Raw genomic sequence first — 59,278 nt, 5'->3', positions numbered from 1 at the left:
TAGCCATCTCTCATGTTTCAGTTGCGAAGAAGATTCCACACCTGAAATGGTGACTTGCCAATTCTCTGCACAGGTGCTGACTGACTAGCTGTTTGTTTCCAGCATTTTCTGTTTTTGTAATGATACCTTCATTTTAAGGCAGTCCATGGTGCCAGGATTATTAGAACCACAAAGAAAAGTGCATATTTGGCTGCTAGGAGAACAAGGCTGTCCTCGAGCTCTGACTCATGACACCTCTGAAATGTTATGAAATGCAGCTACAATTAGGCCTGTACAACCACCTAGATCATTACTGAATGCACAGTAAACAACATTTCAGATGCCTGGACAGGTCTCAGGGCTTCCTACAATACAGCTCCATCCAAGGTCTTCAAAATCATTGTTGTGTGTTGCATGTTGCACACATCTAGAGGTATTGCAGCAGGTGGAGATTTCTGCTGCTACTTTACAAGTACTGTAGCTAGAACCATATATCCAGTGAAGGACTCATCTATTAGACTAAGTGCTTCATCTGTCCAATGCATTAACAGTCCTCGCCGCATGTGCATCATGTAGTGGCCAACTATAACTTCACCAAAATTGGCCTCTGCACCAGCTCATTTATCATGGATCCTATTCCTTTCACCTGCTAAAGGCTTACACTACACCAGGGCAAGAAAAGTGTCTAGACACAGTTGAAATAAATTGTAACCAAACGTAATTCCTGAAAAGTAAGTAATGTATATAGCTAGTGTTTTTTCACCCTGGTGCTTCTTCTTGGCGACAGTCTATGATTTATGTGCTCTGGAACCTAAAATTGAGCTCCTTCTCAGTGCTTTCCCAGTGATAGGTGTAAATAAGGAAGCTGACTGCTGGATCTCAGTGGGACTCTCTTTGGATTGAGATGGCTCGCTGTCTTCTTGTGCTGTGCCGTGAGATGGCTCTGCAATTGCTTGTGCTGTGTCTTTTGCTGCAGTGGCTCCTTTTTCCTGCTCACCTTTTGGCAGATCTACAGTAATTTGAGTGTGGTGGATAGGTGGGTCTGGAGAGTCTCAAAAGACAGCATGATAAGTCTCTGTTGATTAATGAGTGCTGATTGGTATGCAGTGGATGTAAGGTACAAATCCATGGGTCCTGAAGAAGTTGCTTATCTGCCCCTGATCCTCCCTTCCTCTGGTTGCTGCTTTCCTACTCACCGGTGCTCAGTGCTTTACCAGATATTACTTCCTGACTCTCCCTATCTAATAGCCCCAAAGTGGATGCATCTGGGCTGGTACACATGAGGTCTGGAGTGCTTGATGGGTGCTGATGTGATGGGGCTGCTCCTGCTCCCTGGTGTCAGCATCCTCATCCTGGAAGACCCCTATACGTGTGCTAGCATTGGACGTGGACCCAATGACTTTGGACACTGTACATTGTCTTGCAGCAGAGGGACAGATGTTAATTAATTTCACAGCAATAAAGCTGCTCCAGCATTAGGAATTGTTTTACTGTAATAACCCCAAACTATCAAAACTAAACGCCTAAAGCAGTTTTAACATTACAAACAATTTAAGCACCTTACTTGTAATCACCTTGTTTCTTTTTCCTTCTACGTTTAAAAAAAGTATCCATTTTCTAACATCACTTAGGAATTAGAACAGTTGGTGAATGCTGAGCCAAAACCAAGATTATCAAAGCAGTAAAACTGACATTGTTGTGATGCAGATGATTAGCAGCAATATACACCCTATCAAGAAGAGGAATTTGAAGCGAACACTTCCTTACCATGTTGTGTTGATAGAAAGCTACCAAGCTCTTTCATTCATTCAATTCTTTGATGGCCGCTACCCCAATTATTTGGAGGTCCTGCTCCTCATAATGGGTGAGGTGTTGCTATTCTGTCACCAGTGCTAGTCCACTGCTGATGGTTATACAGAGCCTTCTCCCTTGAAAAGAGAAAAAAAAGAGACTCTTTGAGTATTAGGAAGTAACAGAAGGGGCACCCCAATGAACAGTTTATATTGTGCCAGGTGAGAAAGGATGAGCAGAAAGCATGTAAGTATCTCTAGGAGCCATATAGTGAATTGATTGATTCATTGATTCATTCTCAGGATGTGGCATTGCTGGCAAGGCCGGTATTTATTGGTCATCCTTAGTTGCCCTGAGAAGGTGGTGGTGGGCCTTTCTCTTGAACCCCGGCAGTCCTTGTGGTATTCTTTTTAGTGGTTTGATACAACGGACTGCCTTGCTAGGCCACTTCAGAGGGCTGTTAAGAGTCAATCACTTTGCTGTGGAACTGGAGTCACATATAGCCCAGATGGGGTAAGAACAACAGGTTTCCTTCCGTAAAGGCATTAGTGAACCAGTTGGGTTTTTACGACAATATGACAATTCATGGTCACTTTTACAGACACCAGCTTTTATTTCTAGATTTTTTAAACTGAATTTGAATTCTCAAACTCTCATGGTGGGGTTTGAACTCAGATCTCTGGATTATCAGTCCAGGCCTCTGTGTCGTGTAAGTGAAAGGAAACCTATCTTTTTGGAAGCTATCAAGTTATAGATATAGATTCAGCTATTTAGGAGCTGAGAGGTGGGGTCAGTACTTTGCAGACTGCATTGCAGATATGGCGGCATATTTTGGGCTCATTGCTTGGTGTATCCAAAGTCTGGCCAAATTCTTTTGTTTCGCGGGCATCAATTAGCCTTTCTTACCTTGATGTTCTTCCTCAGTCCAGAAAAGTTTATTTTCTCATTTGCTGTATCCAAGAACCTTGTTTTCCCAATGACTAGTACTATGTTGGTTGGTTCCTTTATCTACTGAGCCAAGTCCAAGTTTGAGTGGTGTGTGATTTAAGGGGAACTTGGAGGTGATGGTGTTTCCAGGCATTGCTGTACTTGTCCTTCTCAGTGGTGGAGGCCATGGGGTGGGAGATGCAGTCGAAGTGATCTTGATGAGTTGCTGCAATACATCTTGCCAGGCATGGTTATGGAGCTGTTATAGACTGTAAGTACTTTACTCACCTTTTTTTTATATTGGAGAGTACTTCTGGATCCTTTGCTTCAAAATGCCAAATATTAGATCAGGTACGTTTTATTTTGCCCAGTGTGCCTCATTATACCTGTGCTGTTCTGGTGATTGGAGGTGACGCAGTGTTGTCCCCGGGCCTTTTTCAGTCTATAATTATGGTCCCAAGGAAATGTCTATTCATTTGAGCTCTTTGCTCAAAGTCCAAATTGACAACATGAGGCAGTGTGAGTTGAACAAAAGAATTTGAAGTCACCTGCAAGATTTCATGCTTTGCATATAAAACAACCTACATATTGAGTGACCGGTGTCATTTGTGATTGATGTATCCTGTAGAATTGTGCCTTGGAAAAACATCAATTGCATAGAGGTGGCAACCACCATCTCTGGTGATTTGGGGAAGTGGTGTACCTCCATTTCCTCAATAAATGACCCTATCACCTCCTTAATATAATTAGACATTATCAACTGTGTAATTCCAGCAAATCCCTAGTTTTCATAAAATGTTTCATAAAACATTTTAAAAGCTGTAAATGTCAAGTGATGCATCACATCAAGTGACTCTACTCCCCACACAATCTCCTCTAACCAAGAACAATGGGACATCTTGGGCAATATTTTTCTGTCCAACTATGGAGTGAGTAGGAACCCAGAAGATTTTCCCTACCCCACAGACAGAACCCTCAAGGCAGCATTGCATTCGATCTTACAGGGTTGACTGTGAACTGACTATACTTATCCAACTGAGGCAAGTAAGCCTGAAGGATTCAAAGTAGTGACCTTCTGGTTTAGATTCAGATTCTATTCCTATTGAGCTTTTGGGCAGCAATCAAATTCATAACTAATAATAATGTTTGTAATTATTTAAATAATACCAAAGTCTGCAATCGCTGGAAACCCTATAACAAACAAACCAATCACTTTCCACAGAGATTCATTTTGGAGCAATAGGCGTGACACTGCACTGGATCATTAAAATTGCACGGTTGATATTTTCAGTTTCATTTACGATTGATGATATTTCATCAAAGACAGAACCTGGATACAAAATCAGATTTGGAATCCAAAAAAAGTGGTGCAAGAATCTATGAAACCAACCAGTATGACAACATCAGCCCCAATGTGCTGGGAAATTTGACCATAATTTGTATCTACCTTTCACTAACTGATGATTAAAAATAACTCAACACTGAACACCCAAAGTGACAAGGCACAAATGCTCCCTATCTTAAGTTTGGGTCGGAATATCAATAATAACATCTTTTGTCATTATCAATATTGTATATTCAGCATTACAGTTTTACAAAATGGACAGAATTTTGCACGTGTTGCAAACAAACTATATTTGTAGTCTAGCAAAACAATTGTATCCCACCTCCTCAAAAGTGTTGACTGGAATTTTTATTAAATGCTAATATGATGCCCACATAGAAACAATCTGCTTTGTGCTGGTTACCCATGTTGGAGCTAATGCCAATTAAAAATAGATTACTGAACACAGAGAAAAAAGCTAAGCACCTGAATATTTTTTTCTAAGGATAATAAAAAAAACATAATTCTGGAGTCTTGTCACATTGAAGGTGTTCAGGGGTTTTTTTTGGTCGTTGTGTTATTTTAATACAAGTTTGCCACTGGTTTTAATGCAACATTTGGCTCATTGTGTTCGCAAGGAGTTACAGAATCCATTGTAAAGAGGGTGAATTCAATTCTCCCACTCCCCTTCCTCCTCTCCACTTGGCCTGAATATTGCAATGTGGAAGGGCAAAAATATCTTAAAGAAAGGAAGTAACATGTTCAGGATGAAAAATAATTAATCTATAACTGCAGACATCTACGGGAGAATGATTATGACCATTGTGTTTGAGACTTACAGAAACATCATCCGTCTTGTGTAATAAAGATCCTGTTTCAAAGGTTTATTTTTAATTACCTATGTACTGATAAACATGCAGTACGTATTTTGGCAGAACAGCAACACAATTTTAATGTTTCCATACTTTATTGAAGCATCTTGATTTATGACAGTACACAGGAAACATTTTAAAGCTGCACAGGAACACGCAGGAAATCTTTGGGAAAGGTCTGGTCAGGATCTGGGAGCACTGACATAAACCATTAGCAAACACAAATTGACTGCGTTGCTGACGGAATGGTTAAAATGAACACTGGATGTGTCATAATTGAAGATGGTGAGCTACAGCAGTCCTTTCATGATTGTGAAAGACTGAGTTGTAAGCTAAGAAGGTCATTCATATAAATGGAAGTATGTCTGGAGCTTGCAATCACTTGTGATGCATCAGTCCCAATATAGTCTTTAGTCCCTTTGCCTACATATCAACAGTCAAAAAGTAAATCATTTTGAGATGTTTTAATATGAGATGAACTGTATAAGTGCAAATATTATCACTATTTGAGAAGCTAACAGCATATGTATATATTTTTAAAAAACTTTGACTAAATTAAACCCAATTGCTGACGAGTTCACAATCCTCAATATGTACATACGAACATACGAATTAAGAGCAGGAGTAGGCCATTCAGCCCCTTGAGCCTACTCTGCCATTTGGTAAGATCATGGCTGATCTGATTGTGACCTCAACCCTACTTTCCCGTCTACCTACTATAACCTTTGACTCCCTTGTTAATCAGGAATCTATCTAACTCAGCCTTAAAAATATTCAATGTCCCTGCCTCCACCATTCTCTGGGGAAGGGAGTTCCACAGACTCACGACGCTCCGAGAGAAAAAAATTCTCCTCATCTTCGTCTTAAATAGGAGACCCTTTATTTTTAAACTGTGGCCCCTAGTTCTAGTCTCTCCCACAAGGGGAAACATCCTCTCAGCATTTACCCCTTCCAGTCTCCTCAGGATCTTATATGTTTCAATAAGATCACCTCTCATTCTTCTAAACTCCAGTCTATACAGGCCCAACTTGTCCAACCTTTCCTCAGAAGATAACCCCCTCATCCCAGGAATCAGTTGAGTGAATCTTCTCTGAATCGCCTCTAAAGCAATTATGTCCTTTCTTAAATAAGGAGGCCAATACTGCACACAGTATTCTAGATGTGGTCTCACCAATGCCCTGTACAACTGTAGCAAAACATCTCTACTTTTATATTCCATTCCCCTTGCAATAAATGACAACATTCCATTTGCCTTCCTAATCACTTGCTCTACCTGCATACTAACTTTTTGTGATTCATGTTCTAGGACACCCAGATCCCTCTGTACCTCAGAGTTCTGCAATCTCTCTCCATTTAAATAATATACTGCTTTTCTATTCCTCTTTGAGTGTTGTGGCCAAATATTATTTTTTTCATGCAAACTGTTCCATTGGATATTAAGAGGTGAATCAATACTTCATAGGAGGAAGGCTGAGATTCAAAGCATAGAATCAACAGTAGAATAATCCACCAAAACAGGGGACATCAGAAATCGGAGAACAACATTAAACACCTATTTTCAGGATTTGAAACCTATCAACATTCTAATTTTAATAAGGTTTCCATCATTTGTCCACATTGCTGCCATTGGTAACTGAATGGGAGATTTGGAGATTTCCTTTACTCCATCTTTAAATAATTATTGCCTCTGATCATTCCACAGATCCCAATTATCATTTTGATTTTTACATCTGTGACCAAATATCTGTAGACTATTGTTTAGTTTCGTATACCAACGTTTGGTGAATATTCATTTATAACCTTGAATTGTGCAGAACTGCAATATTTTAAAGCTTTTTTTCTCATTTATATTTTTATTCATCAAGGTGATGGGTGAGTGTGCTGAGAAACGGACCAGGCACCTGAACCCCATTCCCAAGCTCAGATAATCATTTAACCTCCTGCATGAGAGTCTTATCTTGTTTCTTCTCTCCTCTCCCAAAGGTGGTGATACATGCTGGGGTATAGTTCAGTGGGTGCTGCCAATCCTCGGGTACTTCCTTCAATAGGGCATTCACTGTGAGCAAGGCATCCTTCAGGTGTAACCCAGACAGTGAGTGTGCGGCATTGCAGTCAAGCCTAAACCTTTCCTTACCCAACATCCAGCATTTATTTTCTATTAGGAGTCACTAAATAGCACATATGATTGGGAATCCTCGATGATATTTTTTCTTCCTATGCAAATCAGATTGACAAGTCTATTGTAGCAACCCCTCTGGTGCCCCAATAGACATTAGCAACTCAAAACAAACCAGGAATTGATCTGGGACTTTTATGATTTATATGGTGTTGACAACATAGTTGATATGTTTACTCTCTGAGCTTTGTGGGGAGCTTATCATTGTGTCTATTGAGGGCTTATCTTCACTGAAACTCTCTATGGGATTGCCACATTGTAGGAGTTTCATATTGTCGATCATGTCTACTAGCAAGTTGATTGGAATTGGATAAATTCATTTGTCTAAGGATACTTAAGAAATATCATAGAGAAGTCTCAGTTCTGTCTGCTGGGTAGTTTTAGACAGTGTCTAATACCACTAGTCACAGTGCCACTCAATAATCAAAACATTAGGTGAAGTTTAAATAATGCTCAATTTTGAATCCAAGGATCTTAAATAACATTTATTATCATTTCAGACTTTAAAAAACTGATGATATCCAATGGACTGGCTACTTTGATACACCATGTTTATTACAGAACGACTTCCATAACATGTGTTGGCTGTTAGTACTCTGAAATTAGCCCCGTTCACACTGCAGGGTGAGATTTTGAGCACCGAAAGCAACAGAGAAACTATTGTGAGTGCTTACTTACTTCAAAGTCGCATTTGCAACTTTCATTTGCTGGCTACTGACCCTCCGCAATGTCAAGGAAAGGTCCATAATGGATAGAAATGTAAAAATCACAAGGTAGTGTTCTGTGTTTCCAGAGGCATGTATGGCACTTTGCTTGTCATCGCTGGTACTTCCATGACATAAATGGGGTTTAAGACTGAGGAGATGCGTGACTGCTAGGCCTCAGTATTCCTGTTAATTAATGGTGATGTGAAAGCATGGTGGACAAATATTTAATTTAGCATTTCAATAAATAATGGTGTGAAATAATTGTGTTTCATGCACTGAATAGAACAGATGATTTGTCTCATGGTGAATCCATTCAATGATATCATCTCTAGTAAGTATAAGCATGCTTCTCTGCAATCAATGAGTTCTATACAAGATCAAAAATTTAAATTGTTTTAACCATCTTTATTATTTCTGCTTAGAAGTATAAATCATATTTTTCAGACAAATGTTAAAACATTTTGGACACCTTACCACAGTGAGAAGTTATGTGTTAGTAATCTTAACACCGCAATCCTAGAGAAATCGTAAGCTGAGGCAAAACATAACAAAATACTTTTACATGTAATACTTTTTTCCTAAACAATGTTTTGTAATTTTTAATCAAATACATGCACTTAGCAATTTTTTTTTTAAAAAAGCACCCACAACAGATTGAAACATTCACCACAATGCATTTCATATTTTAGAACATTCTAAAATCTGGTCTGAAGATCAAATTTTAGAGGCACTTATCAGGACACACTGCTGAAAATCTGAGGTTTGCAGGTGTCAGTATCAAGGTGTAAAAGTACCAACACGTTTTACTGCATATTGATAATCAAACATATGCAATTTGAACACTGCATCCACTTTTCAGTATTTTAAGGCTACTGAAAACCTTGCAGAAGAAGTTGATAAGTTAGGACATTAATTCCCCTTCAGATTTCCTCATGCTTCAGTAAGGCAAATATAAATTCGCCATTTTAAAATATAGTCCATTGTCGCAGGAACCAGCTGTTTTATTTATTCCTGGTATATCACATTGGATATAATTAATGCCATTTATGGTTCTATGATCATGTTGTGTAGAATTAGCACATAAAGAAAAATATATTGTGATCCTTAAATTATCTTGTATACTAAATCTAGAACATTCTAAACTGATGATTAGAAACTAACTGTTTACAGCGTGCGATAACACTTGTTTATGGCTCCCAGGTGGAACGTTATATGTAGAAAGTACTGCAGTTCCAATCTGCTTATATTCACAAAATCTGGTACTATAGGTCAGCTCTCAGAACGAGATGAGCTTTTAAAACATTTTATTTAAAAGGAAATTGAACAGGTCTCTCTAAATCTGCCCTTACGTTGGTGGCAGTGGGTTGTCTGCGCCGCAGGTCCCCAAAGCACAGGCCTCCAGCAGTCAGTGGCAACCCTAATGTAAACCTTTTGGAATCGCTGAGCCCTGCATCTAGGATTACCCAGCAAAATGGCACAAACACTCCTCTGACACTAACATAGAAAAAAAAACTTGAGGAACGTAATGTGGTGGTAACTGGAGGGAAAGCTGACAGCACTTTGAGTCAGGGAGATAATTTCCTCTGTTCGCTATGTGTTAGTGACATTGTAAACGCAGCAGGAAGATTTTCTATGATTGCCAATGCTGCAAAAATTCCAGACACATTTCAAAAGAATTTTTATAGTGAAATTGGTAAAAAAGGAATAGTTAATATAAGATTGTTGCGGACAAAGTTATTTGGAGGGGAATGGTTTTCATTCAGTGCTCTTAATGTACTGTGCACATTAAGGTGTCACCTAATAATGTCACTTAGGATGTATCTAGTTGACTTTTGTGAATTCTTTATTAAACTACTTCATTTCCATGTGTCACCTAAGAACATGTCAGACAGCCGGCATTTAATTCATTTTTATCACTTGCCACCTTGTTTTCAAACACAGCCTGAAACTAGGTGACAAATATTCAATTGTCATGAGGGAGCAGTTGAAGGTTACATGCATTCCCAGATTTTTCATGGGTCTTTTTGTAATTCTCTAACACCCATGAATGGCAGACCAATTACTCAAGGATTTCAAAGAACAGAACATGTAATAAAGAGAAGTGCATTTCTCAGTTTAGTAATATCACTCTGGATGGCTACTGAGTGGAAGTCAGGCAGTTCCCTGCAGGAATTGGAGGGGGAGAAGAAACTATAACATTGCTCGTGGCACCAAAACTAGAGGGCGGGGAGGGAACTTTAACTCCTGGGCAGGAAGGCGGCGAGCTGTGCAGGCAGCCCATCCGAGAGCTGCAGTGAGAGGCCCGGCTGGACCGCATTTACATCGGGTTGGCCAGCTGCCTGACTGAAATGGGCATTCGGCGGCAGCTTGTTGGCTCTGAGTCTGTGAAGATCGGGCAGCCCGGAGAACCGTCAGGCCGGCAGTCAGGTAAGTGCTAATGGAGTTCAGGAGGGTTTTATGGGAGGGTTCCCTTCTGGCCCCAGAAAGAAAACTTTAACATTTAGCTTCTTGCCCGCCAGGATTTACTGAGCAAGGCGCCTGCAGCAGATGCCCCACTCAGCAGGCTGTTAAGATTGCAAGTGATAGGGCCCTGATCTCCCGTCAGAGTCAGGTGGTGCCTCGACCGCCTGAAAAAACTGCAGCATTAAATTGGCCACGGGCGGGCAATGATCGGTGAATACATCGCTTCTATTTTAACACCATTTCCACCTGGTTTCTGCCGGGTGGACGGAGTTAAAACTCCCCCCTTATAAGTCAGTTTTAATAGATTCTTCACTTCCTCTATAGATGCTGGGAGAGTACTGCTTCCAAATTGCATTCTCTTGCTTACCATCACTGGCAAGCGAGCGGAAAGAGTAAAGCACTGAATTTCTGCTTTGTCAACATCCCACATCTGGGCAGGCTATGAATAGAGGCCCAGAGACACATGGAGTAACAACTCTGCCAAGAGTTACAGGTGAAGGGGAGATGGGTTGCAAACAGCCCCTGGGCTGTATGGGTAACTCCATGGAAAAGAAGAACATTTTTTTGTTGTCCAATTTTGAGACTATTGCATAAATAAAAGGATAACCTTATTCGTGCTATAACATCTCAATATATCGTAACTGAGCAATTAGATGCTGGCAGATTATTCCCCAATCTTATCGCACACCACAGTCTTTTGCTCTACTCCTATACAAGACATGTCGTACACCTGCCTGATTAGGCAATGCCACGGCATTTGAGACATTGGTGGGAAAAGGTAGTTCTAGATCGAGGTAAAAGACAGTACGTGCACAGCATGTTTTAGCCTTATAGTTTAAAATGTTTTTGATGGCACACTGTACTGTCATTCAATTTTTGATGATTAAAAATAGATGACTAGCATCATATCTATTCTGTCATCAGAAATGTCCCCAGTACTTGGAGGTAGGTGACCAGAGTTCATTGTGTGTGTGTATACATAGGTCTCTATCTTTCCTCCACTCAGAAGCAATGCAGTAGGCAGGAGGAGAAATATAATTGTGGAAACCCAGTTCCATCATTACTAAAGAGGCACTCATTGGTGCAGTATATCTGAGCATAAGTTGTTCTTTGGCACCTGCATATAAAAGGCCCGTCAACACCTTCAACTATTTTGTTGTACAAAATAACATTTTTCTTATACTTTTCCCTAAAACCCTATCTTTTCAGCAACTTCAGAATTTGGTTTGTTTTCCAAAGCTATTTGTATGACAGGGAAACTTAGCTATTTGAATCAATGGCACATCTGATTAATTTTTGTTTGCATCAAAATGAATGTAATAGGATGCGTCTTGCTATTTTCCTATCTGTAAATATACTCATCAAAATGACGGTTAGCAGTGATGAGGAAAAATAGATGACTAACATCATATCTATTCTGTCATTTCACTCTCTTACATCAATTAATGGCATTAAGCACTGATTCAATGTAGAACTTCACCCTGTACATTACCCTCATTAAATGTACAATGCCTCCCATCTCTGCACCAGTAGTATACATTCATTTCATATCCATTCAATCATCTTGTTGATTATTTTTTGCTCAAACTGATTTAAACCAGGAGGTGCACCACCTGTCACAAAAAAACAACTATTATGCCACTTTTATCTACACTGAACTTTAAACCAGGTCACAGTTAAAGGACAGCCCTTGGCATTTTTGCGAGCAACTGTTTTAATTTCATTTTAAGATTAAATGATTTATGCTCAGTTCTGTAAGCCAAACTTATAGTACCTGTCATAGAGTCATAAATTATAGAATCAGACACTGAGACCCTTGATTTCTTTCCACTGTGGATTACAGTTCTGTGTCTGCTTCCTCTATTGTTTTCCTCTGGTGGCCATTTCCTGTTGCTGTTCCTGCTGCAGATCTTTGGTTCTCCCCACTCTCCTGTGCTTCCCCATTCAGTCTTGGCTTCTCATGTGCATCTGATTGGTCCTCTGAAGCGACAGAAAACATTGTGCTATCATGATCCTGTGCATCGGGCTCCTCTTCCTTAAAAGAGAAACGACAAACATTTGTTGCCAGCGCATTCCTGCTGAGCTGAGGATGTATATAATTGGTTGCTCGGTGTTGCTAAGCTGGTGACGACATTAACCCATTGGATTTTGCTCTGCCAGTGATTTCATAAAGGCCGCTTTTTGAGTTTGCTTGGTCTGTTACACCTTGTAGGACTGCTGCCTTTTGCCAAGTCAAAAACTGAATGGGGGGCAGAATAGGGGCTTGTTGGGTGAGATCATGATGTTAGCTGTCTTTTCTTAGCTAATGATGCAAATTCATTTCACACCTTAATAACTAATGACCTCCATAACATAAGACCTATCTTTTTTTAAGGCAGACTTTTGGTGCCCAATTTATATTTTATAAATTTACAGACAACTCACTTGAAAATTGTACATAACCACATAGGGGGAGGGGGTAGGGGGAACCATAATGCCAAGATATGAAAGTCAATTCTAGAAGTGTTGAAGTTTTGATTTGAACCATTTTTGGAGTCAAATTCCTTGAGCTATAGATAGATATTTTATTTGGATAAATTTAACAAGTCCATTAAATTTCATTCCCCTCTCAGTGTCTTGCAATTGAGCCCTTTGAAAATTATCTAATGAAGTGTTTGTATAAAGTTCTTTTGTTTTCTATTTTAATTGTAGGCATTAACCAATTTATTTTAAATGTGTTAACATCTCTCTTAAAATAACTGGCAAAATAATTTCATCCCAATGTATTTGTTCACTAATCTTTAAAGAACCCAATTTTAATGCATGAGTCAATACACCTATTTAACAAAACAAATTTGACAGGAGGATTTTCACAGCTCTCCTCCCTGACTTCCTGCCAGAGATTCTAATGTTTAATTCGGGCCCAATTTAGGCAAACAAGGAAGCATTGACTTTTGCGAGCACAATTGCCATTCCCAGAGGATTCTATGTTTTCCCAGACTTTATGTACACCTGTTCCACCGTTTGTTTTTCTGGAATACTGAAACATACAGGAAGGACTGATTGATTACTATGGGTTTGATCTTCACTGCTATTAAATTCAAAGAGCAAACAATAGGAGCAGTGTAGTTAACTGAAGTCACTTGTCGATTATTCTTTGCAATGTTACTTTGATGAATGTTCCCTATCCTTGTTAGGCACCTAAATATATCTTCAATTATATTTGGAGATTACCACTTTAAAGAACAATGCTGCCAGTATAATCCCACTGGGAAAATTGTTGTGATTTGGGCCATAATCCAGAAAAATTGGGTAGCTAATATGTCATTAGTCAATTAGTTGCTCTCTCGCACCTTCTGGAAAATAGGGTGGGGGTGCACAATCCACATCAGTTCTCTTTTCTTCCCTGGCCTGTGGTGACCATCAACTACATCATGACCGTTAAGCCTGTGAATTTTCTTTTTTAAATTGGTTAAGTGTTTACATCTTTGGGGCTGAAAACCCTAGGCCCTCCTGGCGCACTCCCATGGCAAACCTCAAATAAGGCAATTAAAATGGAGGGACTGGTGCTAGGACTCTCTCCATTGGGGCAAAGGTTTGGTGGTCAGTATGTTCAGCAAGAAGAGACAAATTAGATTATTTTGATCAGGGACAAGTAGGGAAGGAAGGACAAGTACCCTGTTGTGGTGATGATGAGAGAGAACTTGTTTGTGTGGAAGGATATTGTTGAAGAGGACGGATAGAGAGACTCTCATCATGTGGGGGCAGATAAAGAGAGTCAACCTAATAAGTTGGGGGTGGTCAGGAAGAGGGAGCAAGGCAGTGTAACCTTATTGTGGGCCATCTCATGCTTTATTGGGAGTGTGAAGAATGGTTGTCATTGGGGCTTATTGTGTCAATGTTATAAGACACTGTAACCTGTGGCTCACTGTTGAGCTCTGTCTTGGAAGATCCATATGTATTCTTTTAAAAAGATGAAAATAAGGCAAAGATCTCTGTGAAATGTCACATAGGATCCAGGGCTAACACTAACCAGGACAAACAATGGCCCGGATTTAGCTATAGCCAGTAAATTGGAGCAGGCCTACTGCCAGGATTTTTACAATGGCTTTTATTAACCTACTGGAAGTAGGGCACATTTCAGACATTTATTTTCTGGATCCAATGCCAATAACAGAAAACTTACCACCAATAATCTGGATAGTCTAATCCGGGACATATTGGGAAAATTGCTGATTTAGCACCTGATTTTTCACTTTTATGGATGGCAGCGGAGTTAAGACTAGTCCGAAGTTGGCCTTTGCACCACTTCTTTAATGTCTCTTTTAAATCACTTCAGGGATTGGACACAACTAAAGTCTTATCCTGTGCACAAATGACATTTGGGCAGGAGTGGTTGAATGAATCTAAACCTAACTCTCACTTAAGTTTTGAGGATATTTGTTACTACTGCAAGCACCGGCCATGAGAAATGGCTCCCAAAACAGCCAGATATCTGATGGGTGGATATCTAAACATTTGTAAGTGGTGATTATTGGCACCTCTGGTAGGTTAAAAAAGATACTAAAAGAATTCTGTCAGTGTCCGTGTTCCAAATTATTGGCTGGAGAAACATCCAGGCTATTGTTTTCCTGGTTAGAGCTAGCCCAGGATTTTATACAGCATTTAATAGCATTCAAATCTGCGTAGATATAACTTTACTACCAGTCATAAACTGAAGCCACCAGACAAGAGTTGCTGTGCCTAAGTCAGTTTGAAGTTGGCCTTTTTCCTGTCAATTTTTAATGTACTTTTTAAAAATACCTATTTTTGCCTCTTTCTGTCTATTCAAATGAAATAAGAGCAGTTGAGATAACGAGAAGCGATTAAGTAAATATATTACAGCTTCAGGTTTCCAAGCACACTCTCACACAAGCCCTTCCCGGGTACAGTAAATGATTGTTACTGACTCCCTCCTGTAGATCCAGTGGATGCCACCAGGGGGCCCTCACTACTTATTTGATCAGCATCAGTGTGCAGCTGTCCTAACCTTCCCCAGAATTTAAAGTAGGGAGCAATGTAGGGAGCAATGCCTTACAGCAGTATGACTAATTTACACAAATTAATTTTGGAAGTAAAGTAAAACACTCATATCTACATTAGTTCTTAGGTTTGCTAAGTTGGCAACGTAATGTGAGTATGAAGAATTAGTCAGACAAAACTGTGGGAAAGCATTTGTCCGTTTCATTAGTGGCAACTCTAATCAGGCTCCCACACACAGTGTTGCCAGTGAAAAATTATTTTTCCTCCTTTAAATTTCTGATGAATTTTACATAAACAGTAAATGACAATAAGATAAACTGGGTTTTGAGAGGCAATGGAGCTTAGCAGTGTGAAAGAAATGAATTAACACGCACGGCAACAGCGATCATGGCTTGGCTTTTCCAGAAATGCTACTAATCTACACTAGTTTTAAATGGTGCTGTGACACTCTGGCAAGTAAAGCCAATTTCAGGACGGCGCCTACAGTAATAGTAATGCTCTTAGTCCACATGGGCCAAATAGGTGGTGGGTCAATGTGTTTACCAGCCTCACTTAACTTTACAACATTTGGGAAGGAGCAGTGATAACAACAAACATAAGATCAGCATGCTACCAAAGTATACTTTTTTAGTTTCCCCCTTGGATGTAATTAGAATCACATTTTCAGAACACAGTATTCCAACCATCTGTTTGCAAAGAATTTAAAAGTGATATTTTAATAATTCTGCTCCAGCTCCATACTGAAATCCTGGGCAGGATACTATATATATCAGAAAGTAAAACGACCAAATGTTTCTAACTGAAAACTTCAGTTTACTATGAAATAATGGATATATCGGAAAATGTATCTATTGTCTGACAGGAGTTAGCCTGTATGACTTTTTCTATCCCACAAAATCTCAGCTTGAATCTACTTGAGTCAGGCAGTACTTAAAAGAGCTTTTAATAATGGACTAGGCATTATGGTTCATGGGAACTGGAACATGTCACCAAGGGCTGGGATTCTTCCCACTTGGTTCCAGCTAATCCTGCAAGCCAATGTCATATGGTTAGGGTGGTTCTTACTGGACAAACAACAGGAATCGTACCAGTGCTCTGTACTGGTAAGCAGTGCAATATTTGCTGGTTACATTCCTTTCCAAACTTGGGGGTTCCTAAGCTTTGATTGTTGCCAATTTGTATCTAAGCTCTGTGGACTTAGGTAAACAGAGTGCCTTCCTCTGGGGATAGAGCGCGCACTCTGCATCAGGAAAATGGAAACATCTTGTGGATTTATCAGCAGTTTGGTTCAGAGAGTGTTAAGCCTGGTGGTGGGTTTTGGTGCACACCAGACGCCCGTCTAACTGAAAAACTACTAAATCTCAGTCAAATTAACAGTTGTGCACTGCATTGAAGATTGTATGGATTGATGTCATCTCAAAGCAACCTTTTTAAAAAAGAAAACAAAAATAGACAGATCAGACAGCTTTAATCATAAATTTTGTAATACTCTGAATTTAAAAAAAAGATGCTGCTGTTGATATTCATTCTATAACTCTTTGTATTTTCAGTTTTAAAAAAAATCTTTAGAATAGAAATATTGAAATTTCTGTATATTCATAAAACTTTGCAAATAGCTGCAATACATATGTGTATAGTAATGCTTGATCCGTATCTCTCATTTCACAACTATCACATGGGTGTAGTGCAATAAAACTGTCAACTCCAAAAACCCACATTTAGGGCTCGATTTTCGGACCCCCAAGCCGGCATCAACCCGCCCACGTCTGGGTTCCCCAGTGACGCGCTTACATGAGCGCGCAGGCCCCGCATGCAGGACTCCCACCGGCAATTAAAGCCGGCGGGGTGCCACTTAAACTAATTAAGTAGGTACTTCAAGTCGTTTGCAGACCTGATTGACCTGATATTTTAGGAGGGATGGGATTTTCAAATCAACTGAGACTGTTTCCCGTAATGGGGGAAACACTCCCAGTTAAAACGGACGTGTTGCAGCCACCAGCCTGTGGCAGCTGCAAAGGTCCATTGGACAGGTGGGGGGGTGGGGGAAAAGACCCTCACTCATTGCAGGAGGTCACTCTGTCGCTTTGGACAAAGTTTGGCCTCCACCAACCTCCTCCTAACACTAAAATTCACAAACTTGGAACCTCAACCCCGGAGTGCGGACACATGTACCTACCTTGCGGACCCCCTCAAACGTACATCTTCAGGATGGGGGCCGCCATAGCTGCAGTCATGACCTCCTCGGAGGACGAACAGCATCACCAGCCTCGCCGACCACACCGTCCACCTCTGACACGTGGAGCTCCACAACACAGTGCTGTGACACATCCACCTGCACAGTAGGAGGGAGGGCAACCGCAGAGAGAGATGCGTCGCAGAAGGCACTACCCTCGCCACAGGGTCTACAGACCAAGGCTCAGCCTCCTGGGCCTCTCTGAGGAGCAGTGCATACGGAGGCTCAGACTCAGTCGTCTGGTAGTCGCGGACATCTGCAGCTTCCTCAATGATGAGCTGCTCCCAGATGGACCGAGCAGCATCTTCTTACCTGTCGCTGTCAAAGTCACCACTGCTCTCAACTTCTTCGTCTCCGGATCCTTCCAGGGTGCCACCGGGGACATCGCTGGGGTCTCTCAGTCGTCTGCACGCAAGTGCATAAGGCAGGTCACCGACGGCTTGTTCTGCAGGGCCTCGCAATATATCAACTTCCCCATGGATGACCTCAGCCAAATGGAGAGGGCAGTGGGATTCCATGCTGTGGCTGGCTTCCCACGGGTGCAGGGTGTAATCGATTGCACCCAGATAGCAATACGAGCACCTCCACATGAGCCACGACTGTTCGTCAACAGGAAGGGCTATCACTCCATGAACACTCAGCTCATCCATGACCACCGCAAGAGATTCCTTCACATATGCGCCAGATACCCTGGCAGCTGCCACAATTCCTTCATCCTCCGGGAGTCCAGCCTCCCGCCCCTCTTCCACTCACCCAACACCCACAAGGGCTGGCTCCTCGGGGACAAGGGATATCCCCTGCACACGTGGCTTATGACACCTTTGAGGAACCCCACCACCGAGCCACAGCATCGATATAACGATAGCCACATCGCTACCAGGTCTACAATTGAGCAGGCTGTAGGGCTGCTCAAGATGCGCTTCAGGTGCCTTGATCATTCTGGGGGAGCGCTTCAATATGCATCACACAGAGTGCACAACAGGGCACAACAGAGAGGGGTGCCGCTGGAGGAGGCCCCATCCACATCTGCCACCCATATTGAGGAGGAGGAGGAGGAGGCCGATGAGGAGGAGCAACCCATGGGCAGAACAGCGGCTCATCTGGCTGCTGGCGAGGCCAAGGAGTCACTGATATGTGAACGGTTCTCCTAACATCAGACTGTGTGAAAAGTCCAGTCCTCATCACCTGGACAGAGGAGCGGCCACACCAGCCCCCTCCCCTATTCCCTGCACAAAACAGTGGTGCAACTACACCTACACCCACTGAAGAATGACCCAATGGGTGGCATCAAGTGTGCGTGTTCATGGTGAACCTCATGAAAGGGACCTATTCCACAAGCCAGTCAAGAATGGGCAAGACGTGGCAGAAGTGGTGATAATAATAAGATTTATTGTGAATGTGGAAGAAAACAAATATAAATAAAAAACATGATAAATCGTCAAACACCCTTGTACATCCCCTTTGTGCTCACAAAACGTTCGCCTTACGTTTACGGGAACCCCTACGTGGTGCTACCCCTGTGGCTTCAGCAGAGGTAGTGGCAGGTTGCTCTTGACCATGCCCTGACCAATTAGATGCATTGCGCGGATGCCCTCTGGGTTTCGGTGCCCGTGAGGGTCCCTCCAAAGACTCGGCCACCTGGAGAGGGGGCAGCATTGCAGGTACTGGTTGAGAGGTGGGAGCGCTTTGAGTGGCGTCCCCACTTCCATGTCCCCTTTCACCATCATCCCTCTCCTGGCCCAGGCCCAGGCCCACATCACTCCTTCCATCCTGCTGGACGACAGTTTGGAGGACCTGTGTGAAGCTTTGGCAGGCCAGTTGTAAGGTATCTGTCAGCCTGTTTAAGGCAGCAGAATGTTGCTCACTCTGAATCCGAATGGCCGTTGTCAGGGCCTGAATGGACTCATTGTTGAGCTGTGCTTGACGCTCGATGGAGGCTACCCTTTCCTCTATCGCAGACATTCCTGCACCTACCCGCGACACTATCTCAGAGATGTCTTCACGTCCCTGTGACAGTATTCCACGCATGCAGGAGTTGGACTCCTCCATCCTCCGCGCGATTGTGGAGAGTGCGTGTGGCAACTGTTCCAGTCCCTCGGCAATGTGCTGCTGCCCCTCGATGACTCTCCTTTTCACGGCTGGCCCCCAGGGTTCAGCATCTGGGTCCAGCTGAGCAGAGCCTGGAGAAGAATGCACCCACCGATGCGGACTCTCCACGGCTGCCCCTGCCACCAGGGTCTGCTCGTGCTCACATATGCGTGGTGACTCACCATGTGCAAGCCCAATTAAGAGAGGAAGGGGACCCACCGAGGTGTGTGTATCTGCGCTGGTGGATGAATGGCTCAGATGTGATGATGGACCCTCAGAGGCCGACAGGTCCTCTGAGGAATCGCCCTGCACAGCCATGGCGGTCGCAGATGGGCCTGCAAGAGAACAGAAAGCAATATTAAGCATGTGGACAGATGTTGAGGTGCTGCAGATACCAAGTGATGCTAAGATCATTTGCTATCACGAGTGCTGAGTGTTAGATTTCTGTCACCAGCCACTTGTGCAATCCCAGTCTTGGCGTCCGCCACGGACAGGCACTCCAGCATGCGGCTTATCTCGAGTGCCTGCTGCTCCGTATCTGTTAATGCCACCTGGTGTAGCGGGCCCCCTCCGGTCTTTGCCCTCTCCCGGGCATTCTGGCATCTCTTCTCCTATCAAGGCAAAACACAGAGGCGTGATTGAGTAATGGTTGCATGGTGACCCGCTGCATGCATTGGTGTGGGTGGAGTTGAGCGTGAGGGAGATGCATGGGAGGGTGCGTGTGCGACATAGTCATGAGATTGTATGAGGATTGGGTTGCGTGGTAGTGTTCGAATGGGAACTGGGGCGGTGAGTACATGCAGGCAAGGTGAGGATGATAGTTGAGTGAATATGAGGAGTGATGCAAGAGCATTGTGGTGGCAGTGCAGAAGGGGTATTGTGGTGGTGGTGGTGATGTGGAAGACGGAGTGTGCGAGAATGCGTAAGTATACTCACTTTGGCTGACCTGGTTAGGTCATTAAATCTCTTCCTGCACTGCACCCAGGTTCTGGACACGTTGCCACTGATGGTGACCTCCTCGGCCATCTCCAGCCAGGCCTTCTTGGTGGTGGAGGGAGGACTCTTCCTTCCATCCGATGGGAAAAAGATTTCCCTCCTCCTCCTCACCCCATCGAGCAGCACCTGGAGTGAGGAGTCCGAAAACCTTGGAGCAGCCTTTCCTCTGGCCTGCTCCATGCTCCTAAATTGGTTGTTTGCTGCAGGAGGAGCATTGGTGGACTGCCCCTTTAAATAGGGCTCCTCCTGCTGACGGCCTGTGATGCGGGTGCGCAGTGCGCCCGCTGCGCAGGTCTAGGACGGGAAACCCGAAAGCCAAGGTAAGTGCCTTCAATCAAGCTGCGATTGTGTGCGGAGCACCCCGATTTCACTGGGCACGTTACTCATGCACCCAGTCGACCCCCCCCGCTGCCAACCCACCTAATATCGGGCCCATAATCTCTCTTAATTTTGTGCCCATTCATGGCTAGGAGACAGGTTTTTGCAGTCCAATCTCCAGGTGCCCAAGGTTTTGACCTGATTAAAACAGAACTTTATTAACCCCAAAAGTAAAATGTAATTAAAGATTACCAAAAAAAAACTTTCTTTGGTTATTCCAGCAATTAAGTAAAGTTCAAAGCTTTATGCATGTTTTCCAATTCTACTTTATATTTACCATTAGAAATGATCAAAGATTGATTTTTGTAGACTAAAAAGGCATTTGCAATTTAAAAGCAGCTAAGAAAATTCTAATAATTACTCTGCACCTTCTCTTTGCAGTAGCTGCACGTAGTATGCAATAAACAATTTAAAGGTTTTGAGTTTTTGAGTTAAAGCTTTGTCAAGTGGATGAGAGAAGCGTACGATACCATAATTAGTAGGCATCCAGTTAATAGGTAGTCTTTTAAAGGGAACATTTGCTTAGGCACCAATTTTCATTCCTCACATATTTTGCATGTTTGCATCATAGTTTGCACTGAACAAAGGGAATGCTTTATAGCTGTGTTCAAATAATATATTTGTACACTATAAACAGAGCCACTACATTTGTTGTAACATAATGTGAAGCTTTTAGTGATACTGGCGCTCAGCAGATGAATCTCCCCCCAAATGTGGTCATTACTCTGACAGTTTAGGAAATTATGAACTTTACACAAGTTGCTCTCTGCCCACATACACACACATATCTTTCTCTGCCCATGTACACAATCACCAACAGCAAGGCATCCTGGCATCATTAGATAAATTTTACTATAACGTTTACCATTTTGTTTTGACCACTGTGATAGAACGTCAGTATATATCTGTATATTCAGATACTTCTCTGTATATTAGACAATTACCAGTCTCTTGCTCTGTGGGCTCCAACTCCGTTTGTTTACGCGATAGTACGCAGCCAGAATTATTGCGGCAAGAATCAATCCACAGGTAAGCAATGAGATTAACACCACAGGTTGGTTTGTTTTGGAATGTTTGATTTTATCCTGGAAAGAAAGGCAGGAAAATAATCTCAGTGTGATGAAATGTGTTTCAATATTCTACAAAGAATAGCAGTTGGATATTAAACATTTTTAAATTACTAAATGTTAATGGGATGATATTCTCATTATAGGCAATAAGGCACTTTACACAGTTATGCAACAGTAAGTGCATTCACTTAATGTCCAGGTATTTAATACTGCAACTTTAGCCAAGCGCTGTCTTTATTTATCACAGTCATCAAAGTAGACACACAATCAGAGGTTAGCTGCAATTTCCAAATCTACCATCTCAATAAGTGGAAATGAGGTCCATTACATATCCTGATATGTGCAATGAATGCTAATCATGGAATGGTTGGGAAAACCAATCTGTCAAATACAAAGATGCATTCTTTGCAACAAAATTGTTTCTTTTGACTCCAAACGTCGACTTTGAAAACTCTAAAAGGAAAGGACTTGCATTTATATAGTGCCTTTCACATCCTCAGAATATCCTGAAGCACTTTACAGCCAATTAAGTACTTTTTAAGTGTAGTCACTGTTTAAATGTAGGGAAATGTGGCCGCCAATTAGTGCACAGCATGATCCCGCAAACAGCAATGAGATACATAACCTGATAACCTGTTCTAGTGATGTTGGTTGAGGGATAAATATTAAATATTGCCCAGGATACCAGGAGAACACTCTTGAATAGCGCCATAAGATCTTTTACGTCCACCTGAGAGGGCAGACAGAGCCTTGGTTTAACGTCTCATCCAAAAGACATAATCCAAGTGTCAGCTTGGATTACGTGCTCAAATTTCTGGAGTGGAGCTTGAAACCATGACCTTCTGACTCAGTGGTGAGGATGCTACTACTGAGCCAAGGCTGACACCTAATACCAACAAATACTGCAGCTTTATTGCCAAAGGACTAACAACTTAAATGAGTGGCTCCTCAGAAACTGGATTAGAATAAGCAATGGTCACAAGTACCCCTGAAAAGCCCTGAGGTGCTTAACAATACTTCTATGGCCAAAGCACATGTTTGCCAAATATTTCAAATTAATACACAGGAGAGATGTTAGATCCCTAAAGTCTCAACAATTCAGCAAGTATAAATTATGTTTTTTTTTCGAAACAATTACTGAAAACAGTTTTTTTGAAAGTACTGTTCATTTTGCCTACTTTAATAAGATTGCTAATGTCAGTTTATTTAGTCAGCAACACACATGAATAAAATAAATATTCCTCAGACGCATTTTAACTGCATAGATTATCCTCTGATTCCCTGGCATTTGAAGCAGTTTTTATACGTTTCCACTGTCTACGAAGTTTAAATCCATGATGTCTACTCAATAGTGACAAGATAAACATATTTAACCGTCTCCATTGTATCCATTCATGAGGCCATAACTATCTCAGAGTAAGAGATGAGGCACAAGACTGTGAAGAATCCTCAAATAGACACCTATTATTTGCTATCCAATCCAGGAGAAATTACACAGGTCTGTCAAGTTTCAAGAGGACTAATCACTGGGTCTTCCAAAGAGCCGTCTCTCGGGTACGATGAGCAGATGGAAAATCTGTCACACATGACAAATGCTGGCCCTTTTAGAAATGTATCACCATCACAGAATCTTGCAAAGCTAACATATACCTCCTTGAGCAACCCATTGGCATGGTCCTTGTCACTGTGCAATTTGGTGCAGTCAGATGTAAACTAGCTTCATCACATTGTATAACATTGAGCAAAGTAAGTGGAGACAAAGGGGTTGATGGGCCCCCAAATGTCAATATAATAGATTCTATACATTGGAAATATTTGTAATGAGACAGTGCTATGTGATAGAGTAAGACACAAGTTCAGTCCCACATTTCCCATGTGATAATTGATTTATCTTGGTTGAACTATTTAGAGATAGGAGGAGTGACTTGATGTAAAGTATTTCTCCAAAGAAATGGAAGGAGAAAGCAAAAAAAAGAGAATAAATCAACCTAGGCAAGCTGGAATTGGCAAGCTGGTAGCTGTTTGTTTAAAATGGCAACTGTGACTTCCAGTATTTCTAGCACGCCTGATTTATCAGGTTATAAGCTCAGAAACTTATATTTATTTAGACGAATCTTATTTTTGTTATCCTCCATGTAAGCTGTTAACATCGTCTGCATTCTATTTATCAACCAGCCTGTTATTTTCCCAATCACTATCTCAAGTTCTCATAAAATTAAAGGAATTTATACTGGATAAGGTGCCTTGTAATGCATGACATGCAAACTTCAAGATCACAGGATATGGTCTATCACACAAAAAGGTTTGGCAGAATGATGCAACTCAGTAGAATATCACAAACAGTTTATCATTTTTCTCATGAGTCTATAGTTTTTTAAGGAATCTTACAACACCAGGTTATAGTCCAACAAATTTATTTTAAAATCACAAGCTTTCGGAGATTATCTCCTTCGTCAGATGAATGAATGAAAAGGTTCTCAAATCGCATATCTTATACTATGTTGGGACAGCATCACACCAATCAAAAGGTGTCGTTGTTATTCAAACAGGCCAGTCACGGAGAACAGCACGTACTGGGACGTTTTTGATTGGTGTGATGCTGTCCCAACATAGTATAAGATATGCGATTTGAGAACCTTTTCATTCATTCATCTGACGAAGGAGATAATCTCCGAAAGCTTGTGATTTTAAAATAAATTTGTTGGACTATAACCTGGTGTTGTAAGATTCCTTACATTTGTCCACCCCAGTCCATCACCGGCATCTCCACATTATAGTTTTTTAAACAGAGATTATAAAAACTTTAGAAAGTTTCTCTTTTGCTTCAACTAACAAAATCATGCATGAATAGGATTATTTAAAAATGTCAATTGTTCACTTTTTTTTGAAATGAGGAACTATATTAAAACTTTAAATCTTTCCTCCTCCTCGGATCCTCAATAGACACCTATTATTTGCTATCCAATCCAGGAGAAACTACACAGGTCTGTCAAGTTTCAAGAGGACTAATCACTGGGTCTTCCATGGAGCCGTCTCTCAGGTACGATGAACAGATGGAAAGGATACAGCTCTATGGGTGTTAAGGTCATTCATACAACTGGCCACTCATCTGAACATTGAAAGTGAATCCCAGCAGTTAAGTCAAACATAGGGGGGAAAGGCGAATCATAAATATCATTACATGATGTCCATACCTGCACACTTTCTATCAGGGGTCACTTCCCTAACAATGTGTTTTGACACATCCTTTCCTCTCCTCTAGCTCAGAACAGGATTATCTTTTGCACTGGTGTAATTTTTTTGCATTTCCTACATCAATCATCTTTATGGTCTCTTTGACCGAGATTGCCAAATTTAATTCTGATTTCTGCGTAAGTTGGCAGTTTTGTGCCGATATGCTGCAGTCTGATTAGTCCTGGCAAATTTTTGATGATGTTTTAAAATGACAAGTACGTGTGGTGTTTCATAATTATATTTGAGTGCCTTACTCTGCCATTCTCAAGTTAATTGTTCTATCACTAGTAAATTTCATTTACACACTGTGTTTAAAGTTAACTACCCTGAGCTGAGTCATCAAACCTGTCAAGTCAATAGACAGTGCAATTCAGAGCTCCACTACATAGGTACTTTGAAATATTTTATTTTAGATATCAGTGTAGAATTAATAAAGACAAAGGGCTCAATTTTCGCACCCCCAAGCGGATGCGTTCGTGGCGGGGGGGCTGTGAAAATCAGGGATTCCCAGGACAGGTCTGGAGCCCGGCTCCAACCCACCCACTTCCGCATGTCCCCAGTGACGCGCTGACATGCGCGCGCAGCCCCCGCATGTGGGACTCCCGTCAGCAATTAAGGCCGGTGGGGTGCCACTTAAAGTAATCATTAAGGCATTTCAGGTCGTTTAGAGACCTGATTAACATGACATTTTAGGAGGGGTGGGATTTTGCAAACAACTGGGACTGTTTCCCGTACTGGGGGAAAACACTCCCAGTTCAAATGGACGTGTTGCAGCATCAGCCTGTGGCAGCTGGGTGTGGGTGGGGGAGACCCTCACTCATAGCAGGAGGCCACTCTGTCACTTTGGACAAAGTTTGGCCTCCACCACCCTCCTCCTAACAATCAAATTCACCAACTTGCACACTTACCCCGGGTCCAGACACATGTACCAACCTTGCGGACCCCCTCAAACGTACATCTTCCAGATGGGGGCTGCCATAGCTGCAGTCATGACCTCCTCGGAGGACGAACAGCATCACCAGCCTCACCGTCCACCTCTGACACGTGGAGCCCCACAACACAGTGCTGTGACACATCCACCTGCTCAGCAGGAGGGAGGGCAACGGCAGAGAGAGATGCGTTGCAGAAGGCACTACCCTCGCCACAGGGTCTACAGACCGAGGCTCAGCTTCCTGGACCTCTCTGAGCAGCAGTGCACACGGAGGCTCAGAGTCACTCGACATGTAGTCGTGGACATCAGCAGCATCCTTCATGCCGAGCTGCCCCCGGCTGGCCCGAGCACCATCTTCTTACCTGTCGCTGTCAAAGTCACCACTGCCCTCAACAACTTCTCCTCCGCATCCTTTCAGGGTGCCACCAGGGACATCACCGGGGTCTCTCAGTCATCTGCACAAAAGAGCCCTGCAAATACACCTACACCCACTCTGCAGTGATACAATGGGTGGCATCAGTTGTGGGTCCGCATAGTGATCCTCAGGAAAGGGCATTATTGCACAAACCAGACAAGATTCGCAAAGACGTGGCAGTAGTGGTGACAATATAATATGTTATGTGAGTTGATCAGAAATTAAAAATAGGTAAAAACCATGACAAACCCTCAAACACCCTTGTGCATCCCCTTCATGCTCACGACATGTTTGCCTTACGCTTCCTACTGCACATATGTGATGCATGCCCTGTGGCTGCAGCACAGGTAGTGGCAAGTTGAGTGAGGCTGACCATGAAAGAGATGCATGAGAGGGTGAGTATGAGATAGAGCCATGAGATTGTATGAGGATTGGGTTGAGTGGTAGTGGCGGGATGAGTACTGGCGAGGTGAGTAAGTGCAGGTAAGATGAGGATGAGCTTTGAGTGGGTGTGAGGAGTGATGTGATAGAGTAGTGTTGGCAGTGCAGAAGGAGATGTGGGGTGGGGGCGGTGATGTGGCAGGCGGAGTGTAGGGGAATGAGTAAGTGTACTCACTGTGGTTGACCTACTTAGGTCATTGAAGCGCCTCCTGCACTGTATTCAGGTGTGCGATATATTGGTGGTGCAGGTGACCTCCTCTGCCACCTCGAGCCAGGCCTTCTTGGTGGCAGAGGCAGGCCGCTTCATCCTGTCCGCCGGGGGGAGGATCTCTGTCCTCCCCCTCCTCCTCACCCCATCCAATAATACCTGGAGTGAGGCATCATTTAAGCTGGGAGCAGCCTTCCCCTGGGCTGCTCCATGCTGTAATTTCCTGCAGCATCGGTCAGTGGAGGACTGCCCCTTTAAATAGGGCTCCTCCAGCTGACAGTCTATGCTGCGCATGCGCAGTCCGCCCGCTGCGCAGCTTTCCAGCACGGAACCTGGAAGCCAAGGTAAGTGGCTCCAATTAGCCTGCGATTCCATGCGGAGCACCCCGATTTCACTGGGCACGTTACCCACACGCCCAGTCGACCCCCCGCTGCGAACCCGCTGCCCTCCTAATATTAGGCCCAAAATATCAATATGGGATTTGTCAGAAGAATTCTTACATTTCTGCCTCATTGAACCAGATCATTTATTTTACAGTAATTTCATTGGATAAAGAATTAATCTTTTGCATGTGTCAAAATCAAAAATGACAAATGACACCAGTTATGTAACGTTTAGTGGTTGGCTGCACACCAGAGTTCCAGAATTAATTAAACAATGAGCTTAATGTTCTACCAGGAGTCACATGCTTATGGAGTATCTCAGCAGCAACCAGGAATTCCAGCTGTTTCTTCACTAATGGAAAAGACTATGACAGCTAAATTATATCTCTGATAGCTTTCCACAGTCATGAAAGAACAGGGATGAATACTGCTCAGTGAAGCAAACCTCTATATCCTACCTGCCAGGTGCACTTTTGAAAACTAAATTTCGTTCAGGTTTGTTCTATCAATCTGTATATTCAAAAAAACAAATAGTTTCTTGCCAATTGTTTTCTCTCTTCTCTGAAGCAGTTGACTACTTGCTGATGAACAGTTCTATGGGCACTCCTCACCTCTGGCACCTCGCCCAAATAGCCATTATTCATGTTTAAGTCATGACAGTGAATGTTGGAAAACTATTCTACCATATAGGCATCACAACTGAGCCCACTCACGTCCTCACCAAATACAATCGGCATCCTTCCAGGGTTTGAGAGGCAGTGATAAGAAAATGGGAGCCCTGGTTCATTTTCCCTTTTTAACCAAGGGCCTTCATGGCATTTGTACCCTCTTCCACCACTCTGACTGAGATCATCTAATGCATTGAAACTAGGGACTCTAACAAGGGGCATTTCTGATTTATTTATGTAACTGCAGTTTGTGAGGGTAATAAAAATGTTTTTAATATACCTGCAGTGGGCGAGGAAAACACTATAGAGTTACAAATGCAACCTCACAATGGGAAGTTTCACCTGCTAGAAGAACATATTCATTTTAATGGACAGACAATCAAAGGGTGCCTGACCCCAATTACCCAATATCTACTTCCGGCAGCAATGCTCCATACCAGGACTGTTCATTCATAAATTCAGGTCTTATTTAGATACTCAATTAAAAAAAAAATGTTTTCATTACCATGCTATAGGAGATCCACTGTCTATATATCTATCTGCATTTATATCAATACCTGCAGAGCTCCAGTGGTGTTGCTCATGGTCAATCAGAATATAATGCTGTTTTATATGGATAGGAGTGTTATATAACGAACAATGTATTATTCTGGTATGGTCTCTCTTTAATGTCTCAAACTCAATTATTGTGAAGTAAACAGGGGTTCAGGCCAATCTGAATTTAGTTGTTGGGTTTGATCTGGAAAAGTTCTTGTACGTTTCAGGCTGCAGATCAGAAATTTTGAATCTGTAACAAAGTGTGACATCTGGAGTGTGATGTCTGGGTGTGCTGGATGTAATATTTTAATATGTTACTAGCAGATTTCTCATGGTGTTGATCAAGGGATGGGGGGAGGGTTGCAGGATCTGTTGTACTGGAAGCAGGTAGTCTCAGGGTATGGGACCAGTAGGAGGATTCCTGGAGTATGGAAAATGTGGGAGAGTACTGGCTTTTGGAAACATCAGGAAGAGAGTACAAGGGATATGGTAGAAACATCTGTAGCCTACGTCCTACTCACCCTTAACCTGGAACATCTTCCCTACCATTCTCCTCTGTATTCTGTGCTTTAAAAAGGTAAGAGATAAAATTAATTACATAGATATAGGAGAGGTGGTCTCAGGGTAATGTACCAGGGGAGAGTGGTGATTTGTTCCCTAATGTATCAAAATTATATAAATATATAAACACATTTATGCAATGCGCTATTGGTACATAAATAACCACACCTTTGTATTTACTGAATTGATTTTCCTGTCAAAGTTATCTCAGATATAGTTCAAATGTTCATGCTTTACTGTTTTTATTTTATACACACAAAAGAAATCACAGCTACTTTCAATGTAGATTCACTGCATCTAATAATAGTTTCCCTGGGTTTTCATGCTGTGAGTCCTTAGTCCTTTTCCATCACTGATTACAGGATTCCAGGGGCTGGGCTTATAAACACAAAACGTGCACTAGGAAAGGCTGGTCTTCCTGCTCATCATTAAAAGAAAAGGTACAGTATGTTATGTACCACCCACATCTCAAAACGTGGTGATGCTCACTAGGCGCAGAAGAAAGGAAGTTTTACATGCGTTCTGGGAGTTTTGTCCACAGGCCATTTGCATAGATCAATGTTGGTGCTTTCTGGGAGCTGTAGTCTGTGAGGGGCTGAGCCATTTCATTCAGGAAAACTCCAAGGACTCAAGTCTCAGGTGCCTGAGAGAGCCAAGCCTCCAGAGGTCAATGTCATTGAAGAACAAAAAACGGCAACTGTATAGGTAAGTTTAATGATTTTGTTGCAAATTATGCAATTTTTTAATGTGTTTTCTATGTTAGAAACCTGATTTTTAATGCCGTGTTTTCAGGTTTACTGACAAAACAAGATAGAAGCCAAAAATATTGTGAGTGATTTCTTTGTTCTCTTCCCAGTTATTTAATTGGTAGCTGTTGTCTCAATGCTAATTCTTCATTGCCATTTCTTGATCGGTTTTGTTCCCACTTGGTACTTGCTCATTGGTAAGTTCTCTACTGTTCATTTGTGATTTGTTGCTATCTTAGAAATTTGATGAAATCAGGTGCAATGGAACAAGTATTATTCAATAGAAAAGTGCATTTCAGCTCCAACATGCAATTTTATCCTGCACTCGTTATTATCTTTTTAAATGTGTTTTTTTCTTCCAAAGGATGTTATTGCCCTTGGACTTGGCCTGACATCAGCAAATGTTCAGGCTGTTGCTGGCAAATACCTAAAGTGCTTGCGGCATTTGCTTGAAGTGCAAATTATCTTTTGGACATTCCACCCACCCAACATGGCTGCAATTATTCCTGCTAACACATCTCTGTTCGACAGCACTGCTACCTTCTGCTCTTGTTTTTCTAGCAAGTGCAAGATTCAGGGAATATTTCTGGAAGGTGAACCTTTTGCAGCGTCCATTGCAGAATGTAACTGATCTATAGTGATAACACGCTAGTGTCAGAATAGGAAAGAGGCTCAGAAAAGCTAATATATTGGAATGTGGGATTAGCCTACCTCATGCTGTAAAGCCAACGATGACGGAGAAAGCATGTTGTGTGGGGTTCATGCTATAGCCGCTAACATTTCCAATTTCTTTATTGTGCTCTTCCCCAAAGCTACCTTGCTATGGACAAACGTCCAGGACAGAGGGCTTTTTAAAAATAAAATGTGGAGTAAATGAGATGGATAAGTTATTTCTTCACCTCACCCCACCACAAATTATCATATCCCTTTTTGACGATAAGTCGCTAGCATCAGTTTTGAAAAATCATAATTTTATAGCCAGGTAAAAATTAGTCAGGAATCAGGCAGCCAGCCCAACTGCCAAGAGAAAATTCTTGGCACTGAGGATTAATGCAAATCAGTAATCTATTTCATTTTTAACCAAAAATGTTGAAATGTCTATGGGAAAGCTACGAGGAATAAATAGTCGTACCTCAAGCTGCTAATGGAAAATGAACTCTTTCAGGGAAAATAATGAGAAGCCCAGCAAACAGGATATGACCTGAATACCTTAACCCACATAAATATTTTTACACAGTGGAAACACTTGTCATCATAAGCATTTCCTTTATAGATATATTTGAAGCCTGACAAACTTCTGACTAGTTTGCCAAGAAGTTTTATGCTTGGATCATGATTAATTATCTTTGGATCATTATTGCTACAGATTTATAGAACAATGGTCAATTCACAATAGTTGCACCTCAGCTTATTTAACTGTTCCTTCTGTAATTCAGCCTGAATTAATACTCAAGATTGCCTTCCCATAACAAGAATAAATAAAAATGATCTTTTGCAGTTGGGATTAAAGACTACAATTCTTACATTCACTGTTGCATTCACACAGAAGCATCGAGAACACAGTATGTATTCAGCAGAAGTCAGTGCCATGTGTCTCTCAACTACAGTTGAACATTGCACTCCAAATATTTTCTCCCATAGAAAATTACGTTGGTACAATTTGCTGTAGCAGGGCATCTAATGGCATTTGCCATTAGCTAGACTTGCCCTTGCACATTTAGGTTTTTAAATTTTTTGCGTGGCAAGTTGTTGAAAGTGCGAGTTGATAACGGGGCAGCGAGAGAAACACGGCATCTGGGACCTGAGTGAACAGGGCAAGCAACTGGGTATCTCCTTAACCAATCAGATTGAAGGATTGTGAAATTAACACAAGTGTGAGGTATTACATTTTGGTTGGAAGAATAAGGGCCCACATGCTGCTTGGATAATAAGAGTGTAAATGGAGTAGAGGAGCAGGGGGATCTGGGGGTACAGATACACAAATCACTAAAAGTAGCAACACAGGTTAATAAGACCATAAAAAAAGCAAACCAAGCACTGGGGTTCATTTCTAGAAGGATAGAACAGAAAAGCAGAGAAGTTATATTAAACTTGTATAGAACCTTGGTTAGACCACACTTGGAGTATTGTACACAGTTCTGATCTCCATATTATAAAAAGGATATGGAGGCACTGGAGAATGTGTAATAAAGACTTACTAGGATGATACCAGAACTGAGAGGTTATATCTACCAGGAAAGATTGAACAGGCTGGGGTTCTTCTCTCTAGAAAAGAGAAGACTGAGGGGTGACCTGATGGGGTTTTTAAGATTATGAAAGAGTTTGATAGGGTAGAAGTAGAGAAGATGTTTCCACTTGCGGGGGAGACCAGAACAAGGGGACATAAATAAAAGATAGTCACTAATGGGACTATCTTTTATTTCCAATTTCCAATGGGAAATTCAGAAGAAACTTCTTTACCCAGAGAGTGTTTAGAATGTGGAACTCACTGCCACAAGGAGTAGTTGAGGTGACTGGCATAGATGCATTTAAGAGGAAGCTAAATAAACACACGAGGGAGAAAGGAATAGAAAGATATGCTGATAAGGTTAGATGAAGTAGGGAGGGAGGAGGCATGGTCTGTTGGGCCGAATGGCCTGTGTCTGTGCTGTACATTCTATGTGATTCTATGTGACAGCACAAGGATGGAGAAGGAAGTGTAAATTAGAGTGGATGAATTCAATGTCAAATCAGGTACAGAAAGAGACATAAAGGGAGGGGGAAAAAAAGGTTGGATTAAGACAGAGAAAAAAAGAGACAGAAAAGAAAAGCAGAAAACATTTTATTTAATTTAAAATTTTACAGCCTGAAGGAATGAGACTTGACACTTCTAATAGGTAATTTTCAGTGCCAGAGAGGTTGACTGGCAGTAATTAACACTTATCACGTCGTTAAAAGGGTACTTAGACTGAAATGGACAAGAATTAACTTTCTGTGGCAAGTTTAGTTCATATTTACTGGGCAAATACAGGAACTTCATGCCATACACGCATGCCAACAGTGAGGCAAACAGCAAGATGGCGGAGCAGTGGAACTCAGACACAACTTTTGGATATTTGAGTTTAACCACACATCTGCCCACTCCTGAAGTTGCTGTACCATTTGCGCATAAATAATGGTGAGCATCATTAGACTCACCGTGATATTGAACGCAAATTATGGCCCATTATTAGAAGTGATAAATATTCTATGAAAGTTCCTAATCACTTCCATCAACTGGCAACATACACTGGTTTGACTGAAGAACAATGGAAAATCTAGGGTGATACAGAGAAGGAACTGGAGAGCTATTAATCAACTGCAACAACTTTCATTTATATAGCGCCTTTAACTTAGTAAAACGCCCCAAGGCGCTTCACAGGAGTGTTATCAAACAAAATTTGACACCAAGCCACAAAAGGAAATATTAGGACAAGTGACCAAAAGCCTGGTGAAAGAGTTAAGTTTTAAGGAGTGCCTTAAAGGAGAGACAGGCAGAGCAGTTTAGGGTGGGAATTGCACAGCTTGGAGATATGTACCATACAATATATCATTAGGGCCACTGATTTACAGTGATTGTAATAAAAATGAAATTTGACTTCTTCAGAGTATTGTAAGAATGTCAATGATACTTTTGGGTTCAAGTTACGTGATTATGTGTGCATTTACATAGAAACTGTAAATCAATGGCTACGATCACTGTTAACTAATTTTATCTTTTGCCATTTTTAAAGCCATGGAATGCAGAGGAAGCTCGTAGGGAAGATGTTCCAAGATGTCGACAGGTAGCAGGTAGGAACTGTGTGTAGCAACATGGGGGATTGGGGTGGCTATGTGGATTGGTAGTATTGAGAGGGTGGTCCTGAGGTTTTTGAGCAATGTGGGCATGGGTCATGGGTTGTGGGAGAACTGGGAAGAAGGTTGTGGGCTGTGGGCACATTAGAACTGGCAGTGCTACTGCTTCGCAGCACTCGGAGGGGGATATGAGGATCTGGTAGGAGTGGATAGGGGCGTTAGGGTATGGGACTGCTGGGGCAAGTTCTGGGTTGTGGGAATAGTAGGATAGATGTCCTGCCATTTGGAAGCGCCAGAAAGAGGATATCAGCTTTGATAGAAGTGGAAATGGCGTGTTGGGAAGTGGAAGCTCAGGGCAGGGTTGGGGGGGGGGGGGAAGGAAGTGTCTTGGTGTGTGCTGGAGAGGCTTCCGAGGGCGTAGGCCCACTGGGAGAGTGTGGCACTGGTGGTAGGGTGGAGTTTGGATGTGCCAGGACTGGGATGGCTGTGGTGAATTGTGGAAGGGTTTTGAGGGGTTTCTTAGTGTGTGAGTGCGAGGAGTGGGATGGGGATTGGTAACAGTGGGAGGGGGATTACGGAATGCCACTGGCAAAAGCATGGTGATTGTGTTTCCTGAGGGTGGGTAAGGAATGAGGTGTGATGGTAGCAGGAGAGCGGGAAGAGGCAGCAGAGGAGAGTGAGGAGGGAGAAAAAATGGGAGCTCAGGGTGGGAGGAGAGAGAGGTAATGGTGAGCAGAGGGTAAAATATAAGTGCACCAAGAGGGAAGATATGGGAATGGTGATGCAGGAATTGGATGAAGAAGAATAAACACCATTCACTTCCCGGAAGTATAGAAAAGGGCTTCTTCAGCAGTGACCTAGGGAATTTGATATTATTATTAAAAATAAATGTTGGAGCATGTATTTTAAATATTAGATATTGATGTAGTAGTGAAATAGCAAACATCTATTATTTTAAATACATATTTGCCGCAGTGGGAGGGGGAAGGGATAACTGCAACCACGAGAGAAGGCAACGGGGATGGGCGGGTAGCATTGGGCCAGGGACCAGATTTTAGCTGCTCCAATACAGGTGACACTGTGGACAACGGTACCACCTATCTTGGAGATGGAACTGGGAGATCTCAAAGATAAGTATGCAACAGACCTTGGAGGTCAAGCTTGGAGGACTCAATTAGAGGTAAGTAAAGTGAATAGATAAGTTTAATCATGAACAAAAAGTGTGACACATAGGCACCACAGACGAGTATCAAGGAAATAACACGATGAAAATAACATGACAGGAAATTGTTACAAGAAATAAGTATCACATTTACAGGAAATGTGCTCTATACACAAGATTTTTAATATATTTACGCATTGACCGTAATTTTTTTTAAAATGATATATGTCTTAATATACCAGAAAATGATGCAGGATGAATTGATGATTTCGAGGTTGTACACACTGCTCTGATTGTGGGTTTCTGCTGGGCCATGTAGAACATAAAAGCACATGATTAGTGATTTAAAATCTCACAGAATGTGATTCTCATGATGAAGCACCTCATACAGTCTGGCTTTTAATCAGTATTATCAGGTTATTTTGATTGGTGAATTACAATAAAATCGGCTCTGCACCATACATAACATAGCAACGCTTGTTGTGCACAGTGGCTAAGCTGTAATACCACCAGGCTGCTAAACAATATGTTCCATTCTAAATTGGCAGTATACCAGCTGGGGTACAAATTCCCTATGCCAAGCTTAAAACAATAAGTCTTTTAACTAATTAAGCCAAAGAAAAATACTGTGTATTTCCACAGAATACTACAGTCTTGGATGAAGTACAATTTATATTGCAAAGTTCTGGATGATCTATACAACTCACTCACCATTACATTGCTTATGGTCTACATTATCATGATTTACAATAGGGTAATACAAATTATGTCTTACTCATAATTTCCCCTGGTTATATCTTATTTTAAATTCCTGCAGATCAACAATAAAGGGGTGCAGGAACAGAGACCTGGGGGTGTATGTACACAAATCTTTGAACAAATTGAGAAGGTAGATGGGGTCCTGGGCTTTACAAACAGATGTAAGGAATCTTACAACACCAGGTTATAGTCCAACAGTTTTATTTGAAAATCACAAGCTTTCGGAGATTATCTCCTTCGTCAGGTGAGTGAGTGAAAGGTTCTCAAATCGCATATCTTATATTAGGCTGGGACATGATCACACCAATCAAAGGTGTCGTTGGTGTTCAGACGGGTTAGCCACGGAAAACAGTACATCCCAGTATACTGAATACACAATGGGTCAGATTACACAGACAAAGAGAGAAAGAGACCCGAAAGGCAGAGAGAGAGAGAGAGAATGTCCAGTTGTATTAAAAACAGATAACTTTTTTATCCTGCTGGTGGGGTTACGTGTAGCGTGACATGAACCCAAGATCCCGGTTGAGGCCGTCCTCAAACAGAGGCCTTGAGTACAAAAGCAAGGAAGTTACACTAAACCTTTATAAATCAGTGGTTAGGCCCCTTCTGGAGTATTGTGTCCAATTCTGGGCACCACACTTTAGGAAGGATGTTAATGCCATAGAGAGGGTTCAGAGGAGATTTACTAGTATAGTACCAGGGATACTGGACTTCAGTTATTTGGAGAGACTAGAGAAACTCTGTTCTCCTTAGAGCAGTGAAGGTTAAGGGGAGGTTTAATGGAGGTGTTCAAAATCATGAAGGGTTTTGATAGAGTAAATAAGGAGAAGCTGTTTCCAGTGGCAGAAGGGTTGGTAACCAGAGGACACAGATTTAAGGTAATTGGCAAAAGAACCTAAGGCGAGATGAGGAGAAATTTTTTCATGCAGCAAGTTGTAATGATCCGGAATGCACTGCCTGAAAGGGTGGTGGAAGCAGATTCAATAATAACTCTCAAAAGGGAATTGGATAAATATTTGAAGGAACAATTTACAGGGCTATGGGGAAAGAGCAGGGGAATGGGGCTAATTGGATAGCTCTTTTAAAGAGCCGGCACAGGCACAATGGGCTGAATGGCCTCTTTCTGTGTTGTATCATTCTATGATTATACACTACGTGAAGACGTGATGCATGAATCCATGTTTGTGTCCCGTTTCTGGTGGTGTAATGGTGTTTGTAGCATAGTCATGTCGATACCATGGTCAACATGCACCTATATTTTTCAGCAGTCCACTCAAGGGATGTATATATGTTCTGACAGTTTAGAGTGGGTCGTATACTAGTGTGTGAAAGCAGTCCATAAACACCTGAAGCTGAAACCTCCAGAAATTAAAAACACATCCCCTCCCACTCCACAATCATCCACTTTCTCTATCTTGAAGTTGGCAACATCCTGCAGATATTGTGTTAATATTACAGAACCAGTTCTACACATCCAGGAAAAAAATGGTGCCATCTTCCAACAGCGCTGGCCAGTTATGTTTTCCACCAGGAGCACTATGTTTCTGTCAACATGGGTGAAACTACTTGTTGAGATGGTTATCTGTGCTGGCGAATAGCACCAGTTCAATTATATAAGAGTGCTGTTGCTGAAGTTGTTACTCGCATTGGGACCTGTCCTATTAACGTAGCACAGAGGACATGGACAAAAAGGGGAAATGTTTACAGTCTTTTGGATGAACCAGTGGCTCCTGGAATCACGCGAGGATGGCAATTCATTTTGTTTCAAAATGTGCTTTAACAGCAAATCATCAACATCAGGAAACATTATTTCTAAGCCAATTGAGAGAGGATGTTAAAAGTTTACTTCTTGAAAGACATCAGTGGATGTGAATGTTCCACAGATCAATTGTTAGTACGTGGGAGGTGAGGAAACACTGGAGAAGCACGTTTCCTGTTTTTGAAGCAAATATATATTGAAATACAAAGTTCATAGCAGAATGTTTAATCCAAAACTTGGTTTAGCAAAAGTAAGAATTTTACCCTTTTAGCTTGCAAACTTTTCAAAATCTGGTTTTGTTTAGAATATTATGTACTTGTTGCATTCAGTCATTTTCCCACTTCTGTTACGATGGTTTCCTTCAATTCTGATGTTTTCTTGTATATCTTTTTATGCAAATAGATCCTCAAATCGCAGGGTATAGTATGTGCATAATGAAAACCAAAATTTGTGTAGGACTACTATATTTACTCTGATAAAGGTGTTACCATTACGACTATTATTGTGGTTGTATTTACAACACAGCAATTTTTCATATGAACAGAATGAATAAAGTTATAAACAATCATTTACCTGCATTTCTGATTTTGCTCCATTTCTCCCATTGAAAGAGTCTGAATGTGTTGTTGAACTTAAATTGGTTGAAATGCTTTCAGTGCTATTGAACACACTGGGAATGCTTTGGTTGCCCTGAAATATCACCCCAGTCTCATTGATGTCACTTTCAGTTGTTAATTGATTAGATGAACTTTGAGCTGAACTGTTTGGAGCTGAAGTATTTGACACTTCAGGTGTAGCAGTAACATTAGATTTATCCAATGAGCTTTTGATTGTAGAAGGAACATCTGTATGCAACAAGACCACAACAACACAAATATATTGACTTGTTAAAAGACTTGTACTTACTACATGGCTGGCAATTTCAGTATTCACATGCTGTAACAAATCTTACCGAACTTTAACACTAAACATCAGGGAGTTTCAAATTGCAGTTTTGGTATTATGTTTTGTATTCATTAACTAAGAAACTAATATTTTTCACCGGTCTTCGCTTTTATCTCCTCTTCTTCTGAAAGCTGCTAGCTCTTGTTGGGGTACCTACAACCCTCCGGTGCATGTGTGAACATAGACGGTGAGAGTTGGCAGGAGATTTGACCACAGATGATATCGCGGCTGAGCTGAATTTCACACCCAAATTCCACACATACACTCTCTTAACTATTGGGATCAATGGAGAAGTCAGGAATGGGAACACCTGCTGGTTTTTCCGATCCCTAATGCAGAGGCATTGAGGCCAGTTGTAGTGAATCAACTGCAGCCTCAGTTAAAATCAGCCAACTCAGCACAGAGCAGGAATCAGTGTGTGTGTGAGAGGGAGAGCCCACCTGTTGAAGTACTTAATACAAATGAGGCTGACTGTATGACAAAGTCATTGTTCTGCAACTGACAGATAGATAAAATGGAACAAAAACAGCAACAAATACTTTAGCACATGGTGCTCTATTTATACAGTAAATGCATTTCAATTTATTCTCATGTTTCATAATCTAGTTTTATTTTTGGTATCAGAGTGGAAATGAAGCAAGTAATTTCTACAGAGGACTGAGCAGATCATACGAATTTACAGTGTTTTGCAAATAATGATTTTTTTTTTTAACCTCACACAATAATTTATTAGGTAGTGACTGCGGGTTTCTTCATAGTTGAAACATGGGTGAAAATGTTTTCAAGAGTGGGTATCCTGATGGTGCATATTAACAAAACATTGATGGAGCAACAAGCATCACCAAAAATACAAATAATTTTCATTACACTCAGCATACAATATTCTATTTATACTAGAAGCCTTATACACCATTTTCTTTGCATTTTCACTTTACTTTTTAACAATTGTAATGGAGATTATAATAAGAGTGGCGGGCCCTTGAAGACTGACCTTCATATCATACTATCTACCATTAAACTTCAATCAGAAATGATTAGCTCACATTTAAAAAAAATCCCTTTAGTAGGAATTAAGTTTAAAAAAGCCAAATACAAGCCCAAGTATTTATTATTTGGACAAGGTTGAAACTTTGGGCATTTCGTCTTACCTGTCACAGAAGCTGCTCCTGCCCTCTCTCTCAGGAGCAGATTGTAAACCATTACATGCACGTACATCTTCTAAAAGGTGTAAACTAGTTTCCACCAAGCTACTAACGAGGAGATGAAACCGAGTGACAAAATCACAGTCCATTGTATTATCAAAAATATATTCAGAGGTTTAGAGCCATGCAGCTTCAAAATTAAAATAGTTCACTGATTTTAAAAAAAAGTATATCTTCTAGGGCTAATTGTCAGCATTGAGAGACAAGTAAGAAAGTAATTCCAGTCATACATCTGAAGACATGGGGGTAGATTTTCAACTTATCGCCCGGGTGTAAAACTGGAGTTGAAATCAATGGAAATGAAAATCAGGACATTTCTATAACGAGCAACTGACAGTAAATTGACAATCTACCCAATTATTCTCAGGGTAACAGAATTATTCTCCACACCTTTAGTGTAGATATGAGTAATTTGTCGCTTTTTGACACTTTTGATTGAATTACGTTCAAAATACTGATGTATTAAAATTTAAATAATGAAGATGATAGCCTACCCTGATTGTTAAACTCACCTGGGTGTGCACGATTGGTATTTGTTGCAGTGATGCTTGGACCATGAGCCTGGTCTTCTGCTGAACAGTGACAACTCCATTGGACTACATTTCAAAAGAAACATCAAGAAGTGGTTAACAAGATGGCGTCGCTTGCGTTATTAGCCCTAGCCCTGCTACTTAAACAGGAACTGCATCTGTATCTCACTTCCTTTCCCCACATTTGGGGCGAAATTCATCTTTGGCTGGGGTGGGTGTGAAATGGGTGGTAGCGGATCAGGCGCCCGTTATACACCCTGCATGGTTTTCCTTTCCATGGACTTCAGCGGATTGGAAAATTGGACAGCGTGTATAATGGGCACTCGATCCACTACCGCCAGTTTTGCACCCCTGCCAAAGTTGAATTTAACTCCCATTGTCCCTAATCTCCAAGAAAATGTAAGTTCCTTCTTTCTCTCCTTCCATTCAAACATTGGACACTGTGAAGAAAAAAAGCCATGAGGCTGAATCCTAGTGTTAGAGGGCTGAGTTATGAGGAAAGACTGGAGGAACTTGGGCTTTTCAGCCTTGAGGGGAGGTGTCAAAGAGGTGATCTTATAAGATGGTAAAAATTATAGAAAAGGCAAATCTGGAATAATACTTCAAATTAAATGGAGAGAGTAGGACAAGGAAGGGTCACAGGTTCAAACTAGTAAAAGGCATATTTAGGACTGATATATCAGGAAGCTTTCTTCACACAAAGACCACATTTTAGAGAAGGTCTATTGTACTGAATTTTCTGAAGTATAATTGTGCAGTTCCTATACCACATGAGGCATTGTACGTGGGCCTCTTCATCTGCCCAAAGCAAACAAAAAACACACACACTCCTGATGTATGGATGAAAACTCCCACGTTGTATGAAGGCCAGATTGCTTGAGAGTAATCCCAAGGGATGTTATTTCATGGGGAGCTGAGTTCCACTTCCTTTTTTTACAGCAAGAAAGAAAATTAGTATCCCAAGGGATAGAAAACCAGGCTCCTGTCAAACAGGTCAGATCCTTTATAACTCAACTGCAAGACATTCTCATAGAAGCTCTATTTATATATAATTAACAATTATGTTGGGATTTTGTTCCTAGTTATGGTTTATTTCAAAAAAAAATCAAAGCTGTTTATCGCTTGCTGAGTAGAACTCCATTTTAAATCTGCCCACATTAACTATTCCACAAACCAAAAACTGTTATTTGAACTTTAATCAGAGAAAACTAATTCTGGAAAAGCAATGAAACAGACTTTATACATCGATGAGAAAGTTTGTTAGTGTGGTACGTGTGAGCTACAGAAAATCAGGGCAGCAACAAAGTAGAGAAAGGAACGGAGATGTTGGCACAACTACACTGTTATTTTTATGACATTATTACCTCAGTTCCTTATATGCAAATAGCAGAACATGGTGCATGTTTAAACACCAGTAGTTGTTTCCTTTCTCCTGTGCATTACAGAAATTCAGGCACTGAACAACAAACATTCCCCTCTCAATTCTACAAGCATCAAATAGGAGGCCTAAACCAACCAATTAAAATGGCCTCTGGAGTTATAGCCATAATAATGTGAAACCAATAATTTGCAGCTTGTGTTCTATGATACCATTACATGCTACATTACTTTAAGATGTGGCGAATCCACCTCACTTTTAGTGTTTTTTCTAACTGATCCATTCGAAGTTGCAAGAAGTATTTATTGTTCTTTATGCCCATGGTAGAAACCAACACATTGAGGAAACTATTGGGTATCATCTTATTTAATAAGAATCCCAACATCACAATGTATTTGTAACTACAGTGCTCATTAAAAATGGCACGCCTATGTTTATTTGCTCACGTTTTCCAACAATTTTTATGTTTAGGTTTATTTTTCAGCCCTGTTTCCAGTATTGCCAGAATCAGTGATGGATATATTAAGCAGGTAGATGATTAACTGGATTTTCCAGTTAATGTATTTTCTTCAACAATCTTCAACAAAGGTTAATGTATTTTCTTCAACAATCTTAGATTATCATGTATAACAAGTATTATTGTTGTGAGATGAAAGCTAAATCTCTATCAGTGTTATGAAAGTAAATCATGTCATACAACTGTTAAGAAATTTGCCCAGTGTTATTTATTGAATTTTTCAATCTCACGTACAAGTTTAATTCATTTGGAATGGTCACTAGATGGGATATGTAAATGGAGTGTCTTCCTGCACAATTAAGGCCTCAAAATATATATCTCACTCAGTCACAAGCACATTCTGTGTAAATTAAACACCAAGCACCAGTGTCAGCAGAAGTCATGGAGGAGATTTCCACTAATTCTGCCTAAAGGAAGATGCATACAGAAAGATTTTTGAAGATTAGAGGGGAAAGACCGAGGGTAGAAAAATATAAAGGGCATGCTTTACCTCTGATAATAGTGTTTCTAAATATAAAAAAGATTCATTACCCCTCATCAGTATAGCTCTAAGTGGTTTGAACTCAATTCCCAGCTGATAAAATTCATAGCATAATATGTCCCTCATGTATTACTACTTTGTATTAATTAAGCACTCTTGTTAAGAAAACAAAAGAATGGAAAGTATGGGAAAGTGAAATGTCACATTGCTGCAGTAGCTTGAGTTCACAGTTGAGGTGCATTTCTGGATCTTGTACAGAAGTTCTGTTAATGTCATAATTAAACCGACTGATACTCGGTGCAAGTTTCTCAACATTGTTATTCCACATCTCTTCACACCAATAATAAAGGAACGTCCAACAGTTCTAACTCATATTAGCGCAGTCATGTTTCAATAACATTTTTTATAATTATATATATAAAATGCATAAGTTAATAGAAATATTTTTTCAGAAACTGCAAATGACAAAAAGTCAATGACCAGCTAAGTGGGATTTTTCCTGTCTTTCAGATCTTTTCTTCTAGAAACAGTTCAGCAACATTTAATATTCTCGTGCAGCAGAAATAGACAAGTGACCTAGCCGCAGTAAAATGGAGTTCTTTTTGGTTTCATCCAATCCCAGCTAAGTCCATGATAAATATGTTGGCCCAGAAATTGCTTATAAAAGTCCGGTGAGCTCAACAGTGCTCACCGTTGTTAGTGGCGAAATCAAGAAGTTCCAGCGTTTGCACATGCGCAGGACAGACGCGGAAATCCGGAACTTGCTCCTCCTGGTTCGCTGGCGATGACAGCTTCGCATTAAAGGGATATCGCCAGCTGCAATCAACAGAATCAATGGACCAGCACCAACTTGCTCTTCTGCCCAGCTGCAAACTAACTAATATCGCCACAAAACAGGTACGCTTAACTAAGTTTTAACAGCAAGTCTTAATGACTGCCAAACAACTAAAAATTAACTTTTAAAAATGTGGAGTCTCATTACTCCTTATTGTAATAGGATTTGGTCATTAGATTTTTTTTTAACTTTTTCCTTCTGTCTCTTATTTAATTTGATTATTTCTTACCCTCTCCTCTTTTTGCTGTCTTTAACTGTTTTTACAAATGATTTTAGTTTTGTACCTTTCACTTCCAGGATTTTACATTCCAGCCTGCACAAACTCTTTGCAGTGTTTCAAAAATGCTGCAACCTGATTGGTCAAGGGGAGTGTTGATCCTTTCATTCCTCCCATGAGTCCTAGCTTCGCTGGAGCTACCACTGGGCTCTTCTCCACTTCCAATGAGAGGAAGTGCACCCAGTAAAGATCGCGGTAAGTTAGTGGGTTAATATTAATCTATGGAGTGGTGAGGAGTGTTGGTTCTGTAGTTTTGATATTATCGTGAAAAATACTGGAACCCATCCAAGTCTGAATTAAGGTAATTAAGTAGCTCACAGTGCATAATAGGGCAAGTTATACATGGTTTGAAAGGAACAGGATTGATGGGCCAAATGGCCTTTGCTGATTCCATGGCCCCGATTTTAATGCAGGGGGCGGGAACGGTGTGCATGAACCCACAAGTAGGTGGCGCGCCCGGATGTAACTGAGAGGTCCATAAATTTTCTCCGACTCCCAACCGAACCCAGCCGGATCTACTACCCGGCCAACAGGTGGGAGTGGGAATTTGGCGGCAGATAGCTGCAGCCGGGGAACCGCGGGATTGGTCCCCGGCAGTCAGGTAAGTGGTGAGGGGGAGGAGCACTGGACGCGATCGAGGGAAGGGGGAGGGAAAGGTGGGCGAGCCTGGACCAAGGGAGGCCCAAGGTTTCTATGTGAGGGCCCGGAGGAGCTCTTCTGCTCCTCCTGACCCACAAGGAAACCTCAAATAAAATGTAACAATTTACCTTACTGGGCCTCTTCTGGCCCACGATCCACATCCCAATAGGTCTGGCCTGATGGGGAAGCTGTCATTGCTCCCCTGCTCAGGCCTCCAACTAAAACTGCTGATGGGGTTCTGATGTTAGTTAAAGAGGGCCCTGCTGCCTTCCAGCATGTGTCTTGCTCGCCTGCTCAAAAGAGCAGGTTAACATCAGTACACAACGGGAAAGCAGTGGGATCAAAAGGGTAAGTCGCTGCCTTCATTTTAACTGCCCCCTGCCCAGTTTCTGTCAGGCGGGGGGAGTTAAAATCGGGGCCAATATTTCTTCATGGCTCATCGAAGCAATCTCTCGCCTTGATAAAAATAATTAAAATCAAACCATGGGTCAATATATAGATTCATTCAATTTTCAGCACACTATACGGTCCAGCCACAATTTTCACTTCGGATATTACATTGATTGAAAATAGTAGCAAAAAAACACATAGCTGCCAACTCACAAATGACTACACATATAGGGCCATCAGCATTGTGTTCACAACGTCCTGGTTTGTATGTTTCTTTTAAACACCAAGTAAATATCATCCTACTCCGCACAGGGTTAATGTGTTGAAAAAGGGTTTGACTGGGTTATATTTTCCAGCTGCACTCTGGAAAATCTTACCAAATTGTACTGATGTAATGCCTTCATCATGTTTCAGGAATTATACTTCGCAAATACTTGGCAAACCTCAATCCATTGATGAGATATAATAAAGTTACAGATGGCCTTGGAATAGATTGCATTGTTCTGCAAGCAGCTATCTGGATTAAATCTTTGAGTTAACATCAGTGTCTTCATTTTATTATTTGAGGTTTATCTGTCATTGAATGCTCAAACATTAAATCTTGCTTTTATAAATTCATTGTCATAAAGCCAAAGTATATACAACAAATACTAAATATTGACAAAGATAAATATTTCACTGTGAAGACATTTAACCAGTGGTTGAATATACAGTACATTCCTGACACTATAACAGATGATTATCAAGCATTAGGCATAAACATATAGTATGTGTATCACAAGAAATACTTTGACAATGTTATTTTGTATTGGCCAAAGTTGAAGAGCTTGTACAGGCTTTATGTATACTATTTACACTGGCTATGGCCTGGTCCACAGAGGAACAGTTAACAGATTAGAATTTGTAATTGGAATATGGAGTACAAAATTCCACACTTAAAGGAAATCTTGCTGATTATTGTCCCTCAGACTCAACAGGCTACCACCAAAGCCAACCTAGACGGTTTGGTTCTTAAGATTACGGGGGGAAGTTTCCGTTAGTTTTGCACCCAGTTTCCAGCGCTATCCGGGTGGAATTGGTCGAACCAGCGCAAAAGATCGGGGCATTTAAAACATAAGAGAGTTACGTCCAAAATCACTTACGTTCATGTTTTCCGTGACCTCTTACGCTGGTTCAATTTGCCCGGATCAGGCCCCGCCCACAAAACTGGCACCGCCCCCAGGTCAAAATTGTGAGATTCCGTCGATTGCGCTGGTTTGGGAAGGCTCTTCAAATTGTGCTCATTTTCTTAGGCACACAGGCACTCGTAGACACATTTTAAAAGTTTTCTCATATCAAAAAATATTTAATTTACTAAAAAACTGAGTTGTGTACACCAATGAAACTATTAAATGGTTCAGTATAGTATTTTTAAGTCATTTTCAGTGATTTTAAATCAGGTTACTCACAGGCAGAGGACTGGACACCCTGATTAAAAATGCTCTTTTCAGCTTTATTACTAAAACTGCACCTGGTTACTACTCTTAAATACATCAAGGAGTACATTTTAATGGAAAGAAAAAAATAAACGGTTACGTTCTATTACACTGCCCAATTGTGCTGGTTCATGGAAGATTTCATATTTGTGATTATGCAAATAATTTTAGCGGAAACTTGAAGCATAACCTAACCAGTGCAATTTCAAGTGCATTTTAAGCGGAAACTCTACCCCAACGTATTTAACTGGTATGTGTGAAAAACAGTAGAATTTACACTGAGCCCATGGGAGAAATCAAAGTAATGGGTAATTAGACTTTGCAGAGGAATACTGACCAAGCGATGTCCCCATTAACATCACAATGCTTTTTTTATTTACTGTGAAAAGAATCTTGGACCCTTAAATTACTCTGTGGGACACTAACAGAAGTGGTCACGGAATTTCGGACAAATGCGTGAGTTTTCGTCTGCTAGTGTCCCATGCTGCAATATCAGGTCTCTGGTTTTAAAGTCTCACCTAAGCAATGGGGTAGATTTTCATCTTCACCACCTGGGTGGTAACCTGGCTGAGTTGTTCGCCTGTCCTTTGTAGAACCCATCTGATCTTCATTCCATTGAGTTCATGGAATGAAAATTGGGTGGGTTCCATAATGGGGGGGCAATTTGCTCCACACCACTATTGCACCATGTGACATTTTCCATTTCCCACGCCAGTTATCCTATGCTAAGTGAGAGTGTCAAATTTCTTCTCATTTAGGACAGCTCTGGGCTGTGGAAACCCCACTCATCCCGCCGGCCAGCTGTAATGGGTGCCCAGAGGCAGCTTGCTGGATCTGGGCCTATGTAGATTGGGTGGCCCTGAGGGTCCCAGGGAGGCAGTCAGGGTGGGGAGGGGGTGGTTGGGGGGAGTTTGGAAGGCTACACTTTGGGAATGGGATGTACATGGCGGGTGCCTTGCTCAGTAGGTAGTTAAAGTTGCATTGGGGACCTATCTAAGTGATATGACTCCGATTTGCATATATTATTGAGGCTCCTGCCTGAATCAGGAATCCGCCTGGTTTTCGCCAGACAGAGGGAGTTAAAATTGCGCCCTATAGTGTGCAAAAAGAACAAGCTAAGCATATTAAGCCTATTCAGCAGTTACTTCTCACCACCTGCATGAGATGCTGGGAAGAATCTGAAGCCAGTGTACTAAAATGAAATTGGTTGGTAACCCCACATAAAGTAATATCCAAACCTTTGTACTATCTTCTTGATATACTATTGGGAAATTTTGGAAGCATGAAGAAATCTATACTTTTAATTCTAGTATTACTACTGACTGTGTACACAATAAATACACATTATCTGTCTCATGTGCCGATACCACAGCAATGGCAATGACTCACCTCTGTCTAAGTGAACTACTTAACAAGCATTAAACACAAGATCTATCCACAGCCTTTGCAGATGTCCTATCGGAGTCGTAGTTTGTGACCTTAAAAATGGTACAAGCTCCGCCACTCGGCCTCCAAAAGTCAAGATCGACCCTAATGTTTCCAGTGTGTATTTCAAAGGTAAATAGGGTTATTGTTCACAGGGGTACATTACATACAAAGTAATCTGGGAGGTAATGACACATTTCAGTTCATGGGAAGCAAGGACCTGCGGACACCATCTTTTGTGCTGCACACACGAAACGGTATCTGGAGAGTGTCCAAATCATAACAGTGGTACGCAGACTTACTAACAATACTCAACGCACATAATGCGTGTGTACCTCAGTGACACACAGTAGAACAGAACTCAATAGATGCAATTTACTATTTACCCAAAACACTACTGCAGATCTTATATTATGCATTTTTTCATGAATTGCTAATTGTTTAAATGAGTAATAGTTATACTATGGTACCATGCAAATAGAATCTGAATAAGAATTTTACATTAAGAGTAGATTATAGGTTAAATTCCCAAAATGTTCTGCACAGTCTCTCTTACATTAGGCCTGACATGATTCCATTTATCAAGAGATAATTTGGACCTTAACCTACGATTTCAGGAGCTAATTTTCTTTAATTCTTAATCGTATCTGGTAAATATACATTGAAAACTGTAAATAATTTGAGCTTTGTTCTTTCATTTGAAACTTTTTGGAAAAACTAATAGATCTCACATGGCATTCCTGGTGGATTTTAAAAAAAAAATATGAAAAAAGCAACAAATGTATGCTCACCCAATGCAGTTAGATAAATAAATAACTATGCTCCTCGGACCACAGTAACAAATTTAAATGAGTGTCCCTCAGCTGCAGCTTGTTATTTAATGATTAGAAATAGAATAGATGACCATCAAAAGCATGCAGAATATACAATATATAACATAATTTATAAATATTGGTGGATATGTAATAGTAAAAATAAATCTAATAATCCAACTATATATAAATCTAAATACATCAAATTATGTGAGTATTTGAAATTATTACTGTAATATTTAATTATTCATTGTTAGATGGAAATATGTTGGATTATAAGTTAAAATATCAAATTGTAAATAAATGTATTCGTAAATGTAAATATATCTATTAAGTAACAGTAAAAATAGGAAAGTAAGAGAGGACACCAGAGGGATTTTGATATAAGGATTAGGCTTAGATAATGCTGCAGTCAGTCATAGCTTGCATGTTAATAGATGCACACATCAGTTAATAAATACAACCTGTTTCAAAACAAATATACTTTGATGATTTTTTAAGCCGTGTATTTGAATGTTTAATATAACTCAGTTGTTTTTACAAGTTTTTCTGTATTTTGTTTCCTACGCAGTGTTTGCTTACCTGTATTTATCTGTATGAGGGTCGGGCAGAGGCTGGGGTGAGGATCTAAATGTGATTGGTTGTCTCACGGTGAGATGCGGCCAACTGTGGGCGCAATGATTAGGCCAAGAACAGGTAATGAGGAGCTTCTGTAAAATTACCTGGGGCTGATGTGGCAGTTCAGAGCAGAGGATGTAGCTAGGACCAAGGTTCATTTGGGCATTGGGTTGAGGTATGGAGCCACAGGTGTAGGGACAGGGAATTGGTTTTGGACAGGCAGCAGGAAGACTCCATTGGGAATTAGGCTAGTGGGATGGAGAAGGCTGGTAGCAGAGTTGGAAGGAATGGACAAGTGGAGGCTGCCTACAGAGTCAGGCTAGGAGCAGAAACGCTAGTGTGGAATCAATCAATCCCGGTTTGCTTATTATAGTTCTCAGATTGGTCTATGCTGACCCATGTGATTAGAACAAAAGGACAGACAGACAAACCGATTTACTTTAATAATAGAGATGCATTGGTAAAAAACAAAGTACATCTGGATTCATGACATTATAAACATTCTGATCATCTCAGTAAATTGGGTAATCCACCAGTTCCACAAGCACTTTCTCATTGATATACCCAAGATGGAGAATAAATATCGAGATATAAATAATGCCCTTTCACTACTGGGCTATTGGTAATGTCGTCTGAATATCAAAAATCCAAGCAGATTGGGAAAGATATCATCTGTGTTGCATTTGTTTCTTACTCCTGGAATATGGACTAAATGCTAGACTTAGAGATTCACACAGGACATTTCTTTGTTCACTGTGCTCCTGTAATGACAAGAGTAATTTTTTATGCATATAGAAATGCTGTAGATGCTTTTAAAAGTTACCAATCATTACGTACAGGTGACTTATTTTAAAGTATTATTTTAGTTTATGTGTGCAAGTACATCAAAGCAATTTGGGTAAGGTAAACGATGGATTGTGGAAAATGTTCGATAGCAGGTTTGTTTGTGTATTACATCTGTTTTTCTAAATTACAGATGTTACCAATTATCTACAATTAAAGACTGCAATTTAGAAGTTTGTGTAATTGGCGTATTTCTATGCAACAATCCATCTCTAATCTGTTTTTCACATTAGTTTAACTTTGCTTTGCATGAACTTCTTTTGCAGAGTGTATCCACACCAATGGCTGTACAGTCAACAGGATACCAGAAAATGGCTGATCACGACATGATGTAACCACCATCATTGCAGCAAACTGTTACTCCAGACTCTCACATTATCATACCTTTTTCTTGTTCCAAGGTATGTTGTAATGATTAAATGAGCTCATGATACGAGGTATAATTATTTTTTTTGTAAAATCTTTGATTGTTAGTTTATGTTTTCTCAATTCAAACAAGAGATGTAAAATATTATTCAATCACCATGTTTGAAAATAGTGTTGTGATTGGCTGGACACCGCACATTCAAACCTTCATGAGGAGAGTCAGGCTTCAAAAAATATCTTATTATCAAATGGTGACACATTGTGGAGTGTCCAGCCATCAGTAACAACAGCTTACATTTGTACAGTGCCGAAAACTTAGCAAAATGTGCTAAGATGCTTTACAAGGGGAGGAGGAAAAGGGAGAAAGAATGTGAAGCATGGACGTGGACAATGTTTGGGAGGAAAGCTGGGGAAATGACAGAAGGTTTCCACACAGTCCACAAAGTTAGTTTGCAACAGATACCCCATTTTCTAATAAGAAAGCTGCACCATTTCATGTAAAAATCTGTCTTGTTAAATGTTCTTACCACTATGACTTCTTCAAAACAAAACCAACCTTTAATTTGCTATTGCCTGGTTTCAACATTTGTTGACTAATCTGAGAATTCTAACGATAACAATTAAAGCCTGTTTGTGTGATAATATTTTCAAAAGTAGGGGGAATTGTGTTGAAGATGCAACTTCTTCACTGGAAAATATGATAGACATTATAGAGACATTATAGCCGCTATTAGTCCCAATTACGTATACACGAAGGGAAAGAAGCATTGTACCAGAACTCTCTGTAGGCCTCTTAAAAAAAAGTTCCTCTAAAAAACAAAAGATCCGCATTGTTTGAGGGAAAAAATCACTTTGATCATTATTTATAACAGAACAGACAGGATGTGCTTTAAAATCTGGCTGAACTGTGTTTTTACCATAAAGATGTCATCAAATCCATGATTAATAAGACTAAGAAATAATTACAGCAGTTACATAAGGATGTTTATTCAGATGCAGCCTGTAGCTTAACCTTTAAACCCATATATGATGATATTGTTCAAGTCATTTAACCATTCTCACGTGACACTGTCACACATTTGTCGTAGTTAAAGGAAAGTAAAATCAAATCTAAAAACTTACCTTTTTGGGCCTCTTCTCGCCTGATCCGCTTCCTCACGGGGCAGGCACGGTGGGACACTCACTGCTGCTTTCCGCTCAGACCGCCTAGTAAAAATGGAGTCCCGTCTCAATGTCATCATCGGGATTTGACGTGCATATATTATAAAGGACCCCACCAGCTTTTGGTGGGTGTCCTTGCTGCCTACCCAGGAGAGCGGATGAAAGTCAGAACCTGTCAGCTCTCAGTGGCTCCAGGCTGGGTAAGCCAATTACTGCCCCATCAGTCTACTCTCAATCATCAGCAAAGTGATGGAAGGTGTCATCGACAGTGCGATCAAGCGGCACTTACTCACCAATAACCTGCTCACCGATGCTCAGTTTGGGTTCCACCAGGACCATTCGGCTCCAGACCTCATTACAGCCTTGGTCCAAACATGGACAAAAGAGCTGAATTCCAGAGGTGAGGTGAGAGTGACTGCCCTTGACATCAAGGCAGCATTTAACAGAGTGTGGCATCAAGGAGCTCTAGTAAAATTGAGTCAATGGGAATCAGGGGGAAAACTCTCCAGTGGCTGGAATCATACCTAGCACAAAGGAAGGTGGTCGTAGTTGTTGGAGGTCTATCATCTCAGCCCCAGGACATTATTGCAGGAGTTCCTCAGAGCAGTATCTTAGGCCCAACCATCTTCAGCTGTTTCATCAATGACCTTCCTTCCATCATAAGCTCAGAAGTGGGGATGTTCGCTGCTGATTGCACAGTGTTCAGTTGCATTCGCAACCCTTCAGATAATGAAGCAGTCCATGCCCGCATGCAGCAAGACATGGACAACATCCAGGCTTGGGCTGATAAGTGGCAAGTAACATTCGCACCACACAAGTGCCAGGCAATGACCATCTCCAACAAGAGAGCGTCTAACCACCTCCCCTTGACATTCAACGGCATTACCTTCGCCAAATCCCCCACCATCAACATCCTGGGGGTCACCGTTGACCAGAAACTTAACTGGACCAGCCACATAAATACTGTGGCTACAAGAGCAGGTCAGAGGCTGGATATTGTGCGAGTGACTCACCTCCTGGCTCCCCAAAGCCTTTCCATCATCAATAAGGCACAAGTCAGGAGTGTGATGGAATACTCTCCACTTGCCTGGATGAGTGCAGCTCCAACAACACTCATGAAGCTTGACACCATCCAGAACAAAACAGCCCGCTTCATTGGCACACCATCCACCACCTTAAAAAACGTTCAATCCCTCAATCACCAGTGCACCATGGCTGCCGTACATCTTGCCGCAGCAACTCGCCAAGGCTTCTTCGACAGCACCTCCCAAACCCGCGACCTCTACCACCTAAAAGGACAAGGGCAGCAGGCACATGGGAACAACACCACCTGAATGTTCCCCTCCAAGTCACACACCATCCTGACTTGGAAATATATCGCTGTTCCTTCATCGTCACTGGGTCAAAATCCTAGAATTCCCTACCTAATAGCACTGTGGGATAACATTCACCACACGGACTACAGTGGTTCAAGAAGGCGGCTCACCACCACCTTCTCAAGGGCAATTAGGGATGAGCAATAAGTGCTGGCCTTGCCAGTGACACCTACATCCCATGAATGAATAAAAAAAAAGCAATTTGGGCGATTTTAGCTGCCCACTTATCCGGTTTCTGCTGGGCGGGAAGGGTTAAAATCACCCCCTATGCAACCAGACCCATTTTTTTCCCCCTTCTAATTTTGCATTTTCTCTTCTCTCCCATAAGCACTGATTCACATTGCAGCACTTATTCATGGGTACTGGTCAATATCTGTTACCTCACCCAAATGGCCATCTTTCTGCCTGTGAGCCTGCACAGCCGAGGTTGATAGACTAGCCCAGTGCAGGGCATTACAACAGAGGCCAATCCTGCTCTCACTTGACATGCACCAATGTGCACTATTCAGCAGGAATCACAGTGTCCAGGAGAGGGAACCCTGGATGATATTCACCCCCTCCTCACCCAGGAATACTGAGCCCAATATGGGACCACAAATGCTGCTCCAGCTGAGAGCGACTAACTCGCAGAGAACAGCAGTTGTCTGGTCTACTTGACTCAATTTCACACAATGCTGTGTATGTGCCGGCTGAGCCATTGATTAAGCTTGCGTAAATTGTGAACATTTTGTGCTGTGGGGACAAGCCCCATCATGAGTGGAGTTGCGAGTGCCCAGACCCATTTCATGCAGAACTTTTATTATTGCAGAAAGAGAAGACACCTGCATGCCATCAATCTGAGGTAGATTCAAAATCTGGTCTCTGAGAGACAAGTGTTTTAACTTACTGAACCACCTAGTTCAACTCTTTAGTTCAACAGCTTCAAATGTACATTGCTGCTCATTTCCAAAAGTCTGATCCTACCAATGAGTTAAAGGAGGTGATTTTAAACCCCAAGAATGGGTGGGTTGGGGGCGGGTGGGAGTTGAAAATAGTTGTTTTTTGGGTAGCGACCACAACCCGGTTTTATTTCCGGGTTTAACGTCAGTGCGTAAAAGTACGGGCTTCCCACTGGGAATGCAAAGTCCGAAAATTTTGCGGTTGTGACCCAAAAAAACAACTATTTTCAACTCCCACCGGCCCCCGACCCACCCGTTCTTGGGGTTTAAAATCACCCCAAAGTCTCAGACATTTATCCCTTTGATGTCAATTATATGAAGATTGAGGGAATCCAAAACCTATGTGTTTTAACAAATACAGATAGTATTGAAGTCACAGTTTAAAATTAAAAGAGGTCCAGTAATAATTTTCTCTGCTGCAAAACTACCACATTAGATATTCTAGAGAAGACTGTACCTTAAAACGGAACAGCCTGGTCTATGAATATTCTGCATTGTCCCACATTTGTACAAAACTCACTGTATAACTAAACTATTGCTTGATCAAAATATCTGAAATTGCTGTTTGCAAAATCTGACCTGCTGACAGGAACCCATGGAGTGGGAACACATTCTGGTCCACATATTTACACATTTGCATTAATTTTCAACCAGGAAATGGATGTGAAACATTCAGCCATAAAATCACTGAGGAGACAGGGCTACGCTGGATAAAGAAAACTGAGTTGTGTAGGTTACAGTATTGAAGCAGAACGTCATTGATCTGGAAAACTTTGGAACGATGTCCCTTCTTTAGTTGCGTGCGAAACTGGCAGCTGGAAAAGCACCGGGCAAGTAATGGAACAAATTTTCACCGGTGAACTTTAGCAGCTGCTACATTGATCATTAACCCTCCGGCCACCAAGAGCAACTCAAAGTGGCACAATTCTCTAAAGTATTTGTAAATGGTTTCCAGCAGTCCTGTAGGTTTCGCTTAATTATAAAGTCATAGAATCATACAGCACAGAAGGAGGCCATTCAGCCCATTGTGCCTGTGGCGGCTCTTTGAAAGAGCTATCTAATTAGTCGCACTCCCCTGCTCTTTCCTTATTGCCCTGCAAATTTTTCCTTTTGAAAGTTGTTATTGAATCTGCTTCCACCACCCTTTCAGGCAGTGCATTCCAGATCATAACAACTCACTGCTTAAAACAAATTCTCCTCATCTCCCCCCAGTTCTTTTGCCAATTGTCTTAAAGTGTTGTTAGCTTTATATTATTTTGAATGTACCTTGCTATTATAGTGAGACATTTTGGAACGCATTTATTTATTTGATGTTGACGGCAATTTTATAGATTTAATTTGGGAACTTAATGGACTGAAAATCACAGGCTGCTAGCTGAGAATGCTAGTTCACTGAATAACACCTACTATTCCAAGGGAACTCCTCAAGAGTGATATGGGGAACAGCACAACTCACGGTAAAATGTGTGAGTGCATTGCTATCATCCTCATGCACTTAACATAAATGCACCACATATGCCATGACGATTCCAGCTTATCTCTTTGTAACCCAATCACCATGAGATCAATATGTCCACTGTGAAGTGAATTTGTGGCAAGAAGTAGAACCAGCTGCTGGGAGGGAGGATTCTGACCATCATCAACCGCTCACCGAGGACCCTGGAGTCAGCATCACAGGCAATATAACTCTTCACTAAAGCCCTCAACATGAGGACCTAGATTACGCAGTTGGTGATGAATAAGCCTGGTACACATCATTGAACTTGGACATATAGAACATTACATTGTAAACTGTCCTGTGTAGTTTCATTTACTACATTGAAGGCAAATGCCTGTTGTATAGATGATGAAAACATTTTGAGATTTGGGATGATGGTGGCTAGTTGGTTATTAGATAACTATCACCATCTTCCTGGGCATGGCATAGGCATGCATCATACTCCATCACTGCATTTCCTCCATGACTTGGAACAACCGCTGCTGGAAGGCATTACCTGAAGATGGTTATGAGAATATGTGATCTTATATCCAAGGCTTGGTGCCTACCATGATTGGGTTGAAAAGAGGTAAGCAGCTGAAGCTTTAAATTGCTGGAATGATGAGTTGTGCTTTTCCCCATGCTGCTCATAAGGAGCTTCTGGTACCTGCTGTCTGTCTAGTGAAGTCTCCAACCCATGCTCATCAGTTGTCTAATGACCAACTAGTGATTAACCTCTAAGATGAGGCCTCTTTGGGTTTGAGGTGGATCCAAGATAACATGCCCATACTTCAAGTTCAGAACCAAGTGAACCCTCCTTGGCAGACTTTGGAATCCAATTCCTGAACCAGGCAGATCCCAGTATTCCAGGACACATTTGATGAGTCACCAGCCAGCCTACTTCACTAAAGGAACCTGGAGAGGGTGAACCTGTTACTGTGGGCTGGAATTCTTCCCATTCAGTTCAGAAATTCGTGTGGTTCTGGCTGTACAAATAGCAGAAAGAATACCAGTGCTTTGTTTGACAGGATGTGCCATTTTGGCAGGTTAAACTAGCGACACTCCTGTGCACATTTGAGATTGCTAAGCTTTGGCTTCCCCAGGCTGTGCCTGAGCTCTCGGTAACTGGAGTGTGCCACTGCAGGGAAAGTTTTTGCACTCCATATTTGGCAAACAGAAAGTCTGCTTGTTTAGATTTCTCAGTAGGTTGGTTTGGAGACTTGTATTTTGGTGATATGTTTCTGCATGCATCAGACTCCCAAGTGATTAAAAAATGTTAATTAGCTAAGAATTAGGCAATAATAAATGAGAAGGTATACATGTATCAGTACATCATGTCATTAGTTATTCTGGCACAAGGGGAAGTCAAGTGTTACAGCAGAAATCTCCTTACAGCTACTCCTGACCAATTGGATCCCTGCCATCTTTCAATATCACAAATTCCAGTGTAAAGCCCATCAAAATTTAGTTACTCTTGGCTTCTCTTGTCAAAGGTGGAGCTGAGGGAATAATGGGATTTTGTTTCCTCTCCATTCAATTTAAGGCAGCAACTCTTAATTGTTCAAACATGTGAACTGAAATAAAGGGGGTGATTTTAAACTCCAAGAACGGGTGGTTTGGGGACGGATGGGAGTTGAAAATAGTTGTTTTTTTGGGTTGCAACCACAAAATTTTCCGACTTTGCATTCCCAGTGGGAAGCCCGTACTTTTACGCACCAACGCTAAACCCGGAAATAAAGCCAGGTTGTGGTCGCGACCAAAGAAACAAATATTTTCAACTCCCACCTGCCCCCAACCCACCCGTTCTTGGGGTTTAAAATCACACCCAAAGATTCTACTGACGTTCTCCTAAGTATCACACTTTCATTTATTCATTCATACATTGTTCAGTGATTTTTCCCAGAATATACTATTTAACCCACCCACCATCCCCTAGAATGCAACACATTCCTTTTTCCCCACATATTGATAATGTTCATATATATATTCATGAACATTATCAATATAATGTGATCAATAACATGCTTGATTTTAATGACTTAATCTGTTAACTCTTTGGAAACCATTTTATCTCTTTTCTACAATGCTTGCTAGAAATTTATTACATTTAAAATAATCTACACATTTTTATTTGCTTTGTATGGTTTTAAAACAATGGAACATTCATAGGGACTATGAAGATTATCATTTAATTTTTCACACAATTTCAAGTAAACAACTTTTTAAAAATGGTAGATAGTTATAAAAATGTTTTTGAATCTTTAAATGAAAAACACTAAAGCTATATCAATTATCTTTAATATGTTGGGGTTTTATCAGACTAAAATTACCATACACAAAGCGAACAAAAGTTTAGGTCAGAATTCTTAACATGCTACAAGTTTATGGAGATTTGCAATTCCCATCCATTTAATTCTCTAAATTAGCTTATACATTTTAACAAGATTAAAAATATGATACTCAATAGATTTTCTTGTAAGAACAATTCTAATTGCATTTGCAAAGCCTAGCATTCGTCTTTCTCCCCTTTTATGAATGAATACCTTAATGAGTCTATTTAGAAGAAACTAAATATTTACCAAATATACTAAACCAAAATCATATTCCTTGCCGAAGTTGGAAATGAATGCAATTTTTTATCATTTCATCAGAAGCGACTGCCTGGTAATTGTTTCCATACTTTTACTTACCAATCAAACACAGGACACACAGTACTAAGGAGAACTGCTGTCCTCTTGAAATTTTCATCAAACTCCACATGATAGACATTATGTTTAAAAGTTAAATTCTTGCTGTAGCTTCTTGTTGGTTATTCTGTAAAATCAGTGCCCAGTATTACACATAGTCTGGTGTGGAGTGGTCTCTGTTGAGACCGGATGTTTTATACTGAATTATTCACAATCCCCTCCCATTCTCTCCACCTCCTTTAATGACAAACGCGCTTAGGAACAGAGATACTCAAAAGCAGGCCTCCGTGTCTGGAGTGCCCTAAATAGAGGGAAATAAATGGATGTATTTGTAATTGCTAAGTGGATAGCTGTAAAAGCATCAGGAAACAGTAGTAAAACAAAGAAAACATTAGGTTGTAAAGGCTTTCTCTGTGTCATTCATCCCTTCATGAAATGCATTTTCCCCTGGATCCTGTGCTGGTCCATTTCCTTTGGGATATGAGTAGTGCAGTGTGCTTTATTTAACTGTGTACCTGTTAACCCTTACCCTGCTAAGTCAGCGAGAATCTTGAATTCTTGGAACGTATGTTGTGAGAGGTGCTTTAATAAGTTTGGATTTTAGTTACCAAGTTCAGCTTCATGGCATGCACTGTTGTGAATTTCTGAATAAAAGAAAAGGAAAGAAAGACTTGCGTTTACCTAGGGCTTTTCACAACCTCAGGACATCCCAAAGCGCTTTAAAGCCAATTGAGTACTTTTGAAGTGTGGTCACTGTTATAATGTAGGAAACGCAACAGCCAAATTGCGCACAGCAAGGTCCCACAAACAGCAATGTAATAATGACCAGATAATCTGTTTTAATGATGTTGATTGGGGGATTAATGTTGGCCGGGACACCGGGAGAACTTCTTCAGAATAGTGCCATGGGATCTTTTACGTCCACCTGAGAGGGCAGAGTGCTCAAAACCTATTGGTTTAATGTCTCATTCCAAAGACGACACCTCCGACAGTGCAGCACTCCCTCAGAACTGCACTGCGATTGTCAACCTGGATTATGTCCTCAAGTCCCTGGAATGGGACTTGAATCCACGACCTTCTGACTCAAAGCATGCTACCAACTGAGCCATGGCTGACACCAGTGAGTTACACGGCTAACACCAGTGAGTTACAGTGAAGATTACTGTGGTGAGTTACGATAACAACTGCTGTTTCGTAACATGCTCTTTTCTAGCCAGTGGTTTCTTTATTTCCGCTTCACAAAATACACACCTTCAACATTGTATCTAAGAACTGATTTAATCC

The 59,278-nt window shown here is 41.2% G+C and overlaps 1 protein-coding gene across 2 annotated transcripts; it reads right to left on the bottom strand.

Annotated features, from left to right (window-relative positions):
• Positions 1 to 8,160: 8,160 nt before the first annotated feature.
• Positions 8,161 to 58,178, bottom strand: LOC137344480 (hematopoietic progenitor cell antigen CD34-like). 2 transcript variants are annotated; one of them, XM_068007474.1, is made up of 5 exons: positions 57,998 to 58,178; positions 40,282 to 40,365; positions 38,196 to 38,467; positions 21,880 to 22,020; positions 8,161 to 12,274 (listed from the first exon to the last, which is right to left on the bottom strand). In XM_068007474.1, exons 1-5 carry the CDS (start codon positions 58,074 to 58,076, stop codon positions 12,077 to 12,079), a joined length of 774 nt encoding a protein of 257 aa, XP_067863575.1. In that variant the 5' UTR covers positions 58,077 to 58,178; the 3' UTR covers positions 8,161 to 12,076. The 2 variants fall into 2 exon arrangements, with proteins under 2 accessions (XP_067863575.1, XP_067863577.1); XM_068007476.1 differs by having other exon boundaries at positions 12,132 to 12,219.
• Positions 58,179 to 59,278: the final 1,100 nt, after the last annotated feature.

This window comes from Heptranchias perlo, chromosome 27 (genome assembly GCF_035084215.1).
Source record: "Heptranchias perlo isolate sHepPer1 chromosome 27, sHepPer1.hap1, whole genome shotgun sequence".
In the NCBI taxonomy this organism is placed as follows: Eukaryota; Metazoa; Chordata; class Chondrichthyes; order Hexanchiformes; family Hexanchidae; genus Heptranchias; species Heptranchias perlo.
The sequence above is the reverse complement of the archived record's forward strand: the minus strand, read 5'-3'. Positions and strand labels throughout refer to the sequence as shown.

Coding starts and splice junctions, on each gene's coding strand:
- LOC137344480 (XM_068007474.1), bottom strand. CDS start 58,076: ATGTCTATCATGTGGAGTTTGATGAAAATTTCAAGAGGACAGCAGTTC. Junction 38,468..40,281: donor TACCAATCGTGCACACCCAG/GTGAGTTTAACA, acceptor TGTTGCATACAG/ATGTTCCTTCTACAATCAAA. Junction 22,021..38,195: donor GAGCAAAATCAGAAATGCAG/GTAAATGATTGT, acceptor CTTTCTTTCCAG/GATAAAATCAAACATTCCAA.